The 71,878-nt window shown below is 43.1% G+C and overlaps 2 protein-coding genes across 2 annotated transcripts; both read left to right on the top strand.

Moving 5' to 3' along the window:
- The first annotated feature begins 17,020 nt into the window (after positions 1-17,020).
- On the top strand, positions 17,021-38,598 carry Lman1 (lectin, mannose binding 1). The gene is made up of 13 exons (XM_036205190.1): positions 17,021-17,303; positions 21,261-21,415; positions 21,497-21,604; positions 22,309-22,370; positions 23,344-23,443; positions 25,064-25,187; positions 26,660-26,718; positions 27,114-27,246; positions 28,446-28,639; positions 28,727-28,797; positions 32,463-32,613; positions 37,612-37,733; positions 38,002-38,598. The coding sequence occupies exons 1-13, from the start codon at positions 17,066-17,068 to the stop codon at positions 38,036-38,038; spliced, it is 1,554 nt and encodes a 517-aa protein (XP_036061083.1). The 5' UTR covers positions 17,021-17,065; the 3' UTR covers positions 38,039-38,598.
- Positions 38,599-52,280: 13,682 nt separating this feature from the next.
- Cplx4 (complexin 4) lies at positions 52,281-67,072 on the top strand. Its single transcript, XM_036204358.1, has 3 exons — positions 52,281-52,447; positions 54,757-54,844; positions 66,845-67,072. The coding sequence occupies exons 1-3, from the start codon at positions 52,281-52,283 to the stop codon at positions 67,070-67,072; spliced, it is 483 nt and encodes a 160-aa protein (XP_036060251.1).
- Positions 67,073-71,878: the final 4,806 nt, after the last annotated feature.

Here is a 71,878-nt window from a genome sequence, read left to right as displayed (position 1 = left end):
CCTTGGCTCTGATGGGTGGGAGAACCAGTTATCTTTCCCAGTTCATTAGCCGACTGGCCTTTGCATTAGCAGCCCCACCACTGGGGGGTTGCCTTGGAGACAAAGCTTCCTGTGGGTAATCCAAGATTATCCAGCTCTTTGTCCCGCATGTGACCCATAATAACTTGCTAAATTAGAATGGTTTTCTGGAAATCACAGGCAGAGGTTAATATGTTCTTCCAGAACTGGTCAAGCTAAGATGACACTGAATTCAGAGGGAATTCAAGTCACATGATCCCTGAAGGCGCCTCTTTGAGTAAGAAGATGAACTCTCCCACTAGGAAGCACTGTGTCCCATAAAGCCCCTGTCACTCACACACCCTCCTCCGCCTGCTTTGCTGGCCGTGGTTTAATCTCATGACAATTCACTGTGTCAATATTGAGTCGACTGGTTCTGCAGCAGGAGCCCGCACCCATTTGTCTTTATAGATGCTGTACTCCGCTCTTCAGCCCACAGCTCTCCTAAACTGCCATCTTAACTCACATTCACACAGTGTGATTAATGGACCGATGTGGGACATGCAATAGAAAACACAGAAGAACATGTTGGGCAAAAACGTCCGGGCACTAACATGTCCTCCCTAAGATTTTAGACTGAAAGGGAGGGTCGAGCACCCCTAATGAGAGGCCCCTTCACACACTCTTTTTGTAGATGAGTACCACGCCAGCGAGCGCAAACGGAGAGTGAGAATGATCATGAGCATCGGTGTAACATTCTTAGATGTTTATCCATTCAGACTGGAAGCGGGGCTGCTGTAGAGAGTTCTAGAAGTAAGGAAGATAAGACACTACCTTAAAATTTAAATGAGTAGTTCTCACCACTAGAACCTCACACTTGGAATAGTACAGGGCCTGGAGTTTCATAGACACCCATCCAAAAGGCATTTAAGAAACTCAACTGAAGCATGTTAGAATACACATCCCTGGTGATTTGACCAATGGGATCTCTGCTGGACGGATTCCATAGCAAGTCCTATGTTGTCATGATTGTATTTCTCAGCTAGCTATCACTTTTGAAAATCTTTATGTATCTACTGTATAGACCTCATTCTGTTAAGCTGTAATCATCCGCAGAGACATTGGCAGATAAATCACCTTGTTACATTTGTTCACCTCTTGAGCATATGTGTTAAACATTAGGACACTGGCTTTACTGTGGTATACTGAGGTCAGCCATCACACTGAATTTTAGAGGGCAGTTTAGTAAGTGATGGAGTGGTTAGCCAGCAAAAGGAAAATTGTCTTTGACAGTGTTCTCTCTTGCAAGTTAGCTAAAGTTCTGGGAATCAAACCTAGGGCTTTCTGTATTCTAGATAGGCAATTTATCTCTGAGCTTCATCTCAGGTCTAATTTGATAGTGTATAAAACCAGCACCATTCAACCTTTCCTAAAATGTATTCTATAAGACAGAAGTCCTACAAATATTAAGTATTATGAAAATGATTTTGTGGTTAAATAATCTGAGGAAGTACTGTGTCAAAAGCATTTTTTAAAAATCCTGTAAGTGTGTATATGTATGTATGTATGTATGTGTGTATGTATGTAGGTATGTATGTGTGTATGTATGTATGTGTGTATGTGTGTATGTATGTATGTATGTATGTATGTATGTGTGTGTGTGTATGTATGTAGGTAGGTAGGTAGGTAGGTATGTATGTATGTATGTATGTATGTAGGTATGTAGGTAGGTATGTAGGTAGGTATATATGTGTGTATGTGTGTGAGTGTGTCAGATCTGGGTGTCTTCCTTATTTTACTCTCCACCTTACTTTTATAGTCTTGCATTGGCTGGAGCTTTCTAATTGGCTAGACAACTGGTCAGTGAAGCTCCAAGGATTCTCTGCCTCCACTTCCCTAGTGCTGGGATTCTAGGCATGTGTCTGGCCTTACGTGGGTGCTGGGGATCTGAACTCAGGTCATCATGCATGCACAGCAAGCACGTCATCCACTAGTCATCTCCTCAGTACCAAATTAAAATGCATTTGTAGGAACTTTGACTACGAGTCACTGTTAATGAGCTCCCAGGTATGTTTAATACGTTAGCACGCAATGTGAAGATCCAAGTCACCTAAATTTGCTTGTTAAAGCAATTCTTTTCTCCGCAGCTCTCACAAGCAGTACTCTTTAACTGGTCTAACTGGGAAGTTAGACTTCCCTGAGCTTGGTTCAATGAACAGATGCAAATACAACCAATTTCCTCCAGCGAGGCTCCTTACAACTTCTCCAAACAGCACCACCAAGTGGGGGCCACGTGTTCAAACGTCTGAGCCCGTGGAGCCATTTCTGATTCAGATCATCACAGCCACTGGGAATCATCAGGGACACACCAATAGTGCCAGGCACTCTCCACTTTGTGTGCCCACGTTCTTCCACAGCTTGTGTCTATTAAAGTAGAAAGCAAGTTTTGTTTGACTTTTCAGGCAAAGTAGCTGGAGGGATGCACTGGTTAGTTAGTTTGTTTGTTTGTTTTTGTTAACTTGACACAAGTTAGAGTCATCTGTGAAGAAGGAATCTCAATTGAGAAAAATGTCTCCTTCAGACTGGCCTGTAGGCAAATCTTTGGGTTCATTTTCTTGATTAATGATAGATGTGGGCGGGCCCACACCACTGTGGTTGGTACTACTCCGGGGAAGGTGGTCTTGGGTTGTATACAGGAAGTACCTGAGCAAGCCAGTAGACATCCCTCTTCTTTGATCTCTGTTTCAGTTCCTACCTCTGAGTCCTGCTTTGAGTTCCTGTCCTGGCTTCCTTTAATGATGGACTATAAACCTTAAGGTGAAAAAAAACCAAAAAACAAAAAAACCTTTCCTCTCCAAGTTGCTTTTGGTCATGGTATTTTTATCACAGCCATAGAAACCTCAAGTAAGACTTTATGCTAAAGCCTCGGCCAAAGAGGAGACACCTGTGTTTGCGCCTCTATGGGTCATATGGGAAACTTTCGTGTCATAAAAAAGTCAACTTGTAAACAAGGTTCCAAGAATTACCCTTCTGTAAGCAAGCAGAATGAAACATATTATAATTCATATCAGTAGGAATGGGGGGATTTTTGCCACATATAAATAGACTGTCATTATCAACAAGGTCTTCTGGTTTTGTTTGTTATACACAAAGAGATAGTATACAATGTCATCTGGTAGTCTATGTCAATGTTTTATCACATTTATATAATACATTAAAGGATTGTCTTCACCTGAACTGAATTATAAAGTTCTAAAAGATTATTTCCATCTGACATCTCCTATAGGGGCTGGAGAGAGAGCTCGGTGGTTAAGAGCACTGTCTGCTCTTCCAAAGGACCTGGGTTCAATTCCCAGAACCCACATGTCAGCTCACAACTGTCTGTAACTCCAGTTCCAGGGGATCTGACACCTTCACACAGACATACATGCAGGCAATGCACCAACACACATAAAATAAAGAGAATACCCATGCCGGTTTGATTTCTCCCTCCAGAATCTGGGTTGAATTTGGACATTTTACTGCCATTTTTACAGTATTGAGAAGGTAGTGCTTAAAGATATCCCTTACCAACCAAATCAACTAGTATGTAATTATCAACATGCAATTCTCCTGAAAAATTAACAAGCTAACATCTCTGAAATTTTTTTACCTTATGAGAATATTTAATGTACTGTCATATGCTTAGCAAATATTTTCCACTCAAGCAAAAGTATGATAAAAATCAGTCCAATGTTAGTTTGGATAAACTGAGGAAATAGTGTGTTCATGTCCTAAGCTGTTGGGGTTTGAGATAATTTGGATGTATTGAATGGGTGCTCTTTTCTCAATAGGGAAGTAGAAATAGGTGACCCATACTTAGGCTTGAATTGGTGATGCATTTACTTGTCTGGCGATTACACTATCGTCTCTTCACTATTAGAAAATTCTTTCCAGGGTCACAACACCAGGTAGTCTCAAAAATTAGGTCGGAAAATATCCTGTTCTGTGTGATGTTGATTTTGTCAGCTTGATCGAGTCAAGTACTGCCAAGAAGATAGGCATGCCTGGGGGTTACCTGGATTCCGTTCATTGGTATAGGAAGACCACCTTCATGATGGGTGAGACCATTCCCTTTGTAGGATCTTAGAACAGAGAAAAAGGAGAAAGGGACCTAAGCAGCAGCCTGCATTTATCTGTTTCCTGATCCTAGATGATATGTGACCGGCTGCTTCCGTCTCCTGCTGCCTCGACTTTGCTATTGTGATGGACTGTAGCTGAAATAGCCCCTTCCTCTCGTGGGCTGCTCTTGTGAGTGTGTTTTACACAGCGATTGGGAAGGAATCTAAGGCAACTAGTGAGCTCTCAAGAGACCCAATGACTGCAGGAAGAACTTATTATTCCACGTGCTGTTGTCCCCCCCCCCCCCAATTGAATATGCTCCTGTGTTTCGAATGTGTGCAAAGACTTGGTCTCTGAAAAACTGATAAAACCTCCCGTGAGCTCTGGCTCGATTCTTTGGTAAACAGTGGAGGGCGCTGTTTCCCCTCCTGGTTCAGCGTCCTCTTTCTTTACATTTAGCCTGACTCTCTGGTTGAACCATCTCACCCAAACTCTCTCTTACTGTTTTTGTTATTTGTGTTGTGAAATCAGCATCTACACATATTTATTCTGCGTTCAAAATGGTGCAGAATGCTAGCGCTGATGTAAGAAATGTTTTCCCTTCTGCGAACCTTTCTTTCTCTCCTGTTGTAAACTGTCTCCCCACCTCCTTTTCCCCTTCCCTTTCTTCTGAACTGTCCTTTGGACTAAGAAAACGGATAAAGAATAATATGTAAACAGTGAGAGTGTAAAGGATCTCATTATTGCTAGCCTTTCTAATATGAAGAAAAGTTTGTTAGTTCTGACTTTTAGGAAGCAGTGTGTGTGTTTTGGTAAACTTTCTAATTTAAAAAAATAAAAAGGTCTATATGGTAGTAGCTCAGGGGCAGAGTTCTGATATAGTATGTGAGAGGGCCCACCCAAGTTTAATGTCTAGCAAAAAAAAAAAAAAAAGCAAGAAGAGAAAAGAAAAACCTAAAGGTGAAACCAAATCATTTTAGCTCATGTGAACATAAAAGGACCAAAAAAAAGCATCTTTGCAGAATTGAGTACATAAAAAGAATATTACTTAGTAGCTTGAGGATGCCTGGTCCCATATGACAAGTTAATATACGGGCAACTGATGCCAGTACACTCTATATTAAATATGGCATCATTCATTCATACCCTCTCTTAACCACAATCACAGCTCAAACAATTCTCATATGTATCATATTCGTTGACTAAGAGGTAAACAGTAAAAGATGAGTCTGAAAATTTTTTGAAGTGGCAAATTCCTTACCACTAACTGCCATAACACCAGAGAAATAGCCTGTTACGGTCCAAGTCTGAAATGTCTTCCACAGGTTCTTGTGTTTGGACATTTGGTCTCTAACTCATGACGGTATTTTAGAAAGTTGTGGGACTTTGGGGCATGTGATCCCTCAGCAGAAAGTCGTAGCTCACTAGGAGTGGACCTTGAAGGTTAGGTCTGCTTTCACCAACACATGAATGAACTGTGCCTCAGGCTCCTGCCAACACAGACAGGGCTACACCAGCTACTATACTCTCCATGCCTGGTGGGCTGATAGCTCCTGACACAGTGAGCCAACGTAGACTCCTCTTCCCTTAAGTAGCGTGCGTCAGATATTTTATCACTGCAAGAAGAAAATGAAATGGGAAAAAGGAATTCCCTTACCAATTGACCGTATTAGCTTGATTCTTTCAAGTAGGTAGGATAACTCTTAGGCTACTCACAAACTGTTGGCTGCCTGCCTAAGAGAAATCAGGCAGTTTTTATGAATGTGAAGTCTACAAAGTGAAGTCTACAAAATATTTCAGTGTTGAATGTACATCTCTCACTGCACTGGATATGTTTTCTTATCTCAAGATGAAAAGCTGGAGAGGAGCAGATGGGCTGTGTGTCATGCTAGATGTATCCATGATGTATGTGTCCGCTTTAATTGGGCAGAAATAGGCTTATCCAAGTTATTGATAGGGGATAGGATCTGTCATTAGATCAACTAATATTTGCTAACAGTTTGCTAGGCACAGGCATTGAATGCTCTCTAAAATGCGTGATGTGGGCATTATTGTTGGTCTCTGGTGTACAGATGAGAAAATGGAGCTCTGAACTGCTACACACTGAGGGAAAGCCAAGTCTCACTTCTAGCCAATCAGCTCTAAAGACTTCATGCTTAGCCACGGATTTATAATTTATCACAACTCAGAAAACAGCTTTCAAAATATTCAAAGTCAGGTTAACTTGATTTAAAAGTGAAAATGTGTGCGTGACACCTAGAACGGTGGATTATGTACTGTAGTGTCTGCATGTGGGCCATCAGGATTGCACATAACAAAAAAATCTGAAATACTGGGTTACTGGAGTGGGGGTTTTCAGCATAGAACACAAAAGGCTAGACATGGGCAGTCGTGGCCTGATAGAGAGGCTCAAGGAAATCATGGAAGGCCTGTGGTTTCCTGCAAAGTGTCAATGGTCAAAGATGACTTATCTGCAAGTTCCACACATGCATTTTATCCAGAAGGAAGGGCACACAAGCTAGGGAAAGCTTTTCAATGGTGGCTCCTTCTTCAGGTGTTTCAATCCACCTCTCAATAAATGAACAGCAGGTCTGTATTTGTTTCCATCTGCTGCAGGAGGAAGCTTCCCTGAAAGGGATGAGTAAGACACTGACCTATGTGTGAGTATAGCAGAATTGTTATTATATTGCTACATTCATTTAGCAGAACAGTAGTATTTGGTTTGCCTTTAGGTTCACGGCCTATTTAGTTCTTGGGCACTCAAGCAGATTGGAGTTAGGTTCTGTCACATGGAGTGGGCCTCAACTCAAATCAGATATTGGTTGGTTACTTCAACAAGCTTTGTGTCACTACTGCCTCAGCGTATCTTGCAGGCAGATCACTCTTGTAGATTGTAGGGTTTGTGACTGGGTTGGTTCTTTCCTGTCTCCCTTGGTAGCATGAAAAGTACCGACCAGTAACATGAATACTATTTTACAGGAGTGCTAGATAGGCACCAGCTTGACTTCTTAATATTCAGTGAGGTGTGTAGGTATTGTCTTCAGCAGTAGGGCCTTCTGGAAGGTTTGTTTGGTGACTAGATATGTCCGGTTGGATATCTCTCTCTCTCTTTCTCCCCCACTTTTAGAAACTTCATTTAGATACTCTTCACATATGTATATGTTACAGGAAGCCTCAACTCTGTTAGGTTTCTATATGACCCCCCAAAAGGCCTTTAATTGTAGCAGTCCCTCCCCATATTCTTTTCCTCACCCTTCTCTTTCCTCCTCCTCCCAATCTGATTCTCCCAATCTGTAGATTGCTTTTGGTAGAATATCCATTTTTGCTACATTAATCCTACTGATCTACAAGCATGGGAGATCTTTCTATCTACTGATATCTTCTTCAATTTCTTCCTTCAGTGTCTTAAAGACATTAGTGTCATACAAGTCTTTGACTTGCTTGGTTAGAGTTACATCAAGAATCTTTTGAGGCTATTGTAAAAGGCAATGTTTCCCTGATGTCTTTCTCAGTCCACTTGCCATATGTATATTGGAAGGCTATTTTTTGTCTCCTGCTATTTTTCTAAAAGTGTATATAAGCTGTATAATCTTCCTGGTGGAGTTTTGGGGGTCATTTATGTATACAATCATATCATCTGCAAATAAAGGTATTTTGACTTCTTCACTTCCTGTTTGTATCCCCTTAATCCCTTTAATTGTCTTACTGCTCTAACTCAGACTATATTGTACTATATAAGTACTATTTTGAACAGTTATGGAGAGAGTAGGCAACCTTGTCTTCCTGATTTTAATGGAAATGCTTTGAGTTTTCCTCCATTTGTGTTGATGTTGTCTGTGGACTTGCTGTAAATCACCTTTATTATGCTGAATTATATCTCAGATCATTAGACACTCCAGGACTTTAATCATGAAGGGGATGTTGGGTTTTGTCAAAGGACTTCCCTGCATGTAATAAGATAATCATATGGTTTTTGTCTTTCAGTCTATTTATATGGTCACATTTATCTCTTTCCATATGATGAAACATGCCTGAATCTCTAGAATGAAGCACACTTGAGCATAGTGATCTTTTTGATGTGTTCTTGAATTTAAGTTTGCAAGTATTTTATTGTATATTTTTGAAACTATGTTCATAAGGGAAATTGGTCTGTAATTCTTTTTCCTCATTGGGTCTCTGTGTGGTTGTTGTATGTTCATAGTTAATGGTCTAGTAAAAAGACTTGGTAATGTTCCTTCTGGTTCTATTTAGTGGAATAGTTTGAGTATTTGGTGTTAATTCTTCTTTGAATGTCTGGGAGAAATCTGCACTGAATTCATCTGGACCTGGCCTTTTTTTGGTTGGTAGACTTTTAATGACTGCTTCTAATTCAGTAGGCAATATAGGTCTGTTTAAATTGCTTATCTGATCTTCATTTAACTTTGGTAGCTGTTTCATGTCAAGAAAATATTCCATTTCTTTTAGATTTTCCAATTTGGTGAAGTAAATGTTTTTTAAAACACATCATAATGATTCTCTAGATCTCCTTGGTGTCTGTTGTTATACCCCCCCTTTTGTCTCTAATTTTATTAATTTGGATCTTCTCTATCTGTCTTTTAGTTAAATTGGCTTAAGATTTACCCATTGATTTTCTTATTGATTTTCTCAAAGAACTAATTCTTCATTTTATTGATTCTTTGTTTTTGTTGGTGGTGGTGGTGGCAGTGGGTTTTTTTTAATTTGTTTTTCGTTGTTGTTTTGGTTTTTGTTTATTTGTCTCTATTTTATTGTTTTAAGTCCTGAGTTTGGTAATGTCTTGGTAAATACTCATTTTGGGTGTGTTTTCTTCCTTTTGTTCTAGATCTTTCAGGTGTGCTGTTAAGTTACTAGTATGAGATTTCTGCAATTTTTTTTTAAATGTAAACACTTAGTGCTATGAACTTGCTTCTTAGAACCACCTTTTTTGTGTCCCATAAGTTTGGGTATGTTGTGTTTTAATTTTCATTCAATTCTAGAAAATTTTTCATTTCTATCTTATTAAGCATTTTTCGTTCATTTATGAGTTGTTCATGTTCCATAAGTTTGTAAGCTTTCTGTTTTGTTTTGTTTTGTTTTGTTTTGTTTTTTTGTTGTTGATAGCCAGCTTTAATCCATGGTGGTCAGATAGGATGCAAGGTGTTATTCCAGTTTTCTTTTATCTGTTGAGACTTATTTTGTGTCCAAGGATGTGGGCAATATTCTTTTGTGCTTGGGTAAAATGTTCTGTAAATATCTGTTAGTTCCATTTGGTTTGTGACATCCTTTAGTTGCAACATTTCTCCATTTAGTTTTTGTCTGAATGACCTGTCTATTGGTAAGAGTTAAGTATTGGGATAACCCACGACCAGAGCGTGAAAGTCAATATGTGATTTAAGCTGTAGTAGTTTCTTTTATGAATTTGGGTGCTTTTGTGTTTGGTACATAAATGTCTAGAATTGCAGTAACCTGTTTTCTGTATGTTTTTCCTTTGATAAGTATTTAGTGTCCTTCCCTATCTCTTCTGATTAGTTTCTGTTTTAAGTCTATTTTGTCAGATATTATAATGGCCACACTGGCTTGCATCTTAGGTCCATTTTCTTGGAATATTTTTTTATCCTTTTACCCTGAGCTAATGTCTATCCTTGATGTTGAGGTGTGTTTCTTGGATGTATCAGAAGGATAAATCCCATTTTCATATCCATTCTGCTAATCTGCATCTTTTTGTTGGGAAATTGAGACCATTAATGTTGAGAGTTATCCATGAGCAGTTTGTTGCTTCCTGTTGTAGAACAGTATTTTAAGGTGTCTTATTGTTGTTTATGTTGCATTTGTTTAACTCTGTGAAGCTGTGTGACTTTGCCTGTCTAAAACACCTGATGGTCTAATAAAGAACTGAATGGCCAATAGCAAGGCAGGAGAAAGGATATGCAGGGCTAGCAGGCAGAGAGAATAAATAGAAGGCAAAATCTGGGAGGAGAGGAAGAAGTAGCCAGAGATGGAGGAGGATATCAGGGGCCAACCACCCAGCTACACAGCCAGCCACAGAGTAAGAATGAAGAAAAAAAAAGATTATAGAAGTAAGAAAAGGAAAAAGCCCAGAGGCAAAAGGTAGAAGGAATAATTTAAAGTTAAGAAAAGCTGGCTAGAAACAAGCCAAGCTAAGGCTTGGCATTTATAAGTATGAATAAGTTTTCATGTGTGATTCATAAAGGAGCTGGGTGGAGGGCCCTCCAAAGACAAAAAAGTAAAGGAGCAAAAACAACCAACAATAGCTTCCAATTACTTTGTTGTTATGGTGTAATGTCCCCTCCTTGTAGTTAGAGTTTTCCTGCCTGGCCCAGTCAGGACAAATCTCTCTCACCTGCCAGTCTCACAGTCGCTTAGACCCAACCAAGAAAGCACACAGAAACTTACATTGTTTAGAAACTGTATGGCTGTGGCAGGCTTCTTGTTATCTACTTCTTCTATCTTAAATTAACGCATTTCTGTTAGTCTATACTTTGCCACATGGCTTGTGGCTTACCAGTGTCTTTACATGTTGCTTCTCATAGTGGCAGCAGCTGGCGGTGTCTCTCCAGCCTTCTACTTCCCAGAATTCTCTTCTCTCTTGTCCTGCCTATACTTCCTGCCTGGCCACTGGCCAATCAGAACTTTATTTACATAGAGTGATATCCACAGCACCTCCTTTCTATTTGCTGGTCTTGGATTATTTATTCCTTGGACTTTTTTTGGAGGGGTGGTTAATCTTTTCAGTTTGAAGTTTTTCTTCTATCATTTTCTGTGGGTTTGGATTTGTAGATAGATAATGCTATTTTGTTTTTAATCATGAAATGTCTTTTTTTTAATATTGTGATTGAAAGTTTTGCTAGGTAAGGTAGTCCATGGTGGCATCTGTGATCTCTTAGAGTTTGTAGAACATCTGTTCAGGCTCTTTCAGCTTTTAGAGTCTCCACTGAAACATCAATTGTTATTCTAATAGGTCTGCCTTTACAAATTCCTTGGTCTTTTCTCTTTGCAGCTTTTAATATTCTTTCTTTGTTCTGTAGGTTTAGTGTTTTGATTATTATACGTCAGGGGACTTTCTTCTCTGGTCCAGTCTATTTGGTATTCTGGACACTTGTGCCTTAGTAGGCACACCCTTTTTTAAGTTATGGAAATTTTCTTTTATGATTTTGTTGAAAGTATTTTCTGGGCCTTTGACTTGAGTATCTTCTTCTTCCTCTTTTCTTATTGGTTGTAGACTTCTGCTGTGGGATGTCATTCTATATGCTGTGAATATGTGTTGCTACTATTGGTTAATAAAGAAGCTGCTGTGGCCTATGGGAAGGCAGAATAGAGCCAGGCAGGGAATTCAAGGAGAGAGGGGAGGAGGAGGAGGAGGAGAAGGCAGAGTTGGAGGAGATACTGAGCGGCCGCAGGACACAGGAAAACTTCTGCCTACAGACTTTGTCCTAGATTTATAGTGTCCTAGATTTCCTGGATGTTGTGTGTCTGGATTTTTTAGATTTAACATTTTCTTTGACCAAGGGATCCATTTCTTCCATCTTGTCCTTGGTACCTGAGATTCTCTTATTCTGTCTCTTGTATCCTGTGGTAAGGCTTGCCTCTGAGGTTTCTGTTCTGGTTCCTAAATTATTCATTTCCATTTTTCCCTAGTTTGGGTTTTCTTCATTGATTCCATTTCTACTTTCATGTCTTGAACTGTTTGCATTTCATTCCATTATTTGTTTGTGTTTTTATAGATTTCTTTTTTTAATAATTTATTTAATTTTATTTTATTTGCATTTGTGTAAAGGTGTCAGATCTCCTAGAATGGGAGTTACAGACAGTTGTGACCTGTCATGTGGGTGCTGGGAATTGAAACCCAGTCCTCTGGAAGAGCAGCCAGTGCTCCTAACCCCTGAGCCTTCTCTCCAGCCCCTATAAATTTCTTTAATTGATTATTCACTTCCTTTTTAAGGAACTCTAACATACTCATAAAGGCTATTTTAAAGTCCTTGTCTTGTGTGCTTCACCTATATTGTATTTTTAGAGCCTACTGCAGTAAGGTTTCTGGGCTATAGTGGATCGATATTGTCCTGGCTGATACTGTGTTTTTACACTGGTGTTTAGGCATCTAGGTATTCTAGTTTGGGATGACTATAATTCTAGGTGCTTGTATCTGGTCTTGTCTTTGCTAGATGGGTGCTCCATTTCTTGGTTTCTGTTGCCCTTTCCGTTTTTTAGGAGAGGGTGGTGGCTGTGAGTTGCCAGGTAGGAAATGCTTCTCAGATTCTGCCAGGTGTGGCCACTGGGGTTCTGGGTAGAGTGTTTTCTCCAGGTATTAGGTTCCAGGTAGAATGTTTTTCTAGGTATTGAGTTCCAGGTAGGATGTTTTTTTAGGTCTTAGGTTCCAAGTAGAATGCTTTTCTAGGTATTGGGCATTAGCAGTAAGGAGAATGAGCAAGAAGTGGAGGTTTAGGGAGTCCAAAAAATGAAGTAAAGCAGGGTATGCCACCAGGATCTGTTTAGTCCCTTGGGAATGGGGCCAGAGTAGGAGACAAGGCCCAGCAGATAGTCTGCTACAGAATTGGCATGACATTGGGATGTCTTTGGAGAAAAGGAGGGAGGTTGAAGACCTAAAGATCACCTACCTGTTTTGCTGGAAAGCTTAGTCAGTGGGTTCCTGGAGAATGCCTGCTGCAGTTGGTGTCTGAGACAAAGGGGTGGTGAGGTGAGCAAGTATGTAGGAGAAAGTCTGAGTGATTCACTGGAGATGAAAACAGAGAGGAAGGGAGACCAGAGTAGGTGTTCTGCTGCAGAACTAGGGATGAGACTGAGGGATTGGATTTGGAGGAAAGGAGGAGGAGTGAAAGCCTGAAGATTGCCTGCCTGCTTCCCTGGTTACCAGCATCCCTCCAGCAAGAGGGAATTTAAGCTTGGTAGTGTAAACCTATTTGTGGCTGGTGAGGTTATGAGCCCTATAGAGGAACATACCAATACCACTTTCCTAAACCAAGTATAATTCCTACTACATTCTAAATATTTTTTCTAAATATTTATTCTTATACACACAGATAAGTATGGCTCTCAGCCCTTACCAAAAATGGAAACTATCATAGAAATCCATAACTGGCCAAAATGCAAAATGCAAAAAAACAAAAACAAAAACCCAGACTGTTGGGTACCCAGCACCAAGTGATATATCTACAATGCAACCATTATTGTACCCAAGACTCAGGTTATACTGCAGACTGTAAGCCACAGAGGACAGCCGGGTGGTGGCGGCACACGCCATTTTATTTATTTATTTATTTATTTATTTATTTATTTATTTATTTATTTTTGGGGGCGGTTCGAGATAGGGTTTCTCTGTGTAGCTTTGGAGCCTGTCCTGGAACTCACTTTGTAGCCCAGGCTGGCCTCAAACTCACAGAGCTCCACCTGCCTCTGCCTCCCGAGTGCTGGGATTAAAGGCATGCGCCACCACTGCCCGGCATATGTGGCACACGCCTTTAATCCCAGCACTCGGGAGGCAGAGGCAGGTGGAGCTCTGTGAGTTCGAGGCCAGACTGGTCTCCAAAGTGAATTCCAGGAAAGGTGCAAAGCTACACAGAGAAACCCTGTCTGGAAAAACCAAAAAAAAAAAAAAAAAAAAAAAGGACTAGGGTGCCTGCTGTGAGGATGTGATTTCTACACATGAAAATCTCAACAATGTGGTCCCCTAAACCAGACCTGCATAATGACACCTTCAGATAACATTTCAATAAACAGGAGGGAAACCTCACATGGTCCCAAGCCTAGATGAAGAGCGATAGCTTCTGAGAAAGGGAGAATCATTCTTCTCCAGCATTGAACCTCTTGGTTAGTTATATAATCCCAAGCAGTCAGTCCTAAATACATATGCATATGAGCAACACTAAACGGACTCACCAGGTTATATACATACACGCAGGTGTATATAGGTAAAAATAATAATATGAACAAAAGAGGCCAGTTATTTAAGGGGAGGACACAGGTGGCGTTGGAGAGGGAAATGATGTAAATACAGTACTCACGTAAAACATTTTTTTAAAGGCTTAAATAAAAGAAAAGAAAGTGTCAAGGGTAGCCTATGCAGTGCTGAAGCATACACTGGGGGACTTCCATGAATAGGCACCACAGCCTGTGTAACACACTGCGCTTAAGACATAATCACTGGGAGGCTGGAGAGATGGCTCAATGGTTAAGAGCACTGGCTGCTCTTCCAGAGGTCCTGAGCTCAATTCCCAGCAACCACATGGTGGCTTATAACCCTCTATAATGGGCCTGATGCTCTCTTCTGGCATGCCCGCATCCAGACAGAACACTCACATTAAAAAAAAAAAAAAAAAAAAAAAAAAAAATAAAAAAACCACTTGGCAAGACATGATCACTGGCACAATGATAAGCAAACTGACCTGTGGAACCAGAGTCCAAAAATACACTCATTTGTGTCTGTCACCTGGTGTTTGACAGAAACCACACCAAAGACCAGTGAAGAAAGGAACCTCTCTTTACAAACGTTGCTGGGTCAATTGAATATGAATTAGAAAATGTATATCTCTCTGGAAAATCAATTTATAAAGAATGCAGGTTAGAACATGGAAAACCCTGACTAATTAAAGGAAGGTCTGTGTGATAAACTCGTGTATGTTAAAATTACGAACTTTTATTGATTAAAAGACAATATTTAAGAAAATTGTCTGAAACAACATATATCCAAAGAATGCTATCTAAAAGAAAGAACTTTTGGAAATGTGTAAGAGAGCCAGGAGCTTACGTTCTAGTGGGCTCTTGGTAGGAATATCGGTTAGTTTGAATGCTTTGCAAAACTGGTTAGCAGTGGCTTCTGTGTTCCAGCAACTCTTTCTGCACAAGGTGGAAATGTGTTCCTTTGTTTTTCCTTCAGGCAGTGTTCTGAGGACCTACGCACTTTCTGGATATATTATGTTTAATGACATTAAAAAATAACAGCCCTATAGCATATTATTTATGTTTTGCTTCCTGAAAAATTTGCAAAGTATGGCTTGTGTTTCTTTTTTGTTTTTAATTTATTTTCCTTTTGTGTGTAGGAGCATTTTGTCTGCATGTGTGTATATGATGTATGTGCCTGGTTCCCATAGGGGCCAGAAAAGGTCGTAGGATCCCCTGGAACTGAAGTTACCAATGGATTCGAGTTGCCATGTTGGGAATTAGCACTGGTCCTCTGCAAGAGCAACAGGTGCTCTAAACCACTGGCTCAACTTGCATTTCTTGTACTTGGAATTTGGGTTGCTCATTGCATTAACTGTAAAACCATTATCAATAAGTTTAAAATATTCTTTGTATTTGTTGTCTAAATAGAATGAATCTTAATACTGAGGTCTTCGATAACAGAATTCTTGGAATTAAAACCCATCTCTGCTCTTAACTGTGACACTGGGTAAGTTACTTGATTATTGTGTGCCTCCATCCCTTCATTGTAAATGATGGTGCTAATAATAGCGCTTACCTCAGAGAGGGCTTGATGCTGCTTCCCTCGCACTGTAAGGACTCAGTAAGAGTTCGCCAGTTTTTATTAACTTCACGCTTGCTTCATAAATATTTGAAGGCAACTGTGCAAATCTGAGTGATGCATTCCAGAGATTAAAGAAGTGAAGCGGGAAAAGATGTGGAATGAAGATCCCAGAGCACCCAGGGCGATGACCCACACAGTCCAACGATGCACTGTTATAGACGTTTGTTACTGGTGTACCCAAGAGGGAACTAAAGAAGCACATTTCTCCAGGAGATGAGAATTGTGCTTCCGTCTAAATGATGGGTAGGAAACCTTATACGTGACTACATTCAATATGAAGGTTTGACTGGTGCTCTAGAAAGAGATTTACTAGTAATAGCTAGGGAGTCTGAAGAGCAGAAACCGGGATATATATTCATACATCCCTAAGGGAGAGTGTGCTGTCAATAGCCCAGATGAACTAGAATTGCTTGTAAATATCATTTTGCTGTATCTCAGGGTTTTTTCTTAAATCATCGAAAAACAAAATTCTAGATGACCTTGAATATGCTAACAACACAGATGCTACAAAAACGTGAGGACCTGAGTTTAATCCCAAGAACAGAACACATATAAACATGGGAAAGAGAGAGCCTGCTCCATAAGGTGGCCATCTGACCTCCACATGTGTGCTGTGGTATGTGATGCCCACTTACACCTATCACATACGCACAAAATAATAAAGATAAGACAAAATGCAACTTAATCGTCGACTCTGCTCATAGCATATGAGCTTGTAACAAAACGATCCAGTTTTATTTGAATGCACTGTTGCCGCGGTTTCAAACATTTGGAAAGTCTTTGAAATCACTTTTTGAAAAGTGAAAGTTGAGTTGACATTAAAACCCCCCCTGATTCAACCACCCAAAAGATCCTAGGGCTCTTTTGAGATGCTCTCAGTGGACCGAAACGGTTTGTATTCATGATCATGCCTTGTTTCTAGAAAAGTTCACAAAAGGGAAAGCCAGTCACCGAATAATGAATGCCTTTATTCTACATAGAGTTTATTATGGGCTGGCTCCACAAGTCTTGGGGCTTCCAAGGTCTTCTAAACCACAGAAGGAAGCCCGCTACTCCGGGGCTCGGAAAAACTGGTAGCAGGGGAAAGTGGGAATCACCTTCCCAACTTGCTTGCATTACCGAGCCGGGGCACCCTGGCACCTCAAGGTCCCGTCTCCCGCCCCCTCCCCTGGCCCGCCCCCGCTCCACGAGGCTGGAGCCAGCTCCGCCTCCCAGGCTTGCCCCGCCCCTTCTGTAGCCCCGCCCACGGATGCTCGGTCCTTAGTGGGTCCCGGGATAGAGGAGTCCAGGGGCGGGGCTCAGACCCTTGCCCTCGGGTCTCCCAGGCTCCACCAATCAGTGAGCGCCCTGTTGGCCATCCGCGGCTCCAGCGCCCCTCCCTCTCCCGCCGGCCTCTGCGTCCCAGAATCCAAGATGGCGGGGTCCAGACGGAAGGGTCCCCAGGCTGGAGCGCGGCCGTTCATTTGCGCCCTGCTGCTGTCTTTCAGCCGATTCGTCGGGAGCGATGGCATGGGAGGCGACGCTGCGGCCCCCGGCGCCGCGGGCACCCCAGCCGAGTTACCGCACCGCCGTTTCGAGTACAAATACAGCTTTAAGGGGCCGCATCTGGTGCAGAGCGATGGGACCGTGCCCTTCTGGGCCCACGCGGGGAGTAAGCCGGGGCTGGGCCGGGGGCCGGGTTCCTTCTTTGCTTTCCGTCTCTTTGGTCCATCTCCCCCAATGCCGTGCAGGGCCGAGGGTCAGCTCCAGCCCTGCACGCCACATGCGCTGGGGTAGGACTACCCCCCCAGGCAGTCCCTACTCCAGATCCCCTTAGCACGCAGGTTCCCCGTGTGTCCGGAATCTTCTCACCCAGCTTGCCCACCCACTTCCCAACTTCCCTTTCTTAATCTTATCAGTACTTTGTTTGGTTCGGAGGTGTTTTGTTACTTTTCTGCACTCAAGCCAGTTTCTGGGTGTCGCGTTACATTATACCCTAATGCCACGTCTCAAGGGTACATTTTGCCTGGCCATGGCAATTGAGACCAGTTCCAGCAGCCTCCTTCTGCTTGCTTGTTTTAGGGAGTTAGCAGTCAGTGGTTAGGTTTGTACCTAATTTCCCGAATGCTCTTAAGATAGCATAGAGTCTTAGAGTGATTTCTAGGTCTTCGGATGTCGTTCTTAAAATGTTGAGATTCACCATAGATTTGCCTCACAGTTGACGGCGTGTGTAGTCTCTGATATTTATACTATGAACTTTATTAGTGTCTCTAGTTAGTACAGGAGATACACTTTTCGTATTGATTGTTTCTGAACTTGGGACTAAGAACAGTCAGTCATATCTTCTCTCCTTCAAGTTTTGTGCACTCTGACACAGACCACAGGGCTGTGACTGAGCACTGCACTGGTGAAAACGTATCTACACTTTGGAGTGCTGATGTGTCACTGCTGAGCAAAGAATATCAGTAGCACTTGTCATGCCACAAGCTCTTCAGAGACTGTCAGATACAGCCACTAAAGCAAGTAACAAATACCTTCCATTTTTGTGTGCAATTAAGGGATCATTTATAGAGAGCTTTTATGTGTCATTGGGGATTGTCCAGTGACTGAAACAAAGTGCTTCATTTCTAGGAAGGAATTGCTAAATAGAAAGCACACTTCCCGGAAGGGCCATTTTCCTCAAGTTAATGCGCATTTATCAGGTGTAAATTTCATTGGACTTAATGACCGAGTCATTATGTACTTGAAACATTGCAATTATGCTGTTACTCAGTTTGTTTATTATAAGCCTTCTGGGCTCCTGTTATCAAGATGGCATTGCTCTGAATATACAAAGATGGTGGGCATGATACCAAGCACAGGTTTTCAGATCTTCTGTTTCTGGTTTTCTTTTGGAAATGATGGTGCATTTGTCTGCACCTCTCCATTTTGCCTGTCAGCTGTTCTCTATCTTTCCCGTCACAGTCACACATCAGCAAATTCAGAATGTTAATCAACTACTGAAATTAGATATCTTCACTCTCTTTTACGGAGCCACATGCAACAAATCTAGTTTACTGTGAAAGAGGTCAGGATAGAGGGCTGGGGTTGTAGCTCGGTTGGTAGGGTGCTTGCCCAGCATGCTCCAATCCCTGGGTTTGATCCCTAGGACCCCATAAACCAGGTGTAGTGGTTCACACTTGTAATCTTAGTACTGATTGCACTGGGAGGTGGAGGTAAGTTCAGAAGTTCAAGGTCATCCTTGGCTGAGTTTAACTTCAGTTTGGGCTGACAACAGGGTGTGTGTCTAATTTACCCCAATGCAAATGTGTGGCTAAAGTATTCTGCTGTTTTGGTCATGACTTGATCTGTCTACTGACTGACACTCACTGATATGGATGGCATGGAAATCCCCTACTTTGGTGGTTACTGTACTTTTTAATCTTACCCTTCTATTAATGCTGTTGTTCATTTTTCTCCCTTTTCATTTATTCTTGCAATCTATCATTGAAACAAAAAAAAAAAAATGGGAGAAACTGAGGATTTAGTTTATACACAGCCCATTACATTCAGCCCTAAGTAGGATCACATAGATGGTATTTCTCTTTTATAACTCTTATGTCCTTTTGTACTGTCAGTACATATCCTTAGGTTCATAAGGGCAAGAAGTGATAGTAATCTGTAACTGTTCATCACTCTCAAAGCTCTCACCTTCTTGAGCTGTAGCAGGCAGCCAGGCGTCTCCTGTATTGATGGAACAAGATCTTCAGACAGACAAAGTCTTCTGTTTCTCTGTCCCGGGCTTTTTCCATAATGTTCTCCCCCATCCTTTGAGTGTTTGAACCAGTGAGTACACTAAAGTATCTCAGCTTCTTTTTCCTCTGGCATTACTGCTGTTCTATTTCTTAGCATAAATGTCAGAATGGTTACAGTCTGAGAGAAGATGTTAAACCTGTTCAAATTTAGGCCCTCTAGGCACCTTAATAATCAGCCAATAGTAAGAGGATTGAAGGACTCCTAAGCATACTTTGTTTTATTGAGTTTTGCAGAGACTGTTTGATTTTTTTACGGACTGAAAGTTTGTTCAGAAGTCTGTCAGTTGTTCTGCTTTTCCAGCCTCACGAGATGATCATTAGCAGTTTCGATCAATGACATTGCTGGTTTTGGTTTTTTGTCTCTGAGGTCCTGGGAGTCCAACACAGGGTCTGTGAGTGATAAGACAAGTATTTTTCATTGATCTGTGTGCCAACTCCTTAATGTATTTTAAAATTAAAGCCTGCTCATTCTTATTTTATATATAATACTGTTACACACTCAGTATACAGTATAAATGTAACTTTTAGATGCACTGGAAAACCCCCACAATTGTGTGCTTTGCTTTGCTCTGATGGTTTGAAACCGAGCCAGCAATATCCCTGGGCAGTACTCATATATACGTCCATACTCAGTGCATACCAGTGACCTGCTGAAGATCCCACCGTTGTAAGTGGCTGGATTGGCCAGCTACTCTTTTGAGAATCACTTGTTTTCTCTGAGAGAAAACCAAACTTAAAGAACTGCTTATTAAGTTAAAATTTAGTTGGCCCTCTTCCTGGGAAAATGTATATATGCAGGATATTTTGCATATGATTTTGTGATTTTAGAGAAGTTGTCAAGCCTGCCCCTCTATTTTACAGATGAACATATATGATGAATCTGATAGAACACAGAAATTATTTGTTCAAAGTCACCGCTGAACTTGATTGCTAGTGGTTGGTTCTAATAATTTTTTTGTAACATTATTAAAGTATATATAGAGTTTATGATATGTAACTGGTAAAACACATAGACTTTTAATATTGGGCAAATTTGGAGGAATAAAATATATTTTATTAAAAATAGGTTATGAAAATCAAAGTTTGCCTTTTTTTTTTTTTTAATTAAAAGTTCATACAATAAGCCAGGTGGGAGTGGTGCATGCTTTTAATCCCAGTACTCAGGAGGCAGAGGTAGGCGGATCTCTATGAGTTCGAGGCCAGCCTGGTCTACAGAGTGAGTTACAGGACAGGCACCAAAGTTACACAGAGAAACCCTGTCTCGAAAAACAAAAAAAAAAAAAAAAAACCACAGCCGGGCGGTGGTGGTGCGCGCCTGTAATCCTAGCATTTGGGAGGCAGAGGCAGGTGGATCTTTGTGAGTTCAAGGCCAGCCTGGTCTACAGAGCTAGTCCAGCACAGGCTCCAAAGCTACAGAGAAACCCTGTCTCGAAAAACAAACAAAACAAAACACCACCACAATTTAAAAACAAAAACAGAAAAAGAAGCAAAAACATACAGAAAAAAAAAAAAACCATAAAAACACAGAATTGGAAACCATAATTTACATGCAAAAGTTTGAAGTCTTGATTTCCTCCTTGGTCTCTGGGACTTTTAATATGTAATATGTGGGTGTAGGCTTGCAGGTGCAATGCTCTATTCAAAAGACAAAAAAGATACTACCTCTTTAACATTTCAAAGACATAGCTGTCAGCATGAAGCTATCTCTAACACAATTCTCCTGTATAATAAGAAGGTAATATTTGATCTCTAGCTCTGTGTAGCAGTTCAGTGGTAATGCGTTGAATTCTGCATAATTATAACTTCAAGCTTTTCTTTTCTGATTTCTACCATAGATGCTATTCCAAGTTCAGATCAGATTCGAATAGCACCATCATTAAAAAGCCAGAGAGGTTCAGTGTGGACAAAAGCAAAAGCAGCCTTCGAGAACTGGGAGGTGGAAGTGACCTTTCGAGTGACCGGGAGAGGTCGAATTGGAGCTGATGGCCTAGTATGATCATTTCTGTTGCTCCAACGAGTGTAGATAGTTGCATAAGCCACTGGCCCCTGACTGTTCCCTCTGTGTTTCCAGGCAATTTGGTATACAGAAAATCCAGGCTTAGACGGACCTGTGTTCGGATCAGCTGATATGTGGAATGGTGTTGGAGTGTTTTTTGATTCTTTTGACAATGATGGAAAGGTATATTTATTGTTAAAACTGTTAGCCATTTTGCATTTTAATGTTGTTTTTGTTTTTTGTTTTAGCAGAGTTAGGTTGTGAGAGGGTAGCTTACTTGACACCTTAAATCTACTAATAAAGATCTTGGTTGATGTCTGAGCATGGTCATTAGTCTTGGTGGCAGAGAATCTTGCAACCAAAGCTTTGCAGACATGATTTTTTTGCATACTAACTTGCAGTCATGATGGAGACCTAGCTCTGAAAACCTGTTGGTGATTCACACCCTGTAGGTGCTTAGTAACTATGAAAGCATCAGCATGAGTCTTTAGATGTGGGCAATGAAGCCACAGTGTTGAGGAAGCCATGGCTGTATTCGGGTGCTAGGCAGGACTAGCCCTCACACTCAGCTTCTTGTTAATTACTTTTTGGTCAGGCCATTTTTCTATTGATGTCTTAAAAACAAAGTGTACTTACATGCCAGAACATTAACTTGTAGCTTAGAGGCTTTAATACTGATGGTCTTCCCTTTGGCTAGTTGTTATTGATTTTCAGAGGTTACTGCTAGCAATTTAAAGACATTTTAATGATGCATTGAAAGCTTAGGCCATACTATTTTAAAAATTTAAACTCCCTAGAATCTTAGCAGTATGAGATTTCATAGCAAATGAAGAATGATGACATTTTCTATGAAAGATACTAAATGAATATATTCTCTTTACTTTTAGAAAAATAATCCTGCTATAGTAGTTATAGGCAACAATGGACAAATTAATTATGACCATCAAAAGTAAGTGTGTTTTGCATTATTTCTTATTTCAACTTTTCTTTGGAAACTTCATGAAATAAATCTCAACACTTTCCAAATGAAATAAGATTTTTTTTTTCTTTCTTGAGCTGATATATTATAACTCAGTGAAAAGGACTATTTTCCTTTGTGTCTTGAAGTTCTTTCTGTGAACCACACTTTCCATGTTTATTGAAAGAGAGCTTTCAAAAATAAATTTAGGCGGGGCAGTGATGGCGCACACGGGAGGCAGAGGCAGGCGGATCTCTGTGAATTCGAGGCCAGCCTGGTCTACAGAGTGAGATCCAGGACAGGCACCAAAACTACACAGAGAAACCCTGTCTCGAAAAACCAAAAAAATACAATAAAATAAATTTAGCTTTCACCAGACTACTGAGGGCCGAGTCTGTGCCTCTGCTTCCACCATTGACGTCACTGTGAGACTGTTTGCCTTACAGAGGTTCTAGGGGTGTAGGAAAATTGCTTCTCCACGCCTGGCTCTGCCCTTTCCCTCCTTGGTGACTACAGTGCTGGTAGTTTTTTACAATCCCTGGCGGACTGGTTTGAAACAGAAGTGTCTAGGCCGCTTCCTTTAGATTCGGCTTCAGCTGGCCTGGATGGAGTTGACAGACTTGCATCTTTACAGACTCCACAAGGGCCTGGGGGTGGAACTCAGGAGGAGAGCACTTGCCTAGCAAGTGTAAGACTAGGTCCAAGTCTCAATGCCACAAAAAATAAACAGTGAAATCCCCCTGAATGATCTGGATGCTGCCTTGTCTCCTAAAAGCATATCCTCCCTCCCTTCAGCACCCAGTGGCTCTGGGCTTCCCTTCCAGTGTCCCCAGAGTTCTGACAGGAAAGGCCTCTCTGTCTTCTGACTGACACGGGCCGTCATAAGCTTCGCTGGATATTTTTTAATCTTCCTGAATCTTAACTACTAAAAAGCTTTTTTTTTTCCTTCTCTCTCGCACTCCAGTGACGGTACCACTCAAGCCTTAGCAAGTTGTCAGAGGGACTTCCGTAATAAACCCTACCCTGTCCGGGCAAAGGTTACCTACTACCAGAAAACATTAACAGTAAGTGACAGTGACCAGATAAGCAATACTCTAGCATGACTTGTCTTTGGAATTCTTGACGGAAGTTAACGTACTTAAACACGGGTAGCCGCCCATCTGTATGTGTTGCCCTGGGAACAGAAGTAAGTGTGTCATCTGGTGTATGTGATTTCCTGTAGTGCAGCTTCACCAGTACGTTTCTGTTTGGTTAGAGGAGGTTTAAGCACCAGCTCGAAGATACCATAAGCACATATCCAAGTCTTCAGGGTAGAAATCTGAGTAAGACGAAGGCCATTCTCCCTGAGGAGCTCCTAGACCTTAGCTCCCTGTCCTGTGTGACAAGGGCTATGACCCAGTGGTAAGGAAGTGTGAGCTTGGAACCTGGACCCTGAGAAATGACCCTGGGGAAGGTCTGCAAGGGGTTTAATTGAGATGCACCTTAGAGCAGGAATGGGGAATGTGTGTATGTTCCAGCCACAGAAAGCAGACAGGGCCTTGAAGAACTGAACATTTGAGAGAGCAAGTCATTTGCTGGAGTGTGAAGATAGAGAACATCTCAGAAGTGAGGTGGAAAGGCTGGCAGTAGCCATCCTGTGAGGAAGTGTTAAGAGAGTTTGTGTTCTCAGCAGAAAGTGAAATGGTGGTCTTTGCAATAACAAGTGACTTAGGCCCCAGAGTAAGGCTTACAGTGATATGGTGGGAACTAAAGGTGGGGTGATAGAGGTTCCTTGACCCTTAAAGCTCCGCGCCTGGAGCTTTGTACTTTAAATGCAGCTTTTCAAACCACTTTGTGAGCTACGTCTCTCCATTTGCAACATGGAGACATTGAATGTGGGAGATTTTAAGTAACTTGAACAGAACTGTGGTTTGAACCAGCTCCATCTTATCTGTAGGGCACCACTTGCTGCCTGACCTGAGTGATAGATGCCAAAAGGAAGGTAGAGAGATGAGCATCGCTGTCTGTCACATTTGCTGAGCTAGGATAATGCAGAGCGTTTGCACTCCTGCTGTGTGGTCTGTTCAGAATGGTCATGGCTTCCTAAGGCTTTGCAAGAGAGGAACTGACTTCACTGTAGAAAGATTGTGAAACCATCAACGTTTTCTCTTTTTGAGCCTTTGGCAAATGATAGGTAAAAAATTTAAGTGAATGATCTTACTGGGTAATGATGGTTAGTGAATGAGTTTATTTCAAATTACCTTTGTAGGACTGAGGAGATGGCTCAGTGGATAAAGAACTCACCATGCAAGCCTGAGAGCCAGAGCTCAGATCCCAACCTATGTAAAAGCTAAGAAAATGTGGCCACCTAGAATCCCAGCACTCAAGAGGCAGGGCAAGATGGCTAGCTGGTCTAGAGAATCACTGAGCTCTGGGATCAATTTAGGGATCCTGCCTCAACAAATAAAGAGGAAAGTGATTGAGGAAGATACCCAGAGTCAATTTCAGGTCTGCATTTGATCACACACGCAAGCATGCGTGTACACACACACACACACACACACACACACACACACACACAATATTCATATACAAAAAGAATTATAACAATAGGAGGAAGCAAGAGTGAATATTATTAATCACAAAATGCTAAAATTTATTTTTAAATGTGTCATAAGAATTACAGCTGTCGTATGTCTTCCTAGGTCATGATCAATAATGGCTTTACACCAGATAAAAATGATTATGAATTTTGTGCCAAAGTGGAAAATATGATTATCCCCACACAAGGGCACTTTGGGATATCTGCTGCAACAGGAGGTCTTGCAGGTAAATCTTACCTTCTTTTCATATTGAAAACTTGTGAATGATTCTTACTGGTGATAATAGTATGTTTAGAGTATATGTGAGGGACCAGCACCCACTTTTACGACCAGGGTACTCTTGAGCAAGGAGAAGTGAGAAATATGTAGATAGAAATATAGAAGGGAGAGACAGTTAGAAACATAGGATAGCCTCAGGAAGGCCTGGGTCAAAACCCACCAGCTCCTTCTGTCTCTACTAAAGGGTTTTTAAAGGAATGCCAAGGGGTGGAGCAAAAGACCTCCCCCAGCACAGCCAAGTTGAAACTATCCCAGTCACCTGGTGACCATGCACATGGTCAAACCGTCCTCTAATGTAGCACTGCTGTGTAAAGCAAGCTCAGATCTCACTAGAAATCCTTTGTGGGCTCCCACAGATATATAGACTCGATTCCATTACACCCAAACCTCTTGGAGCCTTCCCATGGCCCGTTCTACCAGTCTCTGGCTGCGTTGGAGCTGCACGGATGTAACCTACACCATTCATTTAGGCACATTTTGTAGTGAAGGGGACGTATTTAAAGTTGAGGATATAAAAAGTTAATTCCTAAGTGTTTTAGGACTCTTAAAAGTTACTGTATCATATACAAATGACTTTGAAAACCCAAGGAAATATTATTTGGGGGCAAACTTTAAATGGAAATAATTGCTGTTATTTTCCATGTATGTTGACAAATGAAGTTCCTCCACATCAATACTGTTTTATACTCATATGGCACATTACCATTTTAAATACTTCCAAAGCTATAGATTAGATTGTTCTATACAACACAAGTGAAGAGGGAAGAGGTCTATATCCCCACATTTTTCAGGTGTTGCCAAATCCAGATGAAGGCAGTTTCTCAAGGTCTCACAGTCTCCCCCAGAAAGTCCTGGTCTGGATTTGTGATTCCTGGCTGTTGAGCACATGCTCTGTCCTGCAGTTAGCCAGTCTTTAGTGCATCATGTTCTGTTCACCTAGCTACCTCTTAAGATCTCCCAGAGAAGCAGAAGGAGAAGCCAGTACTGACTGGTACAGCAGTTCACTGCTGTGAGGGCCTGTCTCCTTAGTTCCTGCCGTTAGCTTAAACAACTTGGTATTAATCTGATCTTACATGGTTTAGATCAAATACAAGTATCATTCTCATCCAGTTGAGAAAAGCCAGAGCTGGTGTGAACCAAAGGAAAGGCACTGGAAAGAGGTGGACAGGGTTTTGTGCACTTGGAACAGGACTTCATCCATGCAGGAGACTGGGAAAGCGGAGGAGGACCCTTCTCCTGTCAGACACTTACCGTTCACTGACTTCACTCCAGTAAACAGTGCTGCACGTGCTGACTTGGGGTTAAGGGTCTAAAGTAGTTCTGAAGTCAGTCTTTGATGAGTAATAAAAACCTGCCAAGTAAATTCACAACCACGAAACAACTACTTACAGCATTTCCTGAACCTTTTTTAATTTGTAGATGACCACGATGTTCTTTCTTTCCTGACTTTCCAGTTAACTGAGCCTGGAAAAGAGCCAGTGAGTATACCTTTATCCAATAGTTAATTTCCAGTTTTCCGTGGCGTTACACAAGCTGTGGTTGTGAGAGACTGATGTCAGTCTGGGCCTTGTTTCAGTCACTGCCGTTTGGTCTTGTATAAGTTCCTGAACCTCTGGAGCTTGCTGTTGATGTTGTTCGGTGGCCGCCTCTCAATTTTGTCAGGGTTAAGTGAGACGCATGTGCTTACAGTGACTGCTCAGCACAGGGTAGTGGTGACTGCGATTTGGGGTGTTATTATGAAAACCGGATTAGCTGTAGTTTGAGAAAGGGCCTAGCTTCAAGCCAGTCATGGAGGGATGAGCTTGAGAGAAAGGACAGGCACCAGCACGCCTCACCATTCTCTTCCTTACGACCTGTGCTTCCCCTGAAAAAGCCGACGCCAGAAAAAGACATTTCAGAAAAAGAAAAGGAGAAGTACCAAGAGGAGTTTGAGCACTTCCAACAAGAATTGGACAAGAAGAAGGAGGAGTTCCAGAAAGACCACCCCGACCTCCAGGGGCAGCCGGGTGAGTTGTGGCTGGGGTGGCTCTCCACTGTCCGCCTCATCTCTGCTGTCTTGGCACACTCATTCTGGACACAGCGGGAAAGCACGCCCCGACTCCTTCAGGGTCTGAGAGTGCCTTGTGAGGTGTGAATGAAGTACACCATAGCTGTGTGAGTGACCGGGAGCCACTGTGTTGGCGCTTGGTGAGGATGGCATTGACACGGTCACTACTGTGTTCTCGAAACTAAACAAATGATAAACAAAATACAGTGCTGCCCTCCTGGGTAAGTGCTGAATAAAACCATCCAAGATCTCCTTCTCCTTCCAGTGTTACACAGTGGCCTTTATTGAGAAGTTTGGACAGTGTTGGGCATGTATACAGTGTATTGGAATTATACCGCCCATTTCCCTGGGTTACTTTCCTTTCCCTCTGAACCCCTTCTTTCCAGCTAGTCCAGTAGTGGCCATACCATTGAAGGAAAGGACACCCTCTTCCCCAGCACCTTCCATTACTACCAAGAATCCTGGACTTCAGGGGCGGAAATCTTTTGAATGCTAGTTTAAGCCAGAGAAATTAAGACCTTATATGTTGTTACAGTCTCAACAATGGAGCAGCATGAAGGCCAGCAGATGACTGCTTAGTGTCTGCTGTTTATGTCTGTTTGTTTCTATCAGCTTGAATGATAGAGACTGCTTGATAAGGCCTGTGTCTTAGCATTTGAACACTCTGTAACGTATAGTTAGTTCTCAGTGACCAGTGGTGTGACAGACATCACGTCATTTGTCACCATACCCTGAAGTTGCTTGTAGCAGGTGGTTAGATTACAATCGGTTGTTGACAAGTATGGGTGCCCACCTAGGTATCACTGTATGGAATATTTTTTTTCACCCCAGAAAGTTCTCTGATTCCATAAACTACTCTCCACATAGCCTATCACTGTTTTGATTTCTGTTACTCCAGATTATTCTCCCAAGTAAAATTATACAATATATATAAAACAGAAAAATATTTTAAGTGAAAAAGTTCAGATAGTAGTTTGTAACATTAATTTAGGAATTACCAAAAGAGTAATTTAGTCATGACTGAACTGTTTGGAAGTTTATACCTCTGATTGATAGTGTTCTGGTTTTGGCATATGTCAGCACTTGGCCTGTTACATTATTTCAAAGTTCCAGATGTGTAGAGGGTTGTGATGACTGTAATTTGTGATGACTTTTCAGCGGATGACATGTTCGAGACCGTAGGAGATCGGGAGCTAAGACAGGTCTTTGAAGGACAGAATCGCATTCATCTGGAAATCAAGCAACTTAACAGGCAGCTGGATATGATCCTTGATGAACAGAGGAGATACGTCTCTTCCCTGACAGAGGAGATCTCCAGGAGAGGAGCAGGGACCGCAGGGCAGCCTGGGCAGGTGAGCTCTCCAAGCCAGTGCTCCAGCCAGAGGAGAGTCAGAGCGTGACCAGTGGATGCTAAGTTGCTTCGTCTTGTTTCCCTCCAGGTCTCTCAACAGGAACTAGATACAGTTGTGAAGACCCAGCATGAGATTTTGAGACAAGTGAATGAGATGAAGTGAGTAGACAAAGTCATGTTTGAGTGTCCTTGTCCTAAAGGAGCTGTGTGCCTGCTCTCCCTGTCCTAAAGGAGCTGTGTGGATGCTCTCCCTGTCCTAAAGGAGCTGTGTGGATGCTGTCCCTGTCCTAAAGGAGCTGTGTGCCTGCTCTCCCTGTCCTAAAGGAGCTATGTGGATGCTCTCCCTGTCCTAAAGGAGCCTGTATGGATGCTCTCCCTGTCCTAAAGGAGCCTGTATGGATGCTCTCCCTGTCCTAAAGGAGCCTGCGTTGGATGCTGTCCCTGTCCTAAAGGAGCTGTGTGCCTGCCCTCCCCGTCCTAAAGGAGCTGTGTGCCTGCCCTCCCTGTCCTAAAGGAGCTGTGTGCCTGCCCTCCCTGTCCTAAAGAAGCTGTGTGCCTGCTTTCCCTGTCCTAAAGGAGCTGTGTGGATGCTGTCCCTGTCCTAAAGGAGCTATGTACCTGCTCTCCCTGTCCTAAAGGAGCTGTGTGCCTGCTCTCCCTGTCCTAAAGGAGCTGTGTGGATGCTGTCCCTGTCCTAAAGAAGCTGTGTGGATGCTGTCCCGTGTCCTAAAGGAGCTGTGTGGATGCTGTCCCTGTCCTAAAGGAGCTGTGTGGATGCTGTCCCTGTCCTAAAGGAGCCTGTGTGGATGCTGTCCCTGTCCTAAAGGAGCTGTGTCGATGCTCTCCCTGTCCTAAAGGAGCTGTGTCGATGCTCTCCCTGTCCTAAAGGAGCTGTGTGGATGCTCTCCCTGTCCTAAAGGAGCTGTGTGGATGCTCTCCCTGTCCTAAAGGAGCTGTGTGGATGCTGTCCCTGTCCTAAAGGAGCTGTGTGGATGCTCTCCCTGTCCTAAAGGAGCCTGTGTGGATGCTCTCCCTGTCCTAAAGGAGCTGTGTGGATGCTCTCCCTGTCCTAAAGGAGCCTGTGTGGATGCTGTCCCTGTCCTAAAGGAGCTGTGTGGATGCTGTCCCTGTCCTAAAGGAGCCTGTGTGGATGCTGTCCCTGTCCTAAAGGAGCCTGTGTGGATGCTGTCCCTGTCCTAAAGGAGCTGTGTGGATGCTCTCCCTGTCCTAAAGGAGCTGTGTGGATGCTGTCCCTGTCCTAAAGGAGCTGTGTGGATTCTCTCCCGTGTCCTAGAGAAGCCTGTATGCCTGCTCTCCCGTGTCAGTGCCCTTCAGGAGGGCAAGCTGCACATCCTGGGGCCGGGTTAGAAATAAAAGAATATATATGCAAGCTGCAAACATCTAAATTTTAAAAATCGTAAGTTGGAAAAGGGGGAGAATGCTTCAGTATTAGTGTCTTTAAAAACTAAGAGGTTTGCTGTAGTGACTTGAAACCAGGTGTGTACCTGTCTTTGGAAATTATGGGAGTGTGGAGCGAGCTGTCGCAACTGTGAGACATCCTGGGTAGAAGGACGTTTACTGTAGAAACAGGCACACTTGCTCCAGAACTTCCTTCTGATGCTATCTTCTGCCCTACGTCAGACTACATGGACACTTGACTGATAGGTCTCTAATGAAGATGGCTGACTTACACAGAGTGCCGGCCTTCTCAATGTCTGAGAGAGACCACAGCCGGGGTGTGTTTTCCTAAGCTAATGCTTCGGTGTTCCCACAGTACAACCCTCAACAGGAAAGTGTCAAAGTGAGTTTTTAAGAGCTGAACAACCCTGCAGGATGAGGTTAAACAGGAGATCAGGACTGAAAAGACTCCACTGACAAGAGGAAATCTGTATTTTGCTCCTTAGCATTGAAGAAAACATTGTTGTTGTTGGCTCACAATTCCCAAGTGAATACTTGCCCTGTTCAGATAGTTTAGCTAAATGAATAGCTTTCTTTAGAAATCTACTGGGTTGTATAACATAGTATTTTTTATTATGATACAATTTTTAAAAGACTTACGTATTTAAGTATGTGGGTGGTTTTACCTATGTGTATGTCCATACCATGCGCATACAGTACCTTCAGAGGCCAGAAGATGGTGTTGCATCCCATGCAACTGCAGTTAGAGATGGTTGTGAGCCATCATGTGGGTGCTAGGATTGAAACTCAGGCCCTCTGGAAGAGAGAGCAGCTGGTCCTCTTAACCAGAGCCATCTCTCCAGCCCCTTATTTTCATGAGTCTGTCCTATGTCTTCCATTGCTAGAGTGCTTGTCACTTCTGTCATGCTGTCACTCACATCCCAGGGTTCAGTGGCAGCTCTGAGGCCTTAAGTCTAAGCAGTGCAGTCATGTCTCACATGGAGAATGTGTCCTAAAGTCAGTCTGGAAGAATGGTGCACAGGGTCAGGAGACTGTCACGCATTCCTTCCTACTTGACTGGACAGTGCTGCGTGTTGGCTGGCTTCCTGGTGGCGCTCTGGGCTTGTACCTGAGGGCCAACTGATAGGGACACAGGGAGGTAGAGGCACAGTACATTGGAGTCCCTAAGACCAGTAGATTCCCTGATTTGCCAGGAGTACTCAGAAAATTCAGAAAGCTGCTGTGACTCTGGTCATGGTTTGTTACAACAAAAAGAAAGAGTCAGCCGGGTGGTGGTGGCGCACGCCTTTAATCCCAGTACTCAGGAGGCAGAGCCAGGTAGATCTCTGTGAGTTCTAAGACAGCCTGGTCTACAGAGCAAGTTCCAGGACAGGCTCCAAAGCTTCAGAGAAAGCCTGTCTTGAATCTCCCACCCCTCCCCCAAAAAGAAACAGTCATCAAAGGAAGGTGGCATGTAAGTAGATAGAGTGCAGGAACCCGGAAGCTCCCTCCCAGTAGCCTCCCAGTACACACAGGGCTTGAATTACAAGTTTTTACTTTACCATGATTTGAAAGTGATAAGCATGCATTAAAAACTGAACTTGATCTTTTCCTGCGCTGTGATATGGTTATTGGTCTGATATGGCAACAGCAAGCAGTGGTGTCTAATCTCAAATCTCAGTCAAACCCTTAGTTGTGAGGGTCAACAAGCAAAACTCTGCTATGCTGTTTGCTGAGCCAAAGTGCTCTATGTGCTAGGTGTATTAAATGTGCTTTTCATTTAGTTTATGATAGCTTTATCCAGACATGATGCCCCATAAGTCAGGGGTCATTCTCTAAATAGTGTGGGAAGCTCATCCAAGCCTTAGTGTCTAGAATTTTTACTAGAGGTCATTTACACGGGTAGGGAGCCCTATGCTGACCTTCAGTAAATTTCCTGACCCTCTGGAGGTCAGTCCTTTAAGGTTCCAGGTGAACAAAGCAGGCATCCTCACATCACAACGTTTGTGTAGACCATCCAGCCCTACCTCATGTTACAGAATCAAGCAGAACTCACAGATCCACTCCTGGGAGCTGAGATGACGTCCGGTCCAGCTTCACTCTTTGAAATACCTATTTCCTTCCTAGGGTTCTTTCTTCCCTTTTCATTTCCTCTCCCTTCCCCTTCCCTCATGTCCCCTCTTTTTAGGCAGGGTCTCACTGTGTAGCCCAAGCCGGGCTTGAGCTCCAAGTCCTCTGGCCCCAGTCTCCAAGTACAGAGATGAGGGGCATGTGCCACTGTGCCTGCCTGCCTGCCTGCCTGCCAGTTTTGTATTTGTCTTTCTAATGATCTGACATGTTGAACTTAAAAAGGAGTAACCATTTGAAATTTATAGCTAGAAACCAAAACCCAAACCCCGTGATTTCAAAGGGATTCTGTGTTCCAGGAACTCCATGAGTGAAACGGTCCGGATGGTCAGTGGCATACAGCACCCCAGCTCAGCAGGCGTCTATGAGACAACTCAGCACTTCATGGACATCAAGGAACACCTACATGTCGTGAAGAGAGACATCAACAGCCTGGTGCAGCGCAGCGGGGTAACGGGCTTCTCTGGGTCGGGGCTTTCAGCTCTGCTCGAATTCTTTCCTAGGGAGAAAGTGGAAGTCTGTGTCTGCTCTTGTCATTACTTATTGGGCACCAGACAATGAAAATATTTGTATTCCCATTTTCATATCCTCTATAATCCATGTTTTTTATCTTGTTTGAGAATTTTTACATGGATATGAGGTGGGTCTCTTCCTTCTTTAATTGAAACTAGTTTTTGTTTTGGTTTGGGTTGGGTTTTTTGGGGGGGGGTTTGAGACAGGGTTTCTCTGTGTAGCTTTGCACCTGTCCTGGAACTCACTCTGTAGCCCAGGCTGGCCTGGAACTCACAGAGATCCGCCTGCCTCTGCCTCCCGAGTGCTGGGATTAAAGGCGTGCGCCACCACCACCCGGCTGAAACGAGTTTTTTTTTTTGTTGTTGTTGTTTTTAAGTACGATATAGTCTGATTATAGTTCCCCTCGCCAGCTCCTCTACGACGCTTCATTTGGTGACAAGAACTGTCCAGCATAGCTCTGTCTCCAGTCATTGGGCGAGCACAAGGAGATCACCTTTGCATTTCTGTACATTCTAGGAAGCTGCTGCTGTCTTCGGTTTCCATCAACCCCTCAGTGGCCCGTAGATTTAGCCGTCCCTCCTCATTTTTCCTCTCTCAGCTCCTCCCCCCTCCCCATTTGATCCTACTTTTCCAGTCCCCCTCCTCCACTCCATGTCCATTTGTAAGTATCTATTCTATTTCTTCTACCTAGAGTGATCCAGTCCTCCCTTGCTTCCTTACTGTGTCCTTTGTGAGTGTATGAATTGTAGCCTGTTTATCAAGGACTGAACAGCTAACAGCTACGTATAAGCAGATGCATACCATTTTGTCCTTTGAGGTCTGCGTTATTTCGCTTGGAATGATTTTTTTTTTTTCTAGCTCTATCCATTTACCTCCAAATTTCATTTTTTTTAAACAGCTGAGTAATAGTCAACTGTGTAAATATACTTCATTTTCTTTATCCATTCATACATTGACAGGCTTCTAGTTTGTTTCCAAATGCTGGACACTATGCCCAGAGCAGCAGTCAACATGGTTGAGAAAGTGTCTCTGCCATAGGACATAGAGTCCTCTGGGTATATGCCCAAGAGTAGTATACCTGGATCTTGAAGTAGAGCTATTCCTAGCTTCCTGAGGAGCCACCACACTAATTTCCATAGTGGTTGTACACGTTTGTACTTCCACGGGCAATAGATAAGTGTTCCTCTTGTTCCACAGCCTTGCCAGCATAAGCTGTCATTTGTTTTATTGATCTTGGCCATTCTGATCGGTATAAGGTGAAATCTCAAAGTATTATTTGCATTTCCATGATAAAAAAGGATGTTTGATGTTTCTTAAAGTGTTTCTCAGCCATTTGACTTCCCTCTTTTGAGAACTCACTGTTTAGATCTGTACTCCATTTTTTAATTAGGTTATTTCTTTTTGTGATGTTCAATTTTTTTAGTTCTTTATGTATTTTAGATGTTAGTCCTTTATTGGATATGTAGTTGGTAAAAAACAATCTTTTCCCATTCTGTAGGCTACTGCTTTGTTTGAATGATGGTGTCCTTTGCCATACAGAAGCTTTTTATAAGGTGTCTTAATTAGGGTTTATATTGCTGTGAAGAGACACCATGACCATGGCAAGTCTTATAAAGGAAAACATTTAATTGGGACTGGCTTACAGTTCAGAGGTTTATTTAGTTCATTGTTGTCATGGCAGGAAGCATGATGGCATGCAGGCAGACATGGTGCTTGAGAGGTAGCTAAGAGTTCATCTTGATCTGCAGGCAGTAGGAAGAGACAGTGAGCCACGAGGCCTGGCTTGAGCTTCTGAGACCTCAGAGCCCACCCCCAATGACACACTTCTCCCCACAAGGCACTACCTACTCCAACAAGGCCATACATCCTAATAGTGCTACTCCCTGTGGGCCTATGGTTTATTCAAACCACCACAGTGAGGTCCAGTTATTATTATTGTTGTTCTTAGTTCCTGTGCTATTGGTGTTTTGTTGAGAAGTCTTTTCCTGTGCCAATGAGTTCAAGATTATTCCCCACTTTCTCTTCTATCAGATGTGTTGTATATGGCCTTATATTGAGGTCTTTGATCCATTTGGAGTTAAGTTTTGTGCAAGGTGATAAATATGGATATACTTGAATTTGTCTACATGTGGACACCCAGTTTGACCAGCATCATTTGTTGAAAATGCTGTCTTTTTTTTCCAGTGTGTATTTCTGGCTTCTCTTAAAAAAAAAAAAAAAAAAAAAAAAAAATCAGGTGTCTGTAGGTGTGTAGATTTATATCTGGGCTGTCAATTCTATTCCCTTGATCAATGTGTCTGTTTTTATGCAAATATCATGCAGTTTTTATTACTGTGATTCTGTTGCACTATTTGAGGTAGGAATGGTAAAACTCCAGTGGTTCTTTTATCATTCAGAAATGTTGTAGCTATCCTGGGTTTCTTCTGTTTCCATATGAAGCTGAAAAATTGTCCTTTCCAGATCAGTGAAGAATTACGTTGGCTCTGTAAATTGCTTTTGGTAGGACGGCCATTTTTACTCTATTAATCCTACTGTTCATGAGGGTGGAGATCCTTCCATTGTCTGATATCTTCTTCAGTTTTTTTCTTCAGCGTCTTAAATTTTGTACAATACAAGTCTTTTACTTGCTTGGTATTTTATTTTTTTGAGGTTATTGTGATAAGCATTGTTTCCCTGATGTCTTTCTCAGTCTGTCATTTGTAATAATCAGAAGGTTATTGATTTTTGTGTGTGTTAATTTTATATCCTGTTTCTTTGCTGAGAGTGTAGATCAGCTGTAGAAGCTTCCTGGTAGAGTTTTTAGGGTCACTCGTATATATTTCTGGCTTAGTTAGGGTTTTATTGCTGTGAAGAGACACCCTGACTACAGCAAGTCTTATAAAGGAAAACATTTCATTGAGGCTGGCTTACAGTTCAGAGGTTTAATCCATTATCTTCATGGTAGGAAGCTTGGTAACATGCAAGCATACATGGTCCTGGAGAGGTAGTTGAGATTTCTACACCTAGATCTACAGGCAACAGGAAAAGAATGTGACAAGGGGCCTGGCTTGAGCTTCTAAACCCTTAAGTCCTGCCCCCACTGACACGCTTCCTCCCACAAGTCCACACCTCCCAATAGTACCAGTCCTATAGGGCCATTTTCATTCAGACCACAACTGTGGTATCATCTACAGATAAAGATGCTCTGACTTCTTTCATTCTAATTTTATGTCCCCTTGATCTCCTTCAGCTGTCTTATTGCTCTAGCTCAGACTTCAAGTACTATGTTGAATAGATGTGGAGAGAGTGGACACCCTTGTCTTTTTCCTGATTTTAGTGGAAATGCTTTGAGTTTCTCTACATTTAAGTTGATGTTGGCTGTAGGCTTGCTGGAGACTGCCTTTGTTATGTTGAGGTATGTCTCTTGTATCTTAGACATGTCGGGACGTTTATGACAAAGGGTGTTGCATTTTGTCAAAGGCTTTTTCTACGTCTTATGAGATATCATGTTGTTTTTGTTAATCATGTCATTTCATTCCCTGATTATGTTTTCACACATTTCATTCATGGATTTGTTCATATCCTCTTTAAGGACTGCAGACAAATTCCTAATAGCTGCTTTGAAGTCCTTGTTTTATGCTTCAGCTATATTGTACTTTTTAGGGTCTACTCTAGTAGGGTTGCCAGATTAGTGGAGACGTACTTTCCCGTCTGTTAATGGGTTTTTATTCTGGTGTCTAGGCATCTGGGTTTGGGGTGATTATGATTCTAGGTGTTGTCTTTGTTGGGTGAGTTTCCTGGCCCTTGGTTTCTGTTGCTGTCTCTGGATCATAGGAGTGTGCAGTGGCAGTACATTGTCTGCTAAGGAGTGCTTCTGGGTCCCTGGCAGGTGTGGCCACTGGGTGTCCTTGGTAGACTTGTTTCTAGGTGTTGGGAGTTGACATGCAGGAATGGGGATGGGCTAGAAGAGCTGGGGGCTGAGAGGGTGGGCAGGAGGGAGGCAAGCTAGGCTTGCTAAGAGGACCTCTGGGGTCTGCAGTGACTGGAGGAAGAGAGGGAAGACCGGCCCCTGCAGGTGCTCCTCTGCAGTGCTGGGACTGAGACTGGGGGTTTGAATTGGAGGACTAGGAGAGTAAACATCCCCTTCCTGCTTTCCTGGTGGGCATGGTCACTGGGTCTCCAGGGAGAGAGAAGCGAAGTTGTCAGCCAGTGGGACAGAGGGTGGGATGAGGAGGGAAGGCTGTAGGGTATAAGGTGTTTTGATCAGACCCACTCCCTGCTGGCCCCAGCCCAGCGAGGGCCACCACCAGTACACTGGCAGTGCATCAGGGGCCACATCCCTGAAGAGAACTGACTTCCTCCCCAACAGCCGTCAGTAGCCACTAGGAGTTAAACTGGGGTAGGACTTTATTAGCCCCGCCCCCATTAGGACTGGGATTTGAGCTGCCTTGATCTTAATATTCTTGAAGTCTGTGTTTTTAAAAATCATATTTCTTTGGCATATTTTCTCCCAAGGTTCTGACCTGGACTTTTCTTGTTGTTTTGTTATTATGTCCCATCAGTTAGGTTTTCTGAAACGAGGTAGAGTTAAATCAGATTGTGTTGAGTGCTTTCCTCGCCTGGCTAGTAGCCTTGCATCCAGGGCAGTAGGAGACTGTGGGAAGCCTGTCCTCTAGAACCTTGAAGGGCACTGAAACCATCATTTGTACTGAAGGGGGTGGGGAGGGGAGGGGGTGGCACCAAGTTGGCACAAGGGGGAACCTTCTTATGTCAGCTGCTCTTTAAAAGAAAAAGAATTTTTAAAAGATAGTAAAAGTTAAATAGGTAGAAAATATTTAGGGGAATGAGTATGAAAATACTTCTTTATTTCACAGACTGAGTTCTATAAGATTTTATATTTATGTCTTTCCAGGCCATTAATTTGACTAATTACAATACAGGTTCTTTGCTTTGCAGCCAGCTAATGAAAAACCCAAATGCCCAGAACTGCCCCCATTTCCGTCATGTCTATCCACGATCCACTTCGTGATATTTGTAGTGGTGCAGACAGTGTTGTTCATTGGCTATATCATGTACCGGTAAGTCTCTTGATGCCATTTGACCCCGCCTGCTCTGGGGTCAAATATTTGTGGGATTCAGTAGGACCTAACGCAGCTTTCACTAACGGGCTGGGCTGTTCACCTCAAAGCAAACTTGTTTACTAGTCTCGGGTGTGCGTGTTGAGAGTGTGTTTATCTCAGTATTACTTTCTACCTCAGAGGGCATTGATAGTTTAATTTAAACAATCCCATTTCTTTCCCAAGTTAAGTACAGAGATCATCTGTTGGTTTTTCTTTTCTTTTTTAGGACTCAGCAAGAAGCAGCTGCCAAAAAATTCTTTTGACCTTCATTTTCCTATATGTACATCATGTATGTATGTGCAAATGTTGTCTTCTGAGGGGATTTAGTATTTAAATTGCTTCATAGTCTAAGTTATTAAATTTTGTATAAAATAACTCTTGAAAACATTCATTTTTCGGTAAAAATAAATCTTAAAGACAACCACATTTTGTTCATAGTACACATGTCTTCAAATTTAGTGAGTTTCTGGTAGGCAGAGTGCAACCACTGAACAGGATAATGGCAAGTCAAGACGTTAAACAGGCCACTGCTGGCTGTGGGCATTGACCTCTCCGCCTCTGGAGGTCTGTCTATTTATATAAACATACTTGCCTTTCTTCCCAGAATATGAGATTCAAACAAGAGCACCCTGTTCATGTGAGTCTTGTAACCAAAGTTGTTTTTAAAAGCGAGAATTCCCTAACACAAGAGTGGGTTCTAGAATCCTCTGGTCCCAACACAGCTCCCTCTGGGATCAGTGATTTTAATGTCTGGGAGCTTTAAAGGAGATGCCAGGCATCAGAACATTTAGTGAAATGTTTATCTTTTTTTTTTTTTTTTCCAAGACAGGGTTTCTCTGTGTAGCTTTGCGCCTTTCCTGGAACTCACTCTGAAGCCCAGGCTGGCCTCGAACTCACAGAGATCCTCCTGGCTCTGCCTCCCGAGTGCTGGGATTAAAGGCGTGCACCACTGCCCCCGTGTCCCCTCTTCTTTCAGTGTGTATTTCACTTGGAAAGGATATTTTGGTGGAAAGTAAATAACTGCTTTTTGCCTACATCATTTGGGAGAACAGTCCTAGGACGATGGTTTTTATGGCATTTTACCTGGTGGTGTATTCATCCATGATGGCCGTTGTCTTGAATAGCTTTGTTCCAATAATGTCAATTCAATATCACAGAAATAATTTTTAGACTTGTAATTTGTGGAATTCATTTCTTCCATTTTGTTGAACATGGTAGTGTGGCTCTCCTAGCATGTCCTGCAGCTATTTTAAAGTCACAGGAGGCACCAGGACATTCTGGTTTACATTACTCTGGTTTGTGACTTTAGGGGGCTGTGGCAGAAGAGCTTTGAGCGATTTGAGAGCAAATTTGTAACATAAATACTTACCTGTTTCTCCTTTAAGCGCTGGAAGTCAGGATGTTGTGAAGCATCTGTTAGTGAATTAACCAGGAACATGAGGCTGGCAAGAGTTGATGCAGCCACAGTTGGAGGGATTTGAGAAACCACCTGTGACCTTCCTTTCTTTTCACAGCTGGGCTAGACTTTCCCTGGCTTCACGACAGTTTACCTCTTACTAAAGTAATGGTCCCGTTTGCTGTGGGATCCAGAACACCACTGTTTAATAAGATACGCCACTAAATTGTTGTAAGCCTTCTTCGTACGTTTTCTCTCAGATGTCATTTGCAGATTGGGCTAACAGCCTAAACTGTGTGGAGACTGTGGAGCTCTCCGTGCTGTGGCACTACCTAACTGGCACCAGGTGTGCAGTCTCCCCCGCTTTATGCTGCCGTTCATCATCCCAGATCTCAGAAATTCTGACAGTGCACTCAGTGCCTGCACGAGACTCTGCAGCATAACGTGCTCCTCACTTCTCCTCTAGAGTTAACGTTTGGAAACTCATGCTCCAAGTGTCGTCTTCCAGAACTAACTTACTAAAAAACCTCCAGGAAAATGTCGAATTGTAGACATTGGGAATCTTCTTGAGCTGAAAGGCTGCCAGAGCCAGTATTGCAAAGCCCACAGTCGTGTGTGCCTGAACACTAAAGGATCCAGATCTGGGCAGGGTCCATTTTGGAGGTTGAAGTCCGAAGGGAAGTACACTGATCCTTCCTAATGTGACTGCAGCTAGCCATTGGAGCAGGAGTCTTTTTACTTGTTAATTGCTTCAAAATCACTCAGCCAGTCCTCCACACAGTATGTCTGTCTGTCTGTTTTCCCCAGAATCATTAGGTCGGCATCTCCTGAGCACAGCTCTGCTCTGTGGGACATTATCACTGCCAGAGTCCCTCCATTTCTGTAGTGTTCTGTGTAACTGGAATAATTCACTTTTCACACCAGCAAGTATTTTACAGGTGCCTTGGATTAAAACAAAATTTATTTTAAAACTTTAATGTAATTTTATGATGCCACTTTTAAAAGAAGTTGCAATTATGTGATTGCAGATAAGCTTGTGTAATATGCTGTTTGCATTATAATTATTTGAATGCTTTATTTAGCTTAAAACTTCACCATGAAGTCTCAAACAATAAACCAGTGTTTTGTCACATGTTTAAGGCACTTCAGTGTTTTTCAGAGTATGGCCCATGGACCAGCCGTTCAGTTCATGGAATGCTTCTTAGGAATATAGATTCCAAGGCCCCATTCCAATCCAGCTGTGTCATAACTCAGGTGGGGCTTCAGAGTCTTCATTCCGTTCCCTAGACACCACAGACATAGCACACTGACAGTTGAGAACCACTAAAATGAGGAGTAGGAAAAGGTATGTGATGGGTGTTTGTTTTGTTGGCTCAAAGCTGAGCTACGCACATTTTCACTGTCTTTGAGATCGGCAGCTCTGCTGGTTCTTCTGTGCTTGTTAGTGTGTGTTTTGCTAAGACTCTTTGTTCATCAGCAACTGCACACTAACTGGTCTTAGCTGACTTCTTGACGCTTCAGTGATGACTCTGAAACTTGTAAATGGTCTTTGGCTCCTGGCAAAGCTTAAGCGTGCCCATCATGAAGCCTGCCTGCTGAAGCTCTGACCTTCCTGACTGCCACCGTCTTTATCTCAGACAGCTGCAGCTGTTGATAACTTGAGGAAAATGGGGAAGACTTGAATAAGGGGTTGCTTAGCTGCTGCTGCTGCTGCGGAGACTCAGTCTTTGTGAAGAACCGATTGGTTGCTGGGGTCTGGTTCTCTCGCAGGGCCCACATGCTGGTTGGAGAAAGGTGATGAACAAATTAGTTATCGGGAATTTTGTATTTGTAAGATTTAGGGTGAGATCAGCTCTTGCAACTTTTTAAATCTGTATGTTGCCCGTTTTAAGGTATTTCTTTTATGATGTTTAAACGTTTAAAAGGGTTTTCTATCCACTGTCAATTTCAACTATATAACATTTTGTCAAGTTGTTTTGTTTGTTTGTTTTTGTTTTCCTTTTCTGATTGTTACTTGATGCTAGCTGGAATTCAAGAAAAGTCAATGACCTTATTCAAATAAAAGAAATATTTTAGTAAATTGGCTTTTTCCTTCATTGAGTTGATGTTGGGGCCTAAGAAGCTGTTTTCCAGATAGGCCCTGGTTTGCAGTTGTGTTTTATTTATTGGTGATCTACACCCTGATGCCATTTCCTTTCCAGTGGCTGGCTCACAAGCAGCTTTAAGAGAAGAAGAGTTATTCCTCAGCTTCTGATTCCCAGTTAGAGCACATCATTTTGGGGAAGTCAAGGCAGGCACTTGAAGTAGCTAGTCACATCCAGTCAGGAGCTAGGAGATAATGAATGTATGACTGTTTACTCGTGCCCACCCCTGCCCTGCACTGAAGTCAGGAGATGCCACCCACAATCAACAGCCTCACCACCTCTGTGAACACAGTGAAAACAGTCTCCTCCAGAAGTGTCCAAAGGTCAGACATCAGCAATCCCTCGTGGAGATGCTCTGCCCAGGTTATTCTAGACCGTGGCAAGCTGACAACTAAAACTGACCGTCACACTGTCCTGGGTGGCCTGCCATCCGTGGCATCCATGCCTGGAGAGAGAAGGTGGCAGGGAGGAGAAGAGAAGTAGACATGGATAAACGTTCACCTTTGCCAGGGATGAAAAGCACACACTAGTTAAAACCATGTATTTGGTGTGTTCGCCCGTTAATAACCAAATGTTGAAGGCCAGGAACGTAGAGCACAGAGAGAACACCTGTCCAGCGTTTGGGGGCACTTGGCTCAATCCCTAGAATTACACAAAGTGTATAAACAATCAAAAGCTGGCCTAAGTGTTGGCAGTTTAGCTGGACTATTCCGTCACCTCCAATTAGTAGCAACATCAAAAAAAAATATATATATATATATATATAAAAAAAAAAAAAAAAGCACCAATGAATGGTTTGAGTTTATTATAATGCTAGCACTGGGGGATCGAGGGAGAAGATTAAAGATTGAGCCGTTACTTCACATGCTTTCCTTGGAAACCCAAAGAAGAAACCATACCACAAACCAGCCTCAACTACAGGCACAGAATTAAGCCCTAGTGTGAAAAGAAAAGATCCAAGGTGAAAGACCCAAATGTATTTGTGTTGTTTGGATGTGAATCTTTTCTAAAACATAATTTCATTGATGGGATTGTTGTTAGTCTAGTAAAGTCCGTAGGTCAGATGCCATAAAAATTTTTCAAGCTGAGTAAATCACAACTAATCAGTATTTCCAAAGGTGAGCGATTATATCAAGATTAGACATGGTTTAAAACAACAAGATGAAACAAACAAACAAAAAAGTAGCATGGCATCTGGGAAAGTGTGGGGCCAGCTCCCACCTTTTCCAGGGTTCCTATGAGGAGGAGAGAGGGATGAGAAATATTAGGTAGAAAGAGAGACCTAGCTGACCAGAAGAAAGACACAGGATTGCTTCAGGAGGGCCTGGATCAAAACCCAATGGTCCCTTCTGCCTCTTCAAAGGACTTTTTTATAACAATGCCAAGGGGCAAGACAAAAGATTTCCTCCCCAGATCAAAGCACACTACACAGCCAAGTGTAGACCCTTCCAAATACCTGGAAACCACACCCACCCGTTGTCAAATTATCCCCTTATGCAGCCCTGCTGGGTAAAGCAAGCTCAGATTCTGGGGCCCTGAGTAAGTTCTCACTAGGAAACCTCTGGGTCTCTACAGGAAAGTAGGTAGACTAACTGCAGATTTTTCACCTTTTCCTCTTCAGATTCAATCCCCTAGTCTCATCCCTAACAGGTCACCTGCTGAGACCGCCCCTCCCTCCCCGCCCCCATCTCCAGTGACTTGCACAGATCTTCCCCTCTACCCTTACTTCCCCTGACTCCACTTTATCCCAGCCCTGACAGTAGCAGGCATTCCCTGGAAACACTCAGGCCAGGGAAGCAAGTAGGCTAACTGCAGATATCATATCTCCCTAGGCCTTCCACAGAAGCAAGTAGGCCAGCAAAGCAGGTAAACAACCTTCAGATCCTCACTCTCCTCCAAATCTAATACCCTTACCTTAGCCCTGTAACAGACTGCTGTGGCCTCGCCTCCCACTCTGCCCCCATCCCTAGGGGACTAAGCCTAACCTGACAGAACACCTTACTTCCCTCCCTCCTTTGAACCTCCCCCACCCCTTAGCCCATCCCCATTACTAAGCGCCAGCTCTCAATATCAAGATACACATTTTACTCAGACCCCCAGTGGCCACACCTGCCAGGATTTCAGAAGCATTCCTTACCAGGCAACATACAGCCACCACACTCTCCTAAGAACAAAAGAGGGCAACAGACCCCCTCCCCCATCCTCATCCCCCTCCCCCTCCCCCATTAACACCTACCGCAGGTGAGAGAGCTGTCCTGACCCTCAGGGCTACATCGAGAGAGAGAGAGAGAGAGAGAGAGAGAGAGAGAGAGAGAGAGAGAGAGAGAGAGAGTGAGTGTTTGCCCTTGCTACCTGTGGCAGTTGAGAGAGCTGGCCCCAGGGTCACAAGAGTGAGAACTAGCCCTTCCGCCCACCAGCTGCAGCACAAAGGAGAATGGGCCCTGCACCCCACCTGAACAACACACTAGAGCTGACCCTGTTGTTGAGCAGGGAATCAGCTCTGAGGGAGTAAGAGCAAGAGAGCTGACCCCCGCAGCCGCACCCCCCTTCCTATATACTCCCCTACATCAATCCCTCGCCGGGGCAAAACCTGATAGCGTGAGTGAGCAGATCTGAGGTTCTGAGGGCAGGAGCACCAGCCCCACTCCTTGCTGCAGACTGCATTGGGTGAGCTAGCTGAGGCAATGCTGGAGAGCTCATCCAGGTAGTGATAATGAGGGAGAGCTGGTGGCAGGCTGACTAACCCAGCTACCACCCAGTCCAGAACCAGGGCTATGAGTTGGTGCACCCCAACATCCACCTCATCTATGAACTGTTGAAACAGGTGAAGGGGATGAACCTACAGATCCAAAACAGCAGGATCTCCATGACACAGGACAACAACAGGATATCCAAGAAGTGTCCCAGTGAGAGCCCATTATTAGTGGTATAGCAGAAGCCAGAGGCCTCCAGATCAATGACTCTGGCAATGAACACTTGCAAGTAAAGATGAATGGACTAAAAGGTAAACGGTGTGACAGGCCACACTACAACTACCACGACAAGATTCTCTCTCTCTCTCTCTCTCTCTCTCTCTCTCTCATCTGTCTTTTGTTTTGGTTTTTCTTTTAAATTTGGTTTTGTTTGGGGGTAGGTTGCAAAGGCAGAAGGTGAATATGAGGCGACGGAGAAAAGTGAGATTAGAATGAATAATGTGGACTCCACAAAAAATCAATTAAAGTTAAAAGAAATGTGTGTGTGGGGGGGGCAACAGGAACCAAGGAACAAAACGCGTACCAACAAAGACAAGCCCAGATATCCTTGTATTGCATCCAAGAAACATAGCTTAACATCAAGGATAAATATCACCTCAGCGTAAAAGGATGGAAAAAGATATTTAAAGCAAATAGATCTAAGAAGTAAGTTGCTGTACCCATTTTCATATCTAACAAAATAGACTCAAAACCAAAACTACTTGGAAGAGATACAGAAGGATACTAATGAAAAAACCCACCAAGGGAAAGTTGCCTTCCTTAACTTCTATGCACCAAATACAAATAAAAGAAATACTGTTAGTTATCTGGCGCTCTCACCCCTGCGAGGAAACGTCCTGAAACATGACAAATACACATAAGAGTTTTTATTAAGATAGGAGAGAAAGAGACAGACGTGAACAGGCCTGTGGGAAACACACGTGGTCAAGAGGAAAGTGAGTTGTTTTGACCCAGAAATGGCTATTTTGAACCAGAAATAACTAGGCGGAAGTGTCTAGGTCCACTGGGCATGCCCAACTGTGGGGGCATGTTGTGAATTCATATCAAATACTACTATAGCTTAAATCACATGTTGCCCCTCAAACAATGATAAAGGAGATGACATCAAAACCCTACTCTTGCCAACAGATGGGCCATCCAGATAAAAACTAAACAGAAAAATGCTGGAGCTAACTGACATAAACCAAATAGACCTAGCAGATATTTATAGAATATTTCACCCAAACACAGAAGAATACTCAACAAATACAAAAAAATTGAAATATCACCCTTCATCTTATCTGAACACCACAGATTAAAGATGAACAACATCAACAGAAACAACAGAAAGCTTACAAACTCATGGAAACTAAAAAAAATCACAAATGAATGAATAATGGGTCAAGACAGAAATTTAAAGTCTTTCTAGAATGAATGAAAAATGAAAACACAACATACCCAAACTTATGAGACACAATGAAGGCTGTTCTGTGAGGCAAAATCATAGCACTAAGTGCCTACATTAATTAATTAATTAATTAATTAATTAATTAATTAAAATTGAGAGATCTCATAGTAGTAACTTAACACTATATCTGAAAGCTCTAGAACAAAAGGAAATCATACCCCAAAAGAGTAGGTGGCAAGAAATAATCAAACTCAGGTTGAAACCAATAAAACAAAAACTATATGTATATATATATATATATACATATATATATATATATATAGAGAGAGAGAGAGAGAGAGAGAGAGAGAGAGAGAGAATCATTTATATATAATGAATATATATTTATATATAAAGAATTAATGAAACAAAGAATTGGTTCTTTGAGAAAAATCAATAAGATTAAAACCCTTAACCAAATAAACTAAAATGCAGAGAGAGATGATCCAAATTTTAAAAATTAGAGATGAAAGGGGGACATAACAACAGACACCAAGGAAATCCAGACACTCATGAGGACATACTTTAAAAACATCTACTTCACCCACATTGGAAAATCTGAAAGAAATGGGTAATTTTTTTTTTTTTTAACATAAACTACCTACCAAAGTTAAATCAAGACCAAACAAGCAATATAAACAGACCTAATAACTACTACTGAAATAGAAGCTTTAGTAGAATATTATTTTAAGGTGTGTTAATTTTGTTAATGTTGCGTTTGTTGAACTCTGTGAAGCTGTGTGACTGTGCCTGTCTAAAACACCTGATGGTCTAATAAAGAACTGAACAGCCAATAGCAAGGCAGGAGAAAGGACAGGCGGGGCTGGCAGGCAGGGAGAATATACAGGAAGAGAAATCTAGGAGGAAGAAAAGGGATAGAGGAGTGAAGGAAGTGGCCAGAGAAGGAGGAGGACTCCAGGGGCCAGCCACCCAGCTATGCAGCAAGCCATGGAGTAAGAGTAAGATTGACAGAAGTACGAGAATGGGAAAAGCCCAGAGACAAAAGATAGATGGGATAACTTAAGTAAAGCTGGCTAGAAACTAAGCCAAGATAAGGCCAGGTGTTCATAATTAAGAATAAACTTCTATGTGTGACATTTGGGAGCCGGGTTGGTGGGTCCACCAAAAGAGCCAGAAACAACCAACAACAAGAAGCAGTCATTAAAAGTCTCCCCCCCCCCCCAAAAAAAAGGTCCAGGACCAAAGAGTTTTAGCTCAGAATTCTATCAGACTTTTAAAGAATAGTTAATGCCAGTATTCCTCAAATTATTCCACAAAGTGGAAACAGTAGGAACTTCGCCCAATTCATTTTATAGGGCCACAGTTACACTGATACTAAAACCACATAAAGACCCAACAAATAATGACAATTACAGATCAAGTTCCCTTATAAACATAGATGCAGAAATTCTCAACAAAATACTTGCAAACTGGGTTTAGAGCACTGGCTGCTCTTCCAGAGGTCCTGATTTCCCGCAACCACATGGTGGTTTACATCCATCTCTAGTGGGATCTGATGCCCTCTTCTGGCATAAAGGTGTACATGCAGATAGTGCACTCATACATAAAATAATTTTTTTAATTAAAAAACTTGCAAACTGATCCAAGAACATATCAAAAAGATCATCCATCATCTTGAGTAAGTAGGTTTCATTCCAGTGATACAGGGATGGTTCAGCATATGTAAATCATTAAATGTGATCCATCATATACGCACTGAAAGACAAAAGCCACATAATCATCTTATAAGATATATAAAAAAAAAAACCTTTGATAAAATCCAACACCCCTTTATGATAAAAATCCTGGAGAGATTAGGGACATACCTAACATAAAAAAGGCAATATACAGCAAGCCTATAGCCAACATCAACTTAAATGGAGAGAAACTCAAACCATTTCCACTAAAATCAGGAACAAGACAAGGCTATCCACTCTCCCCATATCTATTCAATATAGGACTTGAAATCTTAGTTGGTACAATAAGACAACTGAAGGAGATCAAGGGGATACAAATTGAAAAGGAAGAAGCCGAAATATTTTTATTGCAGGTGATATCATTGTATACATAAATGATCCTAAAAACTCCACCATGAAGCTTACACAGCTGATAATACACTTTCAGCAAAGCAGCACATTACCAAACTAATTCACAAAACTGATTAGCTTTTATATACTACTGAGAAATGGACTGAGAAAGTAACCAGGGAGAAAACACTTTTCACAATAGCCTCAAATAATAAAAATATCATAGGGTAATTCTAACCAAGCAAGTGAACGATGGGCATGATGCAAACTTTAAGACACTGAAGACGATAGGAGATGGAAATTTTTTCATGCTCATGGATCAGAAGAACTAATATAACGAAAATGGCCCATCCCACCAAAGCAATCACCAGATTCAATGCATTTTCATCAATATTCCAACAGAATTCTTGAAAGGACGAATTTCAGCTTCATATGGAAAAATAATTAGAAAATGGAAAAGCAAAAAAATCCACGATAGCCAAAACACTCCTGAATGGTAAAAGAACTGCTGAGGTATTACCATCTCCAACCTCAACTGTACTAGAGAGCGATAGTAGCAAACACAGCATGGTATTAGCACAAAAACAGACACATTGATCAACAGAATCGAACTGAAGACCTACACATAAATCCACACCCCTATGGACATCTGACTTTTAATAGAAAAGCCAGAAATACACTGGGAAAGACAGCATCATCAACAAATGATGTTGGTCAAACTGGATGTCTGCATGTAGAAGAATGAAAATATATCCGGGGGCTGGAGAGATGGCTCAGTGGTTAAGAGCACTGGCTGCTCTCCCAGAGGACCTAGGTTCAATTCCCAGCACCCACATGGCAGCTCACAACTGCCTGTAACTCCACTTCCAGAGAATCTGACAGTTTCATACAGACAAAACACCAATGCACATAAAATAAAAATAAATATTTAGAAAAAAGAAAATATATCCATACTTATCAGCCTGCACAAACTCAAGTCCAGAGAGATCAAAGACCTCAACATCAAATCAGGTATACCAAACTTGATAGAAGAGAAGTGTGGGATAGTTTTGAATTCATTGGCACAGGAAAATACTTTATGAACAGAATACATTAACATAGGCACTAAGGTCAACAATTAATAAATGGGACCTCATAACACTGAAATGCTTCTGCATGGCAAAGGACACCATCATTTGGATAAAGTGACAGGTGGGCAGCTACAGAATTGGGAAAGATTTTTACCAACTACATGTGCAATGTAGGGCTAATATCAAAAATATATAAACAACAACAAGAAAACAACCTAGTTAAAAAATGGAATACAGATCTAAACAGAGATTTCTCAAAAGAGAAAATTCAAATGGCTGGAAAACAAATGTTCAACATCCTTTTCATCAGGGAGATGCAAATCAAAACTGCTTTGAGATTTCATCTTACACCAGTCAGAATGGCCAAAATCAGTAAAACAAATAACAGCTCATATTGGCAAGGATGTGGAGTAAGAGGAACACTCATCCATTGCTGGTGGGAATGAGTGCAAACTTGTACAGCCACTATGGAAATCAGTATAGTAGTTCCTCGGGAATCTGGGAATCTATAGACCTCAAGATCAAGCTATACCACTTTTGGGCATATACCCAAAGGATGCATCATCCTACCACAGAGACACTTGCTCAGCCATGTTCATTGCTTCTCATTTATAACAGCCAGAAATTGGAAACAACCTAGATATCTCTCAATAGATGAATAGATTTTTAAAATGTGGTACATTTATACACTATACAATATAACCCAACTGTTAAAAAAGAATGAAATCATGAAATTCACAGGTAAGTGGATGGACCTAGAAAAAAAAAATCACCCTGAGTAAAGTAACACAAACTCAGAAAGACAAATTTAGTACACATTCACTTATATGTGTATATTAGCTGTTAAGTCAATGATAAGCAAGCTATAATCCATAGGATCATAGAGATCAGGTATGGTGGACAGACAGATCTCCCTAGGAAAGGGAAATAGCATAGATAGCTATGGATGGATGGAATGCAGTACTAGAATGGAGGATTATGCGTGGAGGGGTAGGTAAGAAGGGGACAATGGAGGGAATATAGAAGCAGATAGCTAAAATTAAGGGCCACATTGGGGGGGAGGGGTAGTATGAAGACCTAATACAGTAGAAGCTTTCTGGAATATATACACATATGAAGGTGATCTAAATGAAATCACCAACTAATGGGGGATACAGAACCACATATGGACATCTCTTGCCACCAAATGAAGCTTCCAATACTGGGAATTGGTTACACATAATTGAATTGTTGGTCAAAGGGGTCCCGTGGAATCCTCAAGCAACCCAGGTTGTTGGCAAGACTATAGGTTGCTCTGTACAAAGTGATCGCACAGCACTGTTGCTGAAGACACCTACACAACTCATTGAACAAGAAGTAGAGCTGGTGCCTACATACAGCCTTCACTCCTGTGTTCTAACATCTTTGGTACAGGAAGGTGCTCTGCACTCCACCAAAGGAGAAATGTAAACATGAACCCAGCCACAAACCCTTTGATCTACAATGATGGCCTTTAAGCTTGGAGTAACCAACCAATATCTGATTTGACTTATGGCCTGTTCCATGAGATGGAACCCATACTCAACACTGTTTGTGTGACCAAGAACCTGAGACTACATAGCTTAGGGAACCAGGGGAAAACCAAGTACAACTGTTCTACTAAAAGAACATAGTAATAAATGACTCCTAATGACACTCTGCTATATTCATAGATGTGCCTTCCTCAGCCATCACCAGAGACGCTTACTCCTTCAATAGAGGGAAACAAATACAGAGACCCACCAGTAGATAATTATGTAGAGAGTGAGAGACCTTGGAACACTCAGCCCTGAACAGGATGTCTCCATCAAATCCCTTCCCTCACGGCTCAGGGAACCCAGCAGAAGAATTAAACTGAGTGGAGTTAAAGAATACATTTTAAAAATTCATTTTTAAAAACCTGGCTGGCTCTAGCTTTCAGGACAGAGCTCAATCTAAAAATTTACTCCATGTTATCTATTGTGGTCTTTCATGTCAAAGCTATTTGAGCAGCATTTTAAAACAGTTAGGAGGTTTGGGGATTTAGCTCAGTGGTAGAGCGCTTGCTTAGCAAGTGCAAGGCCCTGGGTTTGATCCTCAGCTCAAAAAAAAAAAAAAAAAAAAAAGAAAGAAAGAAAAAACAAACAAACAAAAAAACAAAACAAAACAAACAAGCAAACAAAAAACCAGATTAGGAGAAGGGAAAATAGGCCTTAAATATATACAGTGAGCATGTTATACACAAAACCCAGGTTATCTATTTCTACTCACTCTTAGGGGTGGTGGCCTATGCCCCGAGGACTGTTCCTGCTGACAAAATAATGGGCATGAACTACAAATAAGTTTCCTGTCCCCCCACCACCACCCAGCTCTTTAATAAGAAACATTCGAACATAGATTAAAACAATGGTTCTCAACCTTCCTAATGCTGCGACCCTTTTATACAGGTCCTCATGTTGTGGTGACCCAACATATAAAATTATTTTTGTTGCTGCTTCATAACTGTAATTTTGATACTGTTATAAGTTGTAATGTCACTATCTGATGTGCAGGATATCTGTTATGTGGCCCCTGTGAAAGGGTTGTCAGACCCCCAAGGGGGTCACGCCCCACCGGTTGAGAACTGACAGATTAAAGACTTAGTTACGCTCAGTTCTTACCTTGACCTGAATTGAAGAAAGCTAGAGATAGATAATGCACTGCTACAAAACATTGCTGAGGCTGTAGTCGAGTTAAAACCCATCACCCGGGAAGTGCACTGTGTGCAAAGGATAGTGACCGAATGCATACCGAGGACTTGACTCACGTGGGTTCCTGTCTCTGAATTAAAGTATCAAAATATCTTTCTCAGGAAAGTGGGTGGCACTTCCATGCAGTAGAAGCTAAGCAAATCTTCCTGGGTGAACTAAAGATCCTGGCTCACCCCTTGGACCCCCCCTTGCTTGGTTTGTGTATTTGCATGTGAGACAGCATTCCCAGTGATGCTGGACAAAACCGGACTGACCCCCAAAGCAGTGCTTGCCTACAACTTAGATCCCAGTGAGATCAAATGCATTGATGAATCAAAAGCATTACCTCTGCTTAATAAAGCATTCAGGGATTTGAATCTCACTGGACTATTTGCAACAGGATATTGTACTCCAGAGCTGGGATGTGGGAATTCCACAGTAGCCATATAATCAGTTGTCTCCAATTAATGTAATTGGAATGGGACTCTTCATGAAGCCCTGTTGTCTATATAATTTGAACTTCAGGGGATGGGAGCATTGCTCAACAGTAGTATGCTGGCCTGGCATACACAAGGCCTTGTGCTCAATCTTCAGCTCTGACCAAAAATAAATAAATAAAAAATAAAATAAAATTTAGATGGCTAAGGAAAGCGGAGCAGAGAATGGGTGGGCTTTCTGCCCGGTGAAATTAGCTGAGTGTATTAATCATAAGGCAGAAGGTTGCATCTGACTGCGGTCTTTAGTAATCGGAACCATCTGCCTCTTTGCTAAGAGTTCACCCTCTAATCCAGCTTACCACTAGCAAAAGCACTCTCCCGTCTCACTGTGCCCTTGGGCAGAGGAGGCTGTGCAAATCCTTCGCTCCCAAATGTGTGGCTGTGGTTGAGGACATTTGGAGGGTTTGCTTTGGTTTGTTTACTGCCAGGCTTTGACTGGGTTTCGGTTCTCTAAGGCAGAGAGACCATGGCTTTCTTTGTGAAAAATATGATAAGTAACCAGGTAAAGAATTTAGGATTTGGAGGTGGGTCTGAAGAAAAGAAGGAAGAAGGAGGGACCTCGGACCCCGCAGCAGCACAAGGGATGACTAGAGAGGAATATGAGGAATACCAGAAGCAGATGATTGAAGAGAAGTGAGTACCGTGACTCCGATCCCCTGTAGAGAGAGCAAAGGGTCCATCCCAGTGCAAGCCTTCGGTGCCCAGGCTGATGGCTCTTGGCTTCCAAGGGTGCTTTTCCTTTGACCCCTTTTCCTCCAGCCGGAGGAAAGCTGGTTCTGCTAAAGCAGTCCTGTAGTGTCCCCACCTCTGCGTGCTACAGAAAAGGAAGTGGACAGCTCTAAGCAAACCTGTCCGCCATGCTTAACGCAGCTTAACACTTCCTGTTTTAAGCACACTTGTAATGAGCCTTGATTTAATCAGTCAAGAAAAAACAAAAAACAAAAAAACTGGTGAGTGTGTCTTTTTAATCTTTCTGATTAAAGGCTTGGGGTTACACAGGTGTGGGCATTTAGGGGCATCACCAAATGGTACCCTTTAAAGTTTGGGAAATTGAATTTTTTTTCTTCAAAATAAAGGAGATGAAGTATAAATAAATATATAAATCCAGATGATAATATGCATGCTGAAGTGTTCTGGGGAGGTGACATTTGCAGCTTTAAATATATCAAAAAAGTAAAATGAATAAATGAATAGAATGGTAGGTATGTGCTAAAACATGAGATTCGAAATGGAGAGGCTAGGTTATTGAAATGTGGCTTTCAATCTAAAGTTCTTTCAAGTTTCCTATATGTGTGAAAGTTTTCCTAATAAAATATTGTATGGGAAGGATCTACTTTCTGCCCACATGGTAGGGCATTAACCTCTTGGATAAATCACTTTTTCCTATTTCTCTAAGAATTAGAAGGTTGAACACAATGTTGTCTCACGCCTATTCCAGAACGTTCTGGAGGTGGAATTGGATCAAGAACACTTGACTCTAAGGCACAATGATCGGTCATGTAATCTGGCTGTTTGCTTTAGGTGTGCCTGTCTTCAAAGTCAGCCTTTTGTGTGATGGTTAGGATTACTCCACAGCTTCAAGTAAAAAAAAATTAAAAAGCCAAATTTCACCTCGAAACTGAAAACAGGATTTATTTTCGTGTAAATAATGCTTTGTGCAAAGATGCCCCCACAGAGTCCATAAGCAGAAAGCGTTTATGAGGCCTCCCTTTGGTCTAGTGACCAGGGCCACAATGCTGCTTTCCAGTCTCCTCAGCAGCCAGCTCTCAATCAGGGAGCCTTCTGTGACCTAGACCACAGGGCAATGGAAAGGGCCAGCCAATGGCCTTCAAGCTCCCTTGTCATACTTCAAGTCACAGTCTCCGTCTTTCTCAGTCTCCATCCCAGCTCTCCAGAGAAACTTCATTTATCCAACGTGGTCTGTCCCAATACCCCGGTAGACAGTGCCTTTGGATAAATTCAGCATTAATCATTCACTTGTGTGGGCAACTAAGAAAGGAAGCAGTTCTTATGAGCTTTGCACACATTTCCCAAAGCTTTATGCTTTTGTGTAGGTCATCAAGACCCAGGCAGTCCATTTCAAATTGGCCCTAATCATGGATTCAGTCAGGTCAGTGGTTCTCCACCTTCCTAATGCTATGACCCTTTTAATACAGCCCCTCATGTTGTGATGACCCCCAACCATAAAAGTATTTTCATGGCTACTTCATAACTGCAATGTTGTTACTGTGGTGAATCATAATATAAATATCTGAGATGCAGGATATCTGATATATGACCCCCCCCAAAAAGAGTCATGACCCATGGATTGAGAACCTCTGAATCAGGTCATCCATAGAGCAGGCATGATGGGAATCTGAGGCTACTTCATTTGTAGGTAGTGCTTCTGACTAGGGAAGGGAACACGGTCACTGGGGCCTGGCAGCCGGGACAGTGATGGGAGACAACTTGGCATCCTGTCTCCAAACACCACAGGCACCTCCAAAGAATGTCTCAGTCCTGGAATAGAACACCTTGTCTGTTTGCTTCTGTAAGTGCTCAGGGAGGGGTTTATTAGAAATGCAGTCTCCCCAGATTTTGAGGCAGCAGCAGAGGAGGAACACATGTGGAATCTGCCCTCCCTGTAGGTAATACTGATGCTCAGGGTCCAGGACCACACAGTCATCACTCTGATGTTCTCTGTTTCCTTCTTGGAGACATTTCCAGGCCCCGGTTGCCTGAGGACTTAGAGGTCCAGAGTGTTGGAGCACCATCATGATAGTAAAAGAGAAGCAGATGTTGGGAACTTGGAGGAGAAAGTCTACATTTTGCCAAATGTCAGTAGTCAGTGGCAATCAAGCATGATCCAGGGTCCTGCTTCCTGAGGACCAGCTGGAATATATGGGGCTCTCTATCTTCTATGACGCTGTCTCCTATCTTACCTTTTTTTTTTTTTTTTTTAGGATGGAGAGAGATGCTGCATTTACTCAGAAAAAGGCAGAGAGAGCATGCCTCCGAGTCCACCTCAGAGACAAATATAGGCTCCCAAAGGTAAGAAAATGTCTCCTTGTGCCTTAATAAAAAATGGAGAATGTTTGATTATTAGCAAGATCATGGTTGATGAATAAGTGTATGTCCTAATTTATATACATGCTATTGTAAAAAGAGCATTGAACTAGAAGTTTGTGAAGATGGTTTAATTTCTATAAAATTCTTGTTTGACTCAAAAAACATGAATACTGGTAAATGAGATTCGTGTGTGTGTGTGTGTGTGTGTGTGTGTGACTCATGTGTGCACATTTGTGTGTATGAATGTGGACATGCACATGAAATGGCTTAAATGTGGACAGAAGACAGCATTGGTACTGGTCCTTATGTGAGACAGGGTCTTCTTGTTACAGAACCCCTATACATCCATACACAATGAAGACAATGTCATAGCTGAAATTTGTTAAGTTCTTTCTAAGTGTTGGGCATTGTATTTCACATATATTAATTCACTTAGGGCCTGTTTCTACCTCCATCTTATAGCAGAAGATACAGGCACAGGGCAAAGAAGAGCCTTCCTACCCCAAGCCAGTGTCCTACTCCCTAAGCTTCCTGCCTCTGTTGAAAAGGGACACTCGGTCTCTCTCTTTGGGAGATGATAGAGTAGTGGTAACTTTCTCCTGGCATCATCTTCTCCATCTCAGACCTTTTGAGAGGTCGCTGTGGTCCAATGTGTCCCTGGCTAGTGGAAAGAGGATGTATTGACATGGTATGGCACATGACTCAGATATATCATTCCAGTGCACAGTGCTTGGAAACTTCCCCTTCACCTGATTGTTTCAGTTTCCAGTCCATGCGCAAGTGTGTATGCATATGTGCCATGGGTTTGTGTGCATGCATATGAGCCATGGGTTTGTGTGCATGCATAGGTGTCATGGGTTTGTGTGCATGCATATGTGCCATGGGTTTGTGTGCATGCATAGGTGTCATGGGTTTGTGTGCATGCATAGGTGCCATGGGTTTGTGTGCATGCATAGGTGCCATGGGTTTGTGTGCATGCATAGGTGCCATGGGTTTGTGTGTATGCATAGGTGCCATGGGTTTGTGTGTATGCATAGGTGCCAGTGGTTTGTGTGTGTGCATAGGTGCCATGAGTTTGTGTGTATGCATAGGTGCCAGGGGTTTGTGTGTATGCATATGTGCCAGGGCGTTGTGTGCATGCATATGTGCCATAAGTTTGTGTGTATGCATATGTGCCAGGGGTTTGTGTGGAGGTCAGAAGGTAACCTCCCTTGTTGCTAGTCATTTCCATTTGTTTGACAGTGTCTCATTTGTCTCTGCATATGCCAGGCTAGCTGGTTTGTGAGCTTGTGGAAATTGTCCTATCTCCACCTCCCAGCTCCCCACAGGAGTACCAGTTACAAGGCACACATTACAGCATCCTACTTTACATGGGCTCTGGGGATCTGAACTCAGGCCTACACACTCGTGTGGCAAGTGCTTGAGCCATTGAGTCCCTTCTCCAGGCCGTCTGCTAATTGTTTTCCTGAGTCCTGCAGAGGAGGCCTGGGAGGTCATCTAACTGCATGCTGTCACCTCCCTATACACCCAAGATAAAAACTCTCTCAGTTCAGGAGAGTTAAGGGGGTTCAGGAAAACCAGGTCTGAGTGTGCCTAGTGAGTTGCAGAACCGGTTGCACCCCAGGCCTCCTGATCAAGAATAAAACACAAAAGGATTTGAACACCGGTCCCTGTATGTACAGTATTGGTGCTTGTTCTTTTAGCTACCATACAACTGAGGGCAATTTCTAAACTACCTGTTTTAAAACTATACTAAGGCCAGGTGGCAGTGGTGCATGCCTTTAATCGTAGCACTTGGGAGGCAGAACCAGGCAGATCTCTGGGAGTTCGAGGCCAGCCTGGTCTACAGAGCAAGATCCAGGACAGGCACCAAAGCTATACAGAGAAACCCTGTCTTGAAAAACCAAAAACCAAACAAACAAACAAAAACTATACGAAAACATTTGGGTAACCTGACTGCCCTACTGCCTGACCCTTTAGGAACAAGCCACTGAGTTCTACTCCCACCAGAGATTCCTCAGCCTTCAGAATCCCTCATGGTTTGCAGGGTCCTCCCTGGCTGCCTAAGCCCCAAATACACAGATAAGAATTTCACTCAAGTCCACCCACGGTTCGTTCACTGGCAAGCTGCCTTTCAGCTCCCTGTGGCGTTTTTTAGATTATGGCTGCATTTTGTAAAATTGATTCTCTCTGGTGTTTTAAGAATTTCTCAGTGGTGTGAGAAACACTGCAGACGCTGCTTATGATAGGATTGCCTGCTTTTTGTAAAGTATATAAAATTGGAATCCAGCATGGCACTTTGTAAAAACAGTGCTTAAAACTGTGAGGAAAAAAAAAATCAGGTCCTCTTCCATTTAGTCTATGTAGTACCAGGTACAGCTGACTGTCCCAACCTCAACACATGGCACCTTGTGTATGCCATTTAGCTGCACCCTTGGGTGCCTCCTCTGCCTCCTAAGTTACATCTTCACTTTCCCACTCTCTAAATAGCTTTAGGGAGCCATAGTCTCAAGAGCCCAAGAGGGTCAGATGCAGCTCTGGAGACACTCAGGCTGAGCTCAGCCCTGGGGTGATGGTTCCCTCTCCCCCAGAACAGCAGCTCTGGATGGCACCACCGGCAGGCTTGGAGCTCACCCCCAGAGGCTGCCTACAAGGATGAGCCCCAACACCAGGTGCCCCCTAGTGGTATTCACCTAAGGGCTCTCCCTGTCTCTTAAGCAGAGCCCTGACTTTGCAAAACAACTGTCTGGACGAGAGTTTCCCTTTTGAACGCTCACCTTTTCACTGTTGAGGGCAAGAGTGTGCGTTTTAATTTTCCTGTGGCATACTGGGAGAGAGTCCTGGGAACAGCTCTCCCCGTTTTCACAGCCAGGATGGCATGATTCTGCAATGACTTTAATTGGGGATGAACTTTCAGAATTGGAATATTAAACTGCAAGAGAAGATGGGGGAATGAAGTAGGGGTGCTACAAAGGCCACACTTTTGTTCTAATATTGTCCCCAGCCAGCTTGTCCCAGTGGCTACCCTGCTGGGTTTGACACACTATAGGCAAATCTTCATTTTTTTTTTCCTTGAACTGTGCCACAGAGCCCTTCCCACTGGAACCTTTGGAGTCTTCTCAAAACACCACAGTCAGAATCTGAGCTAGAGATGTGTAGATGCTGCATTAAGAAGCCAGAGACCCTGGATTGCCAAAAAATGTCACTCCCCTGCCCCCTGCACTCCAGTCACTGACTCTCTGATAGAGAATGTCCAAGGCCCCTAGCAACCTAGTCCCTGCATGCTTCTCATGCAAGGTCATCTGAGGAACATGCCATCATGGACAGCCCCCAACAATCACTAAGGTCTCTTCCTAGAATAGATATGGGTTCCAGGATGGCCACCAGGCTTCAGCTCCTTCATCCCAGCACCTGAGTTCTTTTAACTCTTTATCAGATTTATTTATTTATTTATTTTTACTTCTAGAGATGCACACACCATAGGCACACACTCAATACATGATCCTGAAGAGCATGGAAATGGAGAGGTTTATGAAAGATTGCAAAGCTTACTGGGACAGTTACTTGTCACTCAGTACTTTTCCATGTCCCCATCTATTCTTGCCCTCTCTAAACTGCCTCCTCCACAATGGTAGACATTAGCCCTGAACAGGTGGGCTAACCAAGAAAGTGACCCTGGCTGGAGAATGGCTGGATTCTACCCTAGCAACCATTCCTTACACACAACATTTGTAGCAATATGCAGCCCTGTGTTATCTGATGACATCTAAGGAAGGTGAGTGCTCAGAGTAGAGCATTAACAGTCCAATGGGAATTAAACAAATTTGACACGTCCTGGGCTCATCATTCAGTGTCCTAGGGTCACCAACACCATGGTTATATAACTGCAGGAGTCAGTTTAGACCTGTTCCCACACCAAAGCCAAACAGGGAACAGATTTGAGAAAAATGCCTTCCCAGGAGCTGTCAGGTTTAATGAGGACGGCTGTGTCACATTTAGGAATTAGAACTGTATTTTCCGAAGAGGTTACTTGCCTGGTGTTTCTTAGGAAAGAGGGTTTCACTCTGTTGCTAGCTGGAAAAAAAACTAGTGAGTCTTAAAAATGGAGCAGCATAGGCTTTTGGATGGTCACTGTTGATTACAGTAGTTAGATAAGTCATCAAATAAATGCAGTAACCACGTTGCAGAGCTCTAAGGGATGTACATATATTCATCTATACCAGTTGTCATAATGTTCGTCATCACACACCGAGCCTGTGTTGGGTTCCTCTGGTGTTTTGTTAGAGACCATTGGAGCATTTAAAATGCCTAATGTCACCCATGTTTATGTTAGGCAGGGTCACCTCTACCCCTTAGTGACCCCTCACTCTGCACCTTCGGAGTCTCCTTCTCTATGGACTCCATAGAGGAAATTGCCTCCATCCCAACTAACACAAACAAGCAGCACTTTTCACCTGAACATCCCTTCACTGGCCTGGTTCCTGCCTGCTGGTTCCATCTTCCGTTAGCTCAGTGGTTCTCAGCCTTCCTAATGCTGCTGTGACCCTTTAATACAATTCCTATGTTGTGACCCCCAACCATAAAGTTATTTCGGTGCTACCTCCTAACTGTAATTTTGCTACTGTTATGAGTCATAATGTAAATATCTGCTAGGAGACCCTGTGTGGTTGTGACCCGCTGCTGTAGACTGTCAATGGTCTGTCCGCACCACACTTCCCTCTCTTCTGAGCCCCTTGTTTTCTTAGCACCAGTGGTCACTTCTGCCACGCTCTTCTCTCCTCCATCTACCCTTCTGCTGATTTACCGCCAACTCTAGTTTTTTCTTTATATTCCCCCTAAAATTCCCCATTTTCTAGAGTGTTCCAGAATGCTCCCTTGGCCCTCTCCCTTGAGACAGCTCCTCTTCTCCCTCAAGTCTGTGCACTCTACTGGATGGCTGCATCTGGCTATTGTTTTCTCTGCCATCTACTAATTGATGACTCTCGGTTCCAGCTTGCATCCCTTCCCTAAATGTCACTACCGGGTCACCTCACTGGGAGAACAAGCTCACACCCAAACACCCTGCTCACTATTCCCCATAAACATGCTCCTACCCAGGCTGCACATTCCTTGGTGGTTATCATGGTCACCCACCCCCAGGCTGACATATGGAAATCACACTTGCCTCTTCAGGTTGTTCCAGCCTCAGTCACCCAGTCCCCTCAACTCTAACCTTGTAGAGTCTCTCAGCTCATCCTCTGTGCACATTGCCTGATTTTGCCCCTCTGTTAGGACAGCAGCCTTGTCACTGTGGTAAGAGGTTTCTAAAATGTGGCTCTTACCCGGTTCCTACCCTCTCTGTTTGGGTTTTCCCCAAAGGCTAACTACAGCTTTTCAAAGAAACCACAGACTGCACCACGTTCCATTCATGCTCCATTCACCTGCACCCTGATTCCTGCGCCCACTTTCCTTTAGGGGAGATTGTTGGTTTGGTATCACTTCTTCCAAAACTTTCTATGGCTTCATCCCCACTGAAGGAGGGATTGTGTCACCCTTTTCCAGGTCCACCTACTTGGATGCACATCCCTCATATCAGAGGTTCTTTGAGACAAATGACCCTTTCATAGGGGGTCACCTAAGACCACTGGAAAACACAGATTCGAAAAAGTAACAAAATTACAGTTATGAAGTAGCAACAAAATATTTTTATGGTTGGGGGTCACCAATTTATGAGGAAATGTATTAAAGAGTCACAGCATTAGGAAGGTTGAAAACCACTGCCTTATATCATCTTAGGATCTTAAATAGTCAGAGGTGCCACGTGCTTCTCAACAGGACAGACTTCATCTTTGTCCTGATGCCTAGCATGGGCCATGATGCGTAGAAATTGAGGATACATGCACATATTAATACTCATACATGCATACACATGAACACACACACACAGATACACACACACACACACACACACACACACACACAGAGAGAGAGAGAGAGAGAGAGAGAGAGAGAGAGAGAGAGAGAGAGAGAGAGAACTACTGCCAATTGAATGGTTGTTGGGATAATAGAAAGAGAATAATACCCCATATCCAAAGAACAACATATCAGAAACATCAGAAAGAATCTGCCATAAGAAGAGCATTCAAATACATTTTCATGCAAAGAACAGGGCTGGATTGGACATTACAGTATTGTATACAACAAAGGACTACTTTATATTACAATTCAAATGTCATATTTTTTTCTTATTTAGTAAGTCACATGTTTTAAATAAAGCCACAAGGTTCTCTCTTAAAGTGAGCCCTGTTCCAGCCATCTCAGAATGTATATGTAAGTCAGGCCAAATTAATAAGAGAAAAGAGTTCCACAGTGTGCCCCAATCCTATTAACAGAATTGTCAATCTGGGTCAGTCACTGGAGAGCATGCTGTCCCCCTGCTGAGCTGTGCGACTTAGTTACACCTGGTGTTTGTCTGCCTCTTGAAGGGCATTTGCTCAAGTCTCTCAACACAGCAGTCTTTCAATGTGTCATATTGAAAAACTCCACTATAATTTAGTTTAAAATTTGTTTCATTAAAAGAATATATCATAATAAAAATGGCTCAAGGCTTCTTCAGTAGTCTTTTTAGGATTAAAGGTCCTTGGTGCTTCTGCTGGGTCTGAGGCACTGAGCCAGCCTGCCTCCAGCAGCTGCTTCTGCTGATAGGCAAAAGGGAAACCATGTGAGGTCCCCTCCCCTTGCCACCCCCCCCTCCCACCCCACCCCTGTCTGCCCTGGTTCTCTTTGCTCCTTCTCCCCAGCCCCCTGAACAGCAGTAGACTGAATGTCCAGAGGGACATGACATCTTGAGACACAAAGAGGCAGGATGTCCTCGGCCACACCAGCTTTCTCACTGAAGCCTTCAAAGCCAGTCGGTGTCAGGTAGACTTGCAACTCAGAGAGGCAAAGCAACTTCTCAAGATTACACAGCCTGTATACGGTATGGTGGGAGCCTAAACTGACTTGACTCCACAGACCATATTATCCTGCCGGGCCATTCTGGTAGCCATGCTGGATTAACAACAAAAAGACACTCCGAACAAGGAAAATGATGACCTGTGCCACTGGTCTGGTACTTGTGTAGTTCAGGCTGACCTTGAACTCTTGGCAAGTTGAAAAGTTGGCAAGCTGAAACTTTATGTTTCAGCCCTCTAAGTGCTAGAATTATAGGCATAAGCCATCACACCCACAGGAAACGGCACTTTTGCTAGCATCTGCCTTGCAGGACCTGTGGCAAGAAGTAATGACTAAAGGTGATGATGTCTTAGTCAGGAAACATCTGCCCATCCAGCTATTTGGTATATCACACACCCAAAATAAATGAACAAGCCTCAAATGGAACCAGATCTCCCTCACATCAAACAGGTATTATTGGCTTAGCCACACTCAGCTTCATGAAGGCAGAACCATCTGAGATGACATTACCTTATCTCAAGTGTGATCAGAGATGAAGGGGCAAAACTCAGAGAAGATGAAGTCTGAGATCCAGGGTTATGCATACTCTTGGGTAAGGGGTCAGTCATAGGGAAGGACACTAACAGAATATGGGGTTGTTTAAATAACAGGGTATCTAGCCTGGTAACAAAGCCTATAAATCTGGTGAAAATTAAGAGATTAAGATGGTCAGCTTGCATAGAAATAGTTTATACTAAGCTGCACTAAAAATGTCCCAAGGATAACCAGGTGGTGATGGCGCACGCTTTTAATCCCAGCACTCAGGAGGCAGAGGCAGGCAGATCTCTGTGAGTTCGAGAACAGCCTGGTATACAGAGCGAGTTCTAGGACAGCCAGAACTGTTATATAGAGAAATCTTATCTCAGAAAAACAAAACAAACAAAACAAAAACAAATGCCCCAAGGTGATATCTAGAATTGACAACCAGCCAGTTGATACTTGTCTGTAATCCCAACACTTATTTGGGAGACTGGGACAGCAGGCTTGCCCAACGTTTAAGGCCAGCCAGGCTCCATAGTAAGAACCAGACCAGCATGCTGCAGGGCCAAACCCTGTCTCGGTAACAATAACAACAACAACAATAATAAATTGGGTGTGGCGGCACACACCTTTAATTCCAGCACTTGAGTAGTAGAAGCAGCAGAATCAGGAATTCAAAGCCACCCTTAGCTACATAGTGAGTTCAAGGCAAGCCTGGGCAAAATGAGTGCTGTCAAAAAAAAAAAAAAATTGAAGGAAATGAATGGGGATATATTTCTAGAAATCATATCAACAAAACAGCCTCTGAGAGGGAAGTATGACCGGAGTGCGTTGATTGTATACTGACTTACTCATTGAGCCCTTTAGACTCTCGGTCCTCCTCCCTCCCAGAGCTCCTTCCAGCCCCACAGCGATTCTGGTTCTTGTCTGTACCTGTACTTTCATAAAGGGGGCTGTATTGAGGCATGGCTGCCTTTCCTGAAGTGTGAACAGTGTCAGAATATTCATGGTCTCCCAATCTAAGATTTGTCAATGGGCAGTAAAGTCTGGATAAAACAGTCACCGTCCGGGAAGTAGACAAGGTCCCACCAGCAGGCAGTTCCTTGGGGGAGGTGGAAACAAGGCTTCAGTGTCTGCTCCATCCACCCTACTCACTCTCCTAGTTCTTGTGGCCTTGGCTCCCGGGAGTGTTCTCTCAGTCTATCTCAGGCCTTCTCTCTCCTGAGGACCCTTCAGCAGAAACTTAAACACAGAGCTTCTCACCTTCTGACATACTCCTAACCACTACTACCCTTTGTCCAGGGCTGGAAGCTTGGGGCAGGGGGTTTTCATGACATGTCTTATTCAATATACTCTGAGTGGCTTTCTCACTCAACTTTGGACATGGAAAATAAGGTACCCCAGATCACAGAGTGATTGACAGATTTGGGACTTGACCCCAGGTCTTTGACTGCCAGCCCTTCAGCCTTCCATGTGCTGAGGCCACCTTAGAGGGGGACAGTTGGAGGCTACAGACTTTACAAATGTCACCCACTAAGCCAGCCCTAGCTCTAGGACCAGCGATCATCCAACAATCCCCTGCAACTCAGAGGCAAACAACAGGAACCTCGGTGTATGTAGAGGAAATAGATTTCTGAAAGGTTGGGAATGGTAGTGCAGCTCACACACCATGTAAGCCAGTAGCTTGCCATCTCACCAGGCAACTGGACTCTCCAGCTGATGACCTTGACTCCCAGTAAGAGTGTAAGGATGAGTGGATAGCTTTGAGATCAGAACTGGTCACGGGGAAGAGGATGCTGTAGGCTCTCTGAGGCCAATAACAGGTATGTTCTATGTCCCCACATCAGGCTCCTCTGGACTATGAGAAGAAAGGTGAGCAAGGTGCATCCCACCTTCAAGAAGTGTGAAGTGGTGGGCCCCAGGCTTGAGTAGCACCAGAAACCCTGGGGGCTGGATCAAACTCAGTCTGGCCGAAGTGTCTGGATCAGCAGCTCTGGGTGGGACCCAAGAATTCTCGTTTAGGAAGGCCCCAGGGATGCTGTTGATACCAGAGGGAGTCCTGTTTGTGAGAGCATCTTTGGTGGAAGTGGGGGGATGGAGATCCTCCTCCACATTGCCAGGTGGATCCCAACATTCCATCTTCCCTGGACAAGCGGATGAGGGAAGAAGCCTTTAAGACACTTTCTTGGGTGTTTAAGAGGGATGCTTTGTGCTAAGGTTATCCAGGCAGTTGGAGCCGGGAGACCCCTGCTCCTTGTGAGTAGAGTAGATCTGGTGTTTCATAGCATGGGCTGGCTGGCACACATATGCTTCCCCTTGGCTTCTAATGCCTAAACCTCTAGGCCACAGTGGTCACTCTGTCCAGAGTCCGACCTGCTGACATGTGCAGAGATTTTACTCTCAATCATAGGGGAAGGGCCAGGACCCCCAGGATCATCTTTTCAACCATTTACATTTGATTGGGGGTTACAATGGTCCTGTTTTGCGGGAATTCAGAGGGAATTGGATGAAGTCTTTTTCTCCCTACTCCAGCAGAAAGGCCCAGAGGATAATCTAGAAGGAAAGCAGGCCATTAGGAGAGGTAAATAGAAAGAAATAGAAACACAAGATTGGCTGGGAGCCCCTGGGGATTTACTAATTACTCTCACAATGCTCTGAGTAGGAACTAATTAATCTGTTAGGCACTGGGAGGGACCACGTCACCTGCCAAGTGCAGGGCTGGTCTGGCTATGTTATCTCCAGAGGCTGAGTTGGAGGTCTATAGAGAGGGCCTATATGGGGAGCATCTCCCGCAAAGGCTTCAAGCGCCTGCCACGCAAGCTCGTTCTAGAGCCAGATTTGCTGCCCTTCTACTTGGAGGGAGATAGCTGAGCCCCTAGGGAAAGGTTGCTGGGTTCCACATCCCCAGGCTCACCTAGGGAAGATCATCAGAGCTGGGGGAAGACTTCAGCCACCATGTCCCTCCAAGCTCTTGTGACAACTGGTTTCTGATCATCTCCGCTGGGCCCCCAGGCGAGGGGCATTTCCATCTCCCTTAGGTATTAACTTTACCAAGGAACTCGGCAGATTCTAATCCGCCCTCAGTCAAATCAGTGTGACCTGATTAAAAGGTATATGACCACGAGTGACTTCATGAGCTTTAGCAGCAAGTATAAGGCTGAACAAAACCTACAGGGTGGGCACTAACACGGGCCTTTTCCATCATCACCCTTTCTAATGCCCTTTAACTCCCTCTGTAGTCCTGAAATAAAGTTCACCATATGTTCCAACCTAATAGAAAATGTTTTGAGAGCTGTCATCTGGGACACATGAACCTTTCCCAGAGGAACGTTTTTATTTTCATTAGCTTTCTCTCATTACTAAGAGTACGACCAGATAAAGGGCAGGGACCCAGGAACAGTACACTAGAAAATCCTGCTGCAGCCGGGTTACTTGGCAATAGAGCCAGTCACCAGAGTGCCAAAAAGGAACCGCACCTATAACACACACAGGCTACGTGCCACACTAATCTCCGAACACTGGGGAGCCAAGGGCGGGTTAGACATGAGTCTGTATCCCTGAGGGGGGTCCAGGACAGCAGGAAGGAAGGAGTGATTGCTAAGCAGAAGTTGCCACTAAAATATAAAGATTGAACTAATGGAGTCACGGATAGTCACTGCCAACTCAAATGCCACTCCTAGAGTGGGGGTCAGTCAAACTCACAAGTCAGGGCATGAGGCGTGCAGGCTGTGCAGGATGTATAGAGCTGCTCTGAACAAGAGCTGGGATGGACCTCTGGCTTCTGTGTACATCCAAAGGGGGCTTCTGGGCTGGAGGCGCAGCTCCATGCTAAGAGCATCGGCTGCTCTTACAGAACACCTACGTTCAGTTCCTGGCACCTACATGGCATGGGGATTCACAACAGTCTGTAACTTCTGTTCCAGGGGATCCAATGTCCTGTTCTGGCTTCCATAGGCACCAGGTAGGCATGTGCCTATGGAGGCCACACCACGGTGGCTCAAAAACATCTGTAATTCCAGTCCCAGACACTTCATACACATGATCCAAATGCATACAATTAGAGAAAACCCCATATACATAAAATAAAAGTAGAATCAGAGAGAGAGAGAGAGAGAGAGAGAGAGAGAGAGAGAGAGAGAGAGAGAGAGAGAGCGCACTTCTGGACTTCCATTTATGGGTACCATCACCAGGGTTTCTGATCCAGTAGGTCTGGGGTAAGATCACAGAATTTCTATTTCTATTATGCCAGGGCTGCTTGCCTCGGGAGCACAGTTGGGAAACTTCGGGGTTAGAAGGCTCTAGTCAGCCCAAGATGCATAGAGGCAAGGACCTCCCACCACGGAGCTGCAGTCACTGCCACTGCCTCCAGGTTCAGGGCCACAGCACGACAAAAGCTTGCTGCTGCCATCCCTCATTCCTGACAGGCCTTTATTTTTACACTGCTTTTCCATTTCATCCAGCTGGTTATCCAGTTGGCCAATTTCAGAGTCTTTTCTCCATCCGTTTCTTTCTCTTATACTTTTCACACAGAGTGAAATCGATGAGACACAGATCCAATTGGCTGGGGATGATGTGGATTTGCCAGAAGATCTTCGAAAGATGGTAGATGAAGACCAAGATGAGGAAGAGGAGAAGGATTCTATCCTGGGGCAGTTGCAGAACCTCCAGAACATGGACTTGGAGACCATTAAAGAAAAGGCACAGGCCACTTTCACAGAAATCAAGCAATCAGCAGAACAGAAGTGTTCTGTGATGTGAGGGGTGGTGTGGTAGTTGGGGGGGAGGGGTGCCTGCAGGAAGACAGGTCTCCTGGGGTGGGGGAATGGCCATAGTGCATCATAAGACAGCAAATACATTTAGGGAAGCCATAATGATCAAGCTGTCTACAAACACGTAGACAACCATTCCGTCGATCTTGATGTCCCTGGCAGAGCACTAACTAGCCCTTGCATCAGGGAACACACTTTCCTTGTCATTATAGCTGTGAGTAACTAGGAAATATCAGCTACAATTATGGTACAGAGCCCTCTGGTTAACAATCTTTAGGACAGCCAGAAGGAATCAAACAAAATCAAGTTGCATTTCCTCTCCAACTTTCTTCTTAGTGCGCAGGGTCTCACGATGTCCAACCGTAGGAGTGTTGCTAGGTACCTACAGAGAAAGGCATGGAGGAAAGGGTAGTCACCTAGTAGCAAGACTCCAGGTGACAGAGCAATCAAACATCACACCGCCTCTTACTCCCAGCATCCTTGATATCCATGATGGTTTTTCTTAAATTTGGCTCTTAGACACTGTGCAAGTCACTTTGTTTCTGTGACCAAATATCTGACATAAAAACAGTAAAGAGAAGAAAGACTTACTGAGCTCATGGTTGCTCAGCTCCATGGGATTGAGAAGGAAGGAGAGAGGATGGAGTGGGGAGCCAGGGACTAGAAACACCCAGCAATCCACTGTCATCATCTAAGTCCTACCACCTAAGGCTTCCAGAATCTCAAAAAAAAAAAAAAAAAAAAAAATCACTAAATGGACACTTCATATTGGCAACCCAAAATTTGCCAATAACCATTTGTCATTGTCCCAGTGAAGTCCACCAGCTGGAGGACAAGACCCCAACACATGATCCTTTCAGGGGACATTGTCTATCTAAGCTGTAGTAGACACGATTTCAGCCAAGTGGTGGTGGTAGTTACAGATGTGGTCAAAAACGAGAAGCAGAGGCAGAAAGCAGACTTCCCCAGCCCTCTGTACTGGGGGGGGGGGGCGCATCAGCAGGTGCAGAATGACCTTGAAGGAGGCAAAGTTCAGGGTTGAGGCATGCTTGGACAGCTATTGCTACCTGTGAGTTGACTCTGTCTGAACTCTGGTAGCAGTGGTCGCACAGGGTAGACAGACAATACTAACACACTAAGAACTTCAGTCAAGAAGCCTCTCTTTTTCCATTTAGCTCCTCCCTCCCCATATCTCTTCCTGTTGTTCTAAATCCCACCCTTCAACCTACCTTCCAGGACATTCCACTGACATGCTGAGCTAGTTTTCTGGGTAGGCATCCATGTCTTTTTCCTAACATCAGCTATTTCAAAGACAGTGAATCAAAGATTTGCCTCTGAAATGCTTAGAGCCGTTTAGCCAACACCAACCAAAACAACATAAAAGGAGATTTTCAGTTAATCTATTCATAGGACACAAATAAGTGTAGAGAACCATTTTCTCAAGAAGAAATTCTCTATTAGAGGGTAATAAGATAAAAAAAAAAAAACATGGGTACATACCTGGGTTCATGGATACAGTATATATGATGCAGCTTCATGTAATGAAAGCAAGCAAATAAAACCAAGTAGTAACGTTCAGAACCGATGGCCCTTTGTTTAGCTCTGCTCAGAAATTCCTGGAGAATATTGGTGCCATGTTTGAGTGGATTCACCTTGTGGCTAGCCACAGCCCCTCATACCATGGACACACTCTAAAACCACACCCATCTCCTATCAGAATTCGTATGAGTTGTGATTCATTTTATATAAGAAACTTTACAATGTAGTTTTAAATGACACATTTAGTTGATGCCCGTCTCAGTCCTATGATCAATGGGGTGGTGGGCTGGGCTGGGGGAGAGGTGCCATGTCAGCCCAGGATTTGTACATTTTGTTGTAACATAAAACACTGTCTAATTATTTAATAGAGCAGCTGCTGGGTGGCACAAAGATTGGCTTTCTTATAAAATATGAAGCCATGCTCAAGGACATCACTAAATTGCCACTTCATTTTGACAGCCCCAATTACCACAGTGCCATTTGGTCATTGCCCCAGTGGAGCAGCATACACTGCAGAGGACTGGCCAGGATTCCACTTAAGTCACAATATGCCACACCACAGCACCACTACTACACACTACCACACCATATTACCATTACATCACAGCAGCAGACCATAGTGCCACAGCACATCATAATACCACATCACACTCCAACACTGCACCACTGTGATATGCCATACCACAATATACAACATTACACCATATCACAGCACAGCCATATAATATAATCAAATCATACCACGCCATACAAGAGTATACATGTTGAGTTACAGCATGACAGACACCAAGCACTAATCCTGAACCACACCCCAGCACATCATACCAGATCATACTACTCCAGTTAACAACAAATTCCACATGTATGGGTTGGGGCAGAGAGGATGTATATATTAGGTTTAAGGCTTCCTAAACATTTTCTTGTGACCCCTTTTACCTGAGAAATTTTACACACACTGGTATATATGGGTATATAAATGAATATTCACTGACAACAAATCAAAAAATTGAAAGAATTTTACATATAATTTTAGTATTTATTAAAATAACATGTATATTCTAAGAAGATAAGTGTACTTATTTATTTGAATATTTGATACTGTAGGACATTATCTTCAACATTTTTTGGAGTTAATCAATATTTTGATTTTAGGCTGAATGTTTTGACACATATCTATAATTCCAGAACATGGGGGTTAGAGTCAGGGTGATCATGAATTAAAGGCCAGCTTTGGCTACAGAGTGAGTTTGAGGCCAACCTGGGCTACATGAAACCCTGTCTCAAGAAAACAAAAACCACATTTTTAAAAGTCTAGAAATATTCAATGCTGAGGATGCCACTTTGTATAAACATGCAGTATAAAATGACAGGTGTATGCTTAAAGGCATTTCACAACTTGTTTGAAATTCTCTCCTATTCCCAAGGCAAGATTCATTTAGCAACTTATTATGAAATTCAAATCAGAAACTCAAATGCAGGATTTTTTTGCATGTGTATGCATTTGTGTTGTATGTGCAAGTGTATATGCATATTCACATTCGTGTTCCAGATGCATGCGGAGGCCAGATGTTGACACTTGGTGTCTTCTCTCTCAGTTGCTCTCCACCTTATATAATTAAGGCAGAGTGTTGTTTGGGGCTGTTTTTCATGCTTTTTGGTGGGCCCACCACCCAGCTCCCAAATAAATCATTCACAAAGACTTATTCTTAATTATAAATGTCTGTTCTTAGCTTGGTTTGTTTATTGCCAGCTTTCCTTAAATTATCCCATCTACCTTTTGCCTCTGGGATTTTCCCATTCTCTTACTTCTGTAAATCTTACTCTTACTCCATGGCTTGCTGTGTAGCTGGGTGGCTGGCCCCTGGAGTCCTCCTCCTTCTCTGCCTACTTCTTTCTCCCAGATTTCTCCTTCTATATATTTCCTCTGCCTGCCAGCCCCACCTATCCTTTCTCCTGCCTTGCTATTGGCTGTTCAGCTCTTTATTAGACCATCCCTTAGACAGGCACAGTAACATAGCTTCACAGAATTAAACAAATGCAAAAGTAACACACCTTACAATAATACTCTACAACAGAGTGTTTCATTTGAATCCAGAGCCCACCAGCTTGGCTAAGCTAGCTAGCAAACTTGATCCAGGGATCACTGGTCCCTGCCTCATGATGACTGGCAGACTGCCTCACCCACCCGGCCTGGATGGTGGATGGCGCCTTCCATAGGAGCCCCTATAAAAAGGCTATTTCAGGAGGAAGTTGACTCCTGCCTTTCACTGGCTTGCCCTTCTCTCTTACCATAGAGTTCATTTTCCCCACTGCTGCTGCTTCCTTCCTTGACTGCAGACAGTGTTTCCAAACTTCCGTCTGGGAACAGGAACCCACCGGCAGCTCTCCAGGAGCCCTTCAGGCTTCTGGTGCCAGATTATGACTGCTAAGGCACTCCACCTTGTGGACCAAGTTACTGCCAGGAGTCTTCCCAGTGAGAGACAGTTATTCTGGGACTACCATGGCTAGTGAGGCACCCAGCCTGTGGTGTAATTTGGCCATTTTACTATTTGAAAGCTCGCTTAATAAATTCATATATATATACATATATATATATATATACATATATATACATATACATATGTATATGTGGAGAGAGAGTATATATACATATATATGTTTATTTGGTTATATTCCTCTAGAGGCTAGAGAACTCTGACTAAAACAGAGGGCCAGGGCCAGGTGTGATGCACATACCTTTGATCCCAGCACTCAGGAGGCAGAGGCAGATGGAGCTCTGTGAGTGTGAGGCCAGCCTGGGCTACCTGCACAGTTCCAGACCAGCCCAAGACTACCTAGTAAGACCTTTTCTCACATTTTTTAAAATGATATTTGAAATGATTTTATTTCCAATAACATTAGGAAATGAAATTCTTAGCAATAAATTTAGCAAAAAAAAAAAAAAAAAAAATGGAAAACCTGCACACAAAAAAACTGAAACGCATCCATGTATCAGAAGCATTAAGGTGACCTGGAATTCAAACCTCCCATTGGTGGAGGCAGTGAGATCCCAGCCATAACTCCACATGGAGGAAGGGGTGAACCACTCATAAAGTTTCGTTAAAAAGGCAAAGTTAGAAAGGTAGAATGAATCTCAGAGAACGCAAGATTGGAAGATTTGCCCGCTCGGGGCTTTCTTGAAGTTTCAGTAACCATGACAATGTGGTACTGATGCAGACCAATCACTGAAACAGCACACAGAGCTCAGAAATAGGCC

Source organism: Onychomys torridus, chromosome 13, assembly GCF_903995425.1.
Source record: "Onychomys torridus chromosome 13, mOncTor1.1, whole genome shotgun sequence".
Classification (NCBI taxonomy): domain Eukaryota; kingdom Metazoa; phylum Chordata; class Mammalia; order Rodentia; family Cricetidae; genus Onychomys; species Onychomys torridus.
Note: the sequence above shows the minus strand (reverse complement) of the source record. Positions and strands in the feature narration are given on the sequence as shown.

Excerpts from the sequence above, each read along its gene's own strand:
- Cplx4 (XM_036204358.1), top strand. The coding sequence starts at position 52,281 with ATGGCTTTCTTTGTGAAAAATATGATAAGTAACCAGGTAAAGAATTTA. Across the intron at positions 52,448-54,756 it reads AAGCAGATGATTGAAGAGAA|GATGGAGAGAGATGCTGCAT; the intron begins GTGAGTACCGTG and ends TTTTTTTTTTAG. Across the intron at positions 54,845-66,844 it reads ACAAATATAGGCTCCCAAAG|AGTGAAATCGATGAGACACA; the intron begins GTAAGAAAATGT and ends CTTTTCACACAG.
- Lman1 (XM_036205190.1), top strand. The coding sequence starts at position 17,066 with ATGGCGGGGTCCAGACGGAAGGGTCCCCAGGCTGGAGCGCGGCCGTTC. Across the intron at positions 26,719-27,113 it reads CTGAGCCTGGAAAAGAGCCA|CCGACGCCAGAAAAAGACAT; the intron begins GTGAGTATACCT and ends CCCCTGAAAAAG. Across the intron at positions 37,734-38,001 it reads ATTGGCTATATCATGTACCG|GACTCAGCAAGAAGCAGCTG; the intron begins GTAAGTCTCTTG and ends TTTCTTTTTTAG.